The 71,794-nt window shown below is 41.8% G+C and overlaps 4 protein-coding genes and 2 long non-coding RNA genes across 7 annotated transcripts; 2 read left to right on the top strand and 4 right to left on the bottom strand.

The window, feature by feature from the left end:
• Positions 1–21,485: 21,485 nt before the first annotated feature.
• On the bottom strand, positions 21,486–38,857 carry LOC115020346 (uncharacterized). 2 transcript variants are annotated; one of them, XR_003833559.1, is made up of 4 exons: positions 38,765–38,855; positions 36,392–36,520; positions 22,746–22,968; positions 21,486–22,603 (listed from the first exon to the last, which is right to left on the bottom strand). It is a non-coding gene; the product is annotated as an uncharacterized LOC115020346 (long non-coding RNA). The 2 variants fall into 2 exon arrangements; XR_003833560.1 differs by lacking the exon at positions 36,392–36,520 and having other exon boundaries at positions 38,765–38,857.
• A 16,597-nt stretch (positions 38,858–55,454) lies between these two features.
• On the bottom strand, positions 55,455–57,697 carry c1d (C1D nuclear receptor corepressor). Its single transcript, XM_029450015.1, has 5 exons — positions 57,564–57,697; positions 57,195–57,336; positions 56,557–56,623; positions 56,311–56,366; positions 55,455–56,221 (listed from the first exon to the last, which is right to left on the bottom strand). The coding sequence occupies exons 2-5, from the start codon at positions 57,330–57,332 to the stop codon at positions 56,015–56,017; spliced, it is 468 nt and encodes a 155-aa protein (XP_029305875.1). The 5' UTR covers positions 57,333–57,336; positions 57,564–57,697; the 3' UTR covers positions 55,455–56,014.
• A 742-nt stretch (positions 57,698–58,439) lies between these two features.
• Positions 58,440–64,422, top strand: LOC115019708 (uncharacterized). The gene is made up of 9 exons (XM_029449233.1): positions 58,440–58,529; positions 58,683–58,814; positions 59,113–59,272; positions 60,059–60,144; positions 62,165–62,386; positions 62,641–62,791; positions 62,997–63,119; positions 63,627–63,720; positions 64,150–64,422. Exons 3-8 carry the CDS (start codon positions 59,143–59,145, stop codon positions 63,698–63,700), a joined length of 786 nt encoding a protein of 261 aa, XP_029305093.1. The 5' UTR covers positions 58,440–58,529; positions 58,683–58,814; positions 59,113–59,142; the 3' UTR covers positions 63,701–63,720; positions 64,150–64,422.
• LOC115019712 (uncharacterized) lies at positions 61,318–63,079 on the bottom strand. Its single transcript, XR_003833497.1, has 3 exons — positions 62,515–63,079; positions 62,127–62,419; positions 61,318–61,982 (listed from the first exon to the last, which is right to left on the bottom strand). It is a non-coding gene; the product is annotated as an uncharacterized LOC115019712 (long non-coding RNA).
• Positions 63,740–66,866, top strand: LOC115019710 (uncharacterized). The gene is made up of 6 exons (XM_029449236.1): positions 63,740–63,930; positions 64,511–64,690; positions 65,046–65,175; positions 65,322–65,470; positions 65,815–65,977; positions 66,172–66,866. The coding sequence occupies exons 1-5, from the start codon at positions 63,826–63,828 to the stop codon at positions 65,911–65,913; spliced, it is 663 nt and encodes a 220-aa protein (XP_029305096.1). The 5' UTR covers positions 63,740–63,825; the 3' UTR covers positions 65,914–65,977; positions 66,172–66,866.
• Positions 66,514–71,678, bottom strand: dnaaf10 (dynein axonemal assembly factor 10). Its single transcript, XM_029449232.1, is given in 9 exon segments — positions 66,514–67,181; positions 67,183–67,270; positions 67,356–67,453; positions 68,376–68,510; positions 69,091–69,206; positions 69,369–69,470; positions 69,926–70,056; positions 70,225–70,325; positions 71,374–71,678. Coding segments are annotated over 9 exon segments (1,077 nt in total). The 5' UTR covers positions 71,560–71,678; the 3' UTR covers positions 66,514–67,061.
• Between the last annotated feature and the right edge of the window lie 116 nt (positions 71,679–71,794).

Raw genomic sequence — 71,794 nt, 5'->3', positions numbered from 1 at the left:
GCAGTGTTGATAATAGAGGAAGTGAAACTGATTTTCCTTTAAGATTTAAGCTTATTTTTCACATGTTAAGGAGCCAAAATGTAAATATGTCATAGAAAATCTTGCTATCATATCGCACCACTTGTCAACACACATGTAGAGTAGAAAGACGGTCGAGGAAGAAGTTCACATGACAGCATTTTATTTAATGTAATCAAATCTTGAAATAAAGGGTGAATTCATGAATCCAACTACATTTACACGCCAAGTGCCCTGTCGACCGTGCATTTTGTGTATTTTGTGTATTAGTGTGCACGCTGCAAGTGTCAGTGAGAATTCCTGCACATTTATTATACTTGGCAATTAAAGCAACTTTGATTGTATCAAGGAAAGGGAGGAAGCCTGGAGAGGACACTGAAGGTTTTAGGTTAGAGGGGAGCTGTAGCCTCAATCCACAGCATCACCCCATGAAACATGCATGCAATCAACAAGGTCATAGCTCTACCGACAGTTTCCAGCCAAACTCATCCATCACGGGGAAACTGGATCCGCGGGGGGGCTCCATTCTGGCTCTGCACTGACCAACCCACCCGCACAGAGCGCTCCATCAGCAGCACGCTAACACTAACAGGACTACAGAGCAGGAATACGATACATGATAAGCTCTCTCCTAACAGCTCTTGGACTGGTTCCAACACTTTTTCATTGTTTTCCTTCTTTTTCTTCAACTCCCGGTTCCAAAACTAAAAGGCATTACCTCAGCGCCGATGAGGTGATGACTGAAATGTCAGACGCTGTAACATTAACGTGACATGGCGTAAAGAATTCTAAATGAAAACCAAAGAATGGCGCTCCGCGGGCTGTGATGTTGTAACATGAAACCCGGCTCCCATTAATATGGTCTGTGTTTTGAAACGAAGAGAGCGGCTCATTTGGTGTCCAGCTTGCTCGCTCGTTCACTTTAAATTGGTTGGAAATCAATTTCAAGCGGTGACGTAGACAACTTGGTGAGGCCTTTGGATGTGTTCGAGAGCGTCGTTTCCCTCCATGTCTATTTGGTTGAAGTCAGAGCAAATAGTGTGGTCGCTGTTGATAGATTTAAAAAAATCCATCCATCTATCCATCCATCTATCTATCCATCCATCCATCTATCCATCCATCCATCTATCTATCTATCTATCTATCTATCTATCTATCTATCTATCCATCTATCCATCCATCTATCTATCTATCTATCTATCTATCTATCCATCTATCCATCCATCTATCTATCTATCTATCTATCTATCTATCTATCTATCTATCTATCCATCTATCCATCATCCATCTATCCATCCATCTATCTATCTATCCATCTATCCATCATCCATCTATCCATCCATCTAGCTATCTATCTATCTATCCATCCATCCATCCATCCATCCATCCATCTATCTATCTATCTATCTATATGTCCGTCCATTCATCCATCCATCCAGCCATCTATCCATCTATCCATCTATCCGTCCATCTATCCATATATCCGTCTGTCCGTCCATCCATCCATCCATCCATCCATCCATCTATCTATCCATCTCAGAACCAAAATCCTACAGTCTTCCACTTTAATTACATTCTCTTCTCTGATGCAGTGTGCATATCAATCTCCTCTTTCCCCCTCTGTCACTCTCCATTCGACAGCTTTATTCGCCTTGTCGACGACCACACATAATAAATTTGTGCCATCTACGCTTAATGTTTATTCTTTGTAAGAGAGCTCCCTGTGACGAACCAATAAAAAAATAGATTTACTGCTCTCTGAAAGCAGAGGGTTATCACAAAATTCCAGCACCGCTTCCTTTTACTTTCGCTTGCCTATCCAAATGCAATGGAAGCACACGTTGATGGTGCATGCGCTCGCTCGGCTAAGGTAATACATTTCAATGCGCCAGTTAATCCTCTTTTCCCCGGCATGGGAAATGGCCAACCCCTTAAATCAGCCACAACACCGGACTCAGTGCGGCAGGAAGAAGAGCTGCTGTATCCAATGCCCCTGGCTGACCCTCTTTAAATAGGATGTCTGGATGTGTTATGGGGGCTATTGTTTCCTATAAACATCTAGCACCGGGGCAATAACAATCGCATCAGGCCAAATGAAGTTATCTGAGAATGGAATTAAACTCGGTGTGACCCTGCTGTCTGCTCGGCTCACAGGCCCTCCATTAATAATGCCTAATCTAATCAAGGAGCTAAGATGGATGGATGGGAGGCCTGTGTGTGTGTGTGTGTGTGTGTGTGTGTGTGTGTGTGTGTGTGTGTGTGTGTGTGTGTGTGTGTGTGTAGGGGGTTTGATGTCTGCAAATGCGTGAGTCTGTACTTACGGGCATGTTTGTGTTTCTGAGCGTTTGTGTTTCTTCCACATGTACGTGCATGTCTTGTGCATATGTGTGCATCCCTAAATTTATCTGTGTGTGTGTGTGTGTGTGTGCATATGTGTGCATCCCTAAATGTATCTGTGTGTATGTGTGTGTGTTTGAGGATCAGGGCCAATGCCAGGCTCTATGCCAGACCAGTGTTCTTCTATTCAGGCCCCAAACCAGACCCACGCCTGCTGCATCGGGCTAATGAACACAAACAGAAGACAGAGGAAAGAAAGAGGGGAGAATATGAACGTGTGTGTGTGTGTGTGTGTGTGTGTGTATGCCCTTGCAAAAAGGGAGAAAGAGGGGGAAAATGAAGACAGAGGAAATGGGGGAAGATAAGGAGGAATGACGGAGAGAGAACGGACAAAGGAGAGTGGACGACAGACAGAGAGAGTACGAGTGAAAGAGGACCACCACATGGTTTCATCCTCTGTTATCTCACTCTTGGCAGAGACATGCCCTTGTAACTGATAGACAAATAACCCTACTGTGACTGATAAAGCCTGGTTACAGATGGAGAGAGGGAGGGAGGGTAAAGAAAGGGAGAGAAGGGAGGAAATGAGGAAGGGAGGGAGGGTAAAGAAAGGGTGCAAAGGGACAGACAGGGAAAGAAAAAATAAAGGGTGAATAAGAGATGAAGGGAGGAGACGAGGAGGGACGCAGGCTAGATCGTGGGAGTGTAGAAGACAGGAAGGAACAGGGGACGATGGAGGAAGAAGGAGATATAGAGAAGGAAGGAGGGAGAGAGAGATGGAAGGGGAAGGGATGACAGAACACACCGACAAAACTATAAACACACACATTACTCATTCAGTGTAAGGATTACTGGAAGTACCTCCTCTGACTGCTAATAATTGTTTTTGTCTATGAATCCAAGAGTTGCAAATGCTCAGTAAACGCAACATGCAAAGCACACGCAGTCTCTATCTATATGGCCGAAAGTATGTGGACACCCTGCTGACATCAAATGGGGTCTGAGGCTGTTGGTGAAGGCCTCTGACTGTGTACATAAAGAAATAGTTTCACTGGTCTCTCGCTCTGAGAGCCAGGCCTCATCTCCCAGCGTCAGTGGACGACCTCACTAATGCAATTGTGGCTGAATGGGATCAAATCCAAAAATCATGGAAAGTTTTTCCAGAAGCGTCCGGGCTGTTACAGCAGCTCATTCATACCAATGTTTCTTGGAATGCAACGCTCAACAATCAGTAATGTTTTTAGTGTCCACATAGTTTCCACGCATAACTTTTGCATTACCAAATATTATGTAATTGTATAGTCCAAATAAATGAACAAATATTAATACATGTGGTGGTAGAATGTACTGTGAATTGAAAAATACAGAATATTCTGTTCAACCTGAAGTTTTTGGTTAAAAAAAAGCACAAACTGTGCAGCGATGCAATGTTTATGTAAAGACGTCCAGACGCTCAAGCCAATACTCCACTCCACAAAGTTGGCACTATAGTTACAATAAATATAATATCCCTGAGAGAGAAAAGGAGAACAATGGCTGACCAGCTTGTTTTTGACTGTTTGGCATCATATTTTCATATGTGGCCATCAAAGATGAAGAAATGATGATGTCAATGTAAAAAGAAAAAAATGGGGAAAAGAGAGTTTTAAAGGAAAAGTGAAGAACGTATAAACAGGAAGTCTGGGGAAGGACAGAGAAAGTGCAGTAGTGTAAAGACAGCGAGACAGAGAGAGAAGAGAAAGGAGGGAAGCAGAGACGGGTTCAAAAGCTCTTGGAAAATTGTTGCTATAATAATAATCTGCTTCCTGCTCGATTGATGGAGAGAAATATGACGTTTTCCAACATCTGAGAGATCCAGACACGGGAATTTTGTAAATGAGAGCCAGACCTGGTTCAAATAGTATTCGCAAACACTATTGATGGTTTGTTTTAACTCACTGCGAGTGCCAGATGGTGAGTTTTACCACATAAGACAATGAAAAAGGGGTCAGAATGTTTGGACCTAAAAAAAAACATATTTGATGCTTCACATAAAGCAGTGTCTGGTAGACAGAGCAAGATGAGACATACATTCATTTCAGAAGGCAGCGTCTGTGATTTACAGGACCAGGGTCGTATCATAATGTTGCTCCGCAGCGCCACTAGTGGTGAAAAAGAACTCCACAGGGTACCTTTAAAGTTAAATGTTTTAATGTTTCATGTAAGGATTTGCTTTACATTTTAAATAGATTATATGTGAGGCTAAAATCTGGATTAACAACAGGTTTAGTTCTCCGTCTATCATTTGTCCAGCAGTTGTTACAATAGGAGACGTACTCTGGACACGCTGTCCTGAGAAATGTGTTTTCTTGTTAGAATATAACGTAATCGCAGTAATGAACAGATGTGCAATGGTCCTATCTCTGAAGCTTTGTCCAAATGAAAACACGTTTCATGTGTGTACGTGACTCGTGCATCCTGATTACGTGATCACGCTGCATGTAGGTTGAATATTGTTTGAGGAAATGATGGCATAACAACAGTGTTTGTGTTTTGGTGAGGGAAACACAAAGCATGTGTCAGTGTGTGTATGTTAAAATGCCAGGTGTAAATATAACCCACGTCCAGGACATCAGATCCAGACACAGTCTGATTTAAGGCATCAGTCTGTCCGTGTGTGTGTCCGTCCGCACACCTCACTGACTCTCCCTCCGCCCTGTTTCTCTCTTTATCAGCCCCCTGGCACGTTTATATTCATGAGGCCTTATCTTTATATCACCGCTCTTCTTTTTTATTACATGTTGTTTCAACTGTGAACTGTGTTGTTGGGAGTCCTGGACGCTGGACGTTTCTCTTCTTCATGGGAAAATCGACTGTCTGAAAATCACACGCTGTAGGTGGACACTGTGTGTGTGTGTGTGTGTGTGTGTGTGTGTGTGTGTGTGTGTGTGTGTGCGCGTGTGTGTCAGTAATTCTCATCAGTCTGCAGGTTTAGCAGTTCTTCACTTGTATGTAGAATTTATGGTTTAATATGCAAATTATTAGGAGAAGTATAATTTAATAATATACACTTGCAAATGCAAATATTGTGAAATATAAACATCTAAAAAAGCTTAAAGTTTATTAAAACTTGTGGATTTAAATCTCAGCAATTACTTTGGTGAGTACAACGTTTATTTGAAACTAATTTTAAATATTGAATGTTTTGCTAGGGTACATATAATATTAAGAATACTCATGTACTGTATGCTGACATATATGACACCTTATAAATAACACTTATATTGAACTGATATGATGCAGCGCTGTGTGTATTGTAACACAGGCAGGATCCCACGCCTACACATAAGATACAACAAGTTAGTATTTTAAACTTGTACTTAAACTTTTGTGCTTCATTGCCAATTTCAGAAACCCTTTTCTTTTCCCTCCACTGAAGGAGTTTGTCATTTTCCTCCACGTTTGTTTATTTGTTCTGCTTGTTCATTCCTGATTTTATTATGGCTTCGAAGGTTTGCTCTGACTGATGGTTAAATGAAATGGAGCGGGATAAGAAAGTGCATGCTGCACTACTTATAATATAAAAGATGGTCTGTGTGCATTCCAGCGAGCCTAACTACTGGGGGCATGGATTGGTCATGACATAAAGAATCAGATAAGCTCTGCAACTAGCTTACCTTGCTCTTCCTTGTTCGGCACTCAGCCTCTTCCTCCCCTCTCCTCCTTCCTCTCTGACATAAACAACTCTCTAATTTACGACCAATAATATCCTGATTCAATCACCTGATTGATTTTGGACTTGTGTCCCACTAATAAATCTCAGCTCTTCTTCTCTTATTGAGTCCGCCATCAGATCTCCACACTCCCCCACCCAAACACACACACACACACACACACACACACACACACACACACACACACACACACACACACACACACACACACACACACACACACACACACACACATAGTCTAATGGTATTAGAAAATCAAAGTCTCTCATTTTATCTCAGTATATCTGCAGGGCCTGGTAATAGATCTGGATGTACTTATATCCGGAGGAGGAGGAGGAGGAGGAGGAGGAGGAGGAAGAGGAGGATGATGATGAGGAGGAGGAGGAGGAGGAGGAGGAGGAGGAGGAGGAGGAAGAGGAGGATGATAAGGACTACAAGCAGGGGAAGACGTGGAATTAAGCAGAAGAAGACGAAGAGGATATAAAAAGAGAGTACAATGGAGAACATAAGAGCAGCAGATATAGAAAGTTAATCAGGATGTGTGTGTTCAGTGTGTGTGTGGACGTCTTTATCTGGTCGGCAGCGGAGCGACAGGAATAGTGAACCACAGCAGGCGGTGCTCAGAAGATGTTCTGCTCTTCGGTAGGCTTTAATCTGCTGTGACTCTGTTTGAAAGTGTGTGATTGTGCCGTGTGTGGCCTTGTTAAATTGGAATAAAGTAATGTAGGGATTTCAATCTACATTTCTAAATGTAGCAATGACCCACAAGAGGCTCTGTGATGATTGTAAAACAGCACTGAGGCCCAACATGGATGCTGTTTTACAATATGTGGGATTTGTGTTGCTTATGATTTTAACCAAAACTGAACATTTTATGTAACACAGTCAAAACAAACTGGCTACAAAACAAATTTAAGAGACATGAGATCCAAACACAAACAGTACATCATGAAGGAGCAACATTAAAACAAGCAGCACTTACTTTTACATTTGTATTTTTAACCATTGATACACGATAGAGGAAAGTGAAGCAGATTTATACAGCTGTATTTACAAACAGCAGTATAATAAAAGTCTTACTCAACGTTACTTATAAGCTGACTGACATGTACTGCAACATTAGTCTAAAGCGTGTGTGTGTGTGTGTGTGTGTGTGTGTGTGTGTGTGTGTGTGTGTGTGTGTGTGTGTGTGTGTGTGTGTGTGTGTGTGTGTGTGTGTGTGTGTGCATTAATACATATCACATATGTGGCCACACACGTGCACACGCCGTGTAATCACATCCGAGTTAACGTCCGTGCACACGTTTGCCAATCCTCTTGCTGTGCACCTTGTGGCCTACCCCCATTAATATAATTAAATTCTACTACAAACTTTCCCTTTGAAACTAATTAATTAAGATGCTATTATTTAGCCATTGAGAGGTTAATGACCACCATTAGCAACAAAGGCTACATCCACCATCATCAGCCAAACTTGGTTATTTGGTCCATTTTGGTTATTTACTGAGCCTGAGATTGATGGCTCCTGATACTGCTAGTGACGCTAATGAGCTTTTAAAACATAACACACTCCATCACTGCTCAGGAGCCCAACAGCAACCAGAGAACAATCCCATCATCCTTTGCTTCTGTCTCAACATAAAGGACAGCGAAGCAAATGGGATTTAGAAAGCACAGAGTGTGCTATATGTTGTATGCATATATATTCTAAATATTATGCTATACTATACGATTATTATCGAGTGCCCATTAAATATATTTATTGTTTTATGTTTTTAGCTATATAGCTGTCTGTTCTTTATATTGCAATGTTGGGTTTTATCTAACACTGTTGCCAATGTGTTGCCATCAAACATTCTGTCATAGTTTATTTTTTCAATCATGGAAAGGGGTATGACAATAAAGATAAAAGCTACTATCATTATTAGCAGTTCGTATATCCAGGTTAAAGTGAAGGCTATGTTTGTGCGTCGTAAAAATACATACGATTTGATTTTAAAGAAGAAAAACTGTGTGATTATTCATGCCAGTTTTCAAAATAAAAAGACAGGCACTACTTCTCACAGCACGTTCCCCCCCCCTTGATGTGAAGACTCCTGCATCACGCCAACAACTAATCTACAGCGGTGACAACAATCATCCCAGTTCTGCAAACACACAAACAATCCCACCCATAACTCTGACATATTTAAGACACGATAACATTTTCCTTCCCCTTCGTTTCACACTTCACAGAGTTGAATTAATGGCCCGCCGTTATGATGTCATCCAGACGACAGCCGGGGTCCGGTGGACGTTACGCCCGGCCCCAACGGGCCACCTGATTGGAGGACCTTGGAGCCACGGCCAATGGGAGCACTGGTTGAAATCACAGAGGGTACCAGATGAGTTATAGCCTCACTAGTAAAGGGCACTCAAATGACATTGTGGGGATAACAGAACTTATTGTCAAGCGTTTACACTGCGGGCGATTTACGGCCGCTCCATAAATGTTTATTAGCTTTTCCTCTATTTATAACTTCTGAAAATCATGATGGGCCTGAGTATGCCCTTGTGTCTCTGCACTTTTATGATCTGGGTGAACATACCCTGACGAGCAGCACTGAGGATCTTTGTGTGCGAGTCTTTATTTCTGTATACAATTTATGGCACCTACAGTATATTTGTGTGCATGTATGTATTTTCACAGGACTCGTATGTACATGCTTTTACATCTGAAACACACACCCGTAGCCCCTCTCGCTCTCGCTCTCCCACTATCACACACATGCAGCTGTTCTGCATGTGATTTAAGATGGATGGCTACGACAGGCTTTTATCTGCGAGTGTGTAAATCAGCACAACTTTACATCAGGAGACGTGGACACTCTAAAACAACCTGAAAATCACTGCGCCAACGGGGTCTAAAAAGGCGGAAGAAGGGGGAACGCTCACGCACACGTTTATGAGAACGCTTGAAGATTGTTAATGTTTCCATTAAATTATCCAGTATCACTGATATATGATTTTTAAACAGAATTTCTAACATCGCCGTGTAATAAACTACATTTTTATTCTATTTCAAAAGGGATTTTACAATATATTGAAGTATTACTGTAGTTTAAAGCAACATACAACTTCTAGCATGAAACTACAGCAGTGATGATTATCGTGTGTTCCCCGCACCACGGCGCCGTGCTGCTGAATATTTAATCAGAAGAATCTGAAAAGTATTTTATAACAGCACATCCATTACAGCAGCGAGACAACATAAAAACGATGCCTTCCCGTATGGTTGACTTCAGCACGTGTTACGTACCATCGCTTATGCTGCCATTGAAACATGAGTGTTGTAGCCTTTAGCGCAACATGTCAGAAAGCTTCGACACTCCTCGCACGGAAACTAAACGGTGTGTTGGCAGAATATACACAAAGAAACTGAATGTTCTGCTCAAAACACGAGGAACTTTTACCAAACCCTCACCAGCAAAAAATACAAAAGCCCCACTTTATGTTTGTTTGCTTAGGGAGGACAACAGCCTACACTGGAAATGTAGGAGACACTGCAAACACTGTGATAAGCAATGTTTGAATCACTATTGTGTTACATGAACAGTAAGAAATAATAATAATAATAATAATAATAATAATAATAATAATAATAATAAGCTTTATTTGTATTGCACCTTTCATACAAGAATTGCATAACAATAACATAACATAACAATTAGTACAAGATTAGACAGAATAAGAGCATTTACAGTACAATAATCAGTGTTGATGTAAATTAGTCTGAAGTACCATTATAACAATAGTATAAAATAACAGAATTAAAATAGTATAAAATAACAGAATTAAAATAGTATAAAATATCAGAATTAAAATAGCAGAATTAAAATAGCAGAATTAAAATAGAATAAAATAGCAGAATTAAAATATAAAAATAGCAGAATTAAAATAGTATAAAATAGCAGAATTAAAATAGCAGAATTAAAATAGAATAAAATAGCAGAATTAAAATATAAAAATAGCAGAATTAAAATAGTATAAAATAGCAGAATTAAAATAATATAAAATAGCAGAATTAAAATAGGATAAAATAGCAGAATTAAAATAATATAAAAATAGCAGAATTAAAATAGAATAAAATAGCAGAATTAAAATAATATAAAAATAGCAGAATTAAAATAATATAAAATAGCAGAATTAAAATAGTATATAATAGCAGAATTAAAATAATATAAAATATCAGAATTAAAATAGTATAAAATATCAGAATTAATCTGTTCAATATGTTGAGAGGCCGTTAAATTAAATTAAAATAATAATAATAATAATAATAATAATAATAATAATAATAATAATAATAATAATAATAATAATAATAAAGAAATTAATCAAATGCTTGAAACTTGTAAAAAATATTCTCCTTAAAGGAAAAGCTTTTCCTGACAGTAATTAATTGATTGCCATCGGTAGAGGAGGGAAAGATGTTCCTGCATCTGATGCCCTGAGCCCCCCCCTCGTCCTCCCCCTCGTCTACTTGTCATGCAAAAGGTACTTCTACAAATTGAGGTAGTCGTGCAGTCCTCCCCGGCCGCCTGCCTTCAAACGTTAATCATTGGTTCAGTCTTTCAAGTGTGGGCCAACTGTGGTCATCTGTGACAGCAGAGGTGTAACTTTATAAAATAATTACTTCACAGGCCTTCGGAGTATGTTGAGGGCTGAAAATAAACAGCACTAGGGGAGAGGTGGGGGAGGAAGGGCAGACTCTCTCTCTCTCCCTCTGTGACAGAGATTTATGGGAGATGTACATGATATGGCAGCAGCTCAGAAGAAACCCCTCTCTCTTTCCTCTTCTCTCATCTATCTCTCTTTATCTCTCTCCCCCTTCCTTGATCCCAGCGCAGCTGTTCCAGCCCCGGCCCACTTGCTGCACCTGCCCAAAAAGGCCCTCGATCAAGGCTAGCACAAACAAATCTAACAACCCTTAAAGGGACACTGCTACTCTTTAACGTTTTAATGTAGAATTCAGGGTCAGAAGTTGAGTTTTCCTTTCTTTTGAGCACTAAACTACTTTAAAACTGAGCGGCCTGAGCATGTGTTCACCTCTCGATGATTAAAACTGTCTAGTCCGTCTTCCTCTCGGTCTACTCCCTTCTGACTTTCACCAGCCAAGCAGGAGAGATTCACCACATTTACAGCGTCATCCTTTGACCATAAGTCCCATGATTTTTCTGTAAACCACTCCTGGCGCTGTCCGGACAGAAGCTGTCTCGTGCTAGTCCCAGTGTCTGGGCTTGCTGGTTGATTTATATGACTGAGAGGCCAGTGGAAATCATCACTGACTCCTTGTCCCAGACAGGAAATCAAAGAGAGGGAGACAGCATAATCAGAGGAGCAGCCTGACCTGGATTCACTGCACTCACAACCGTCATGGCCGACAGCTGCTATCAGCACAGGCCTGGCTGCAGTTTGAGATCAAAATGTACAGATGCGAAACACAAGAACGTGTTTGTGAAATGATTTCAAACGGCTATATAGTCTGAGTTTTACTGTAGCACATTTATTTTAGAAATCATGTATGCTTTCCATCACAGGGAAACATTCTGCAGACCCTGCTGTTGGATGCATGCTCCCTGTAGTTTAGTTGCAGATTGCTTTTGAAAGGCTACACTACATAACCACAAATCAATAATGTATATCTGACTAAACAAATAAGTATGATTTGATGTCAACGCTGATGGATCACATAACTCAAGCAAGTTTCAAGAGTCTTATAATTGATTTTTAAGCCAAGCAGAAATGATCGGAAACGAACGGCCGCCTGAAATCTTAAAATCTTAAAAAAACTAAAAGTATGAATCGTACTTTAGTGATTAAAACTTGCAGAACAAATGTATATAATTATTTTCTATAGCTCCAGCGTCCTATTCACATGGACAGATGCTCTTTTGTGCATCTGGTGCACATAAATGTTTTTATTAAGCATTCAGGAAATGACTCTCCGGCGTAAAGGATACTCAGTAACTCATCAAAAGTATTAATGCAAAGGAAGAAGCTAATAATTATGAATATGAGGGCGTTTTGCTGGAGGATGAAGGTAATGGTGAGCGCGTGGCCCTTCTCCATCACGGGTGCATTCGATAAGAGTTATTACCGTATGTCAATGTTTATGTATATGTTTGTATGTCTGTGAGTGCACACACGCGTGAAACGTGTCAATATGTGTGTTTGTGCATGCAAACGTGCTCGTGCATCTTAGTGAGGAATGTGCCTCTAATTCTCGTTAGAGCCCTTAATGCAGCCACGAGTTGAAAGACTGCCTCAGCCGACCGCCATGTGCATTAAAGTGACTGAGGGAAGATAAACGCACAGTGCCCAGATTAAAGTGACAAATAGACTCTGTATGCAAAGTGGCGAAGGTAAATTGTGTTGCTAAATGCGAGTGGAGACAGTTTCTGTGACTGCAGAGCCCACACTTTCCCTGATAAACGAGGGATAAGTGCTAAAGCACCCAAGTCGAAGCAACTCAATTTCACATTGCACTCTGACCACTTATTTCCCTTCAAAACATCGCAGGCAAAGCGAAGCATTGGTTGTAAATCAAGTAAATGCACTGATATGCAAAAAGATGTCCCGTTTTAAAAGAAACTTTTGTTTTTGTGCGTCTGAGCCGAGTAGGAACACATCTGTTGCGTGGACTATGTTCGGGTGCGCACTGAAATGTGAAGGGAGATGTAGTGATTCAGCAGGACGGACAGTTTGCTTCAAGTCTCCTGACAAATTAAACATTACACCTTATGGCTTAAAGGAGAGACTCTACAGGTGTAGAAAGTAATAACTAAATCACCATGAAATTCCCTCAACAAAAGGATTTACTGAGGGAATGTTTGATCTCTCTGTCAACAGACATTTAAAAAAACATTTTCGCCATGTTTAGAAAGATTAAATGTTATATCAGGTTATTAATTATATATCAACAAACCCAAAAAAAAGGAAAGTTTGATGGAAGTTCCACAAAAGTGGAGATTTCTGGCTCAGAGTAAGTAACTTTAAAAATATATGTGAATAAAAAGGGTAATAAATGTCACTAATGACACAGTGAAACTTCCTTATTTAATTACTTACACATGCTTTTTCTTTTGGCATTGTAAAATGTTACATTTAGGATTAAATCTAGAAAAATAAAAGTGCATTTCGGAGGTTTTTCCATCACTAATCTGAAAGAAAACATGTTATGGAAGCAAAGCAGCCCAAACTTTCAAAATTGACCGGTGCACAAATGTTTCGCTTGTTACAAATATCGACATCATACAACATTAATAACCTAAATGTGGTGTCCTGTTCTATTATCTTGTGTCCTCTGACTGTATTAGATGACTTGAATTTGCTGTATCACTGTCACATATGCCACACAGTAAAATATACTGAAGGCCATACATGTTTCCCCAACAGTTGTCCTCATGTCCACACATTAGTGTGTGACAGGTATGTCGTAGCCGACATGATACATGTTCCAGTAGCTCAGTGCAGACCATGAACCCAAATCGTGTGTGCATGTTTTACGACTCACATGAAGTTAAGGAACAAACGACCACAGACGCCACGTTTGACACTCAAGCTGTAGCAGCAGCAGCAATAATGGTAAGTTTACTAAACCTCAGCAGTTATAACAGTGAAAGTAGTAGTCGACCATACACCACAGGTTAGCAGACAGTTCTTTTACTGTAACACAATTCATTGTGGTGAATTGCGACGCCACACGATTATATTTTTTCCTCAGTTTAGTGGACAAAACATTATTATACATGTAAAGATTGTAATGCTAGTAGAGTTTACCTACAATACAACACAATAGAAGCAAGAATAATGTTTAAAATCAAACAGTAGAGTGTAAAATATCTTGACTTGTAGTCCTTTGCATGGGTCAACTCCAAAAATGCTGGATACTACACTTCCCATGATGCAACACGATGTCTTTCTTGTACATTCCATACCCTCAATTTGTATGAAATGGGACACAAAGCTAATGTTGCAGGTGAATGCAATTAAAAAGCTGTACACCCTGATTTTTCACAGCGCTATATAAAAGTCACACTGCTGCATCGGCACTGGATGATAAAACTTAATGTAAATCACTAATGAGCATAAGATGCATATTAATCTGATTCATATGAGACTGGATCGTCTTGGTAGGAACAGCTATTGTAACAGTAGCAGAAGTGACAGGAGGATTCACCACACGTGTCGACATCGCTTGTATGACTGGTGCAAAGGTGTGTGTGAGCTTGTGTTTGTCAGCGAGACAGACAGACAGACAGGTGGCTGATCACAGATAAGGGCGCCGCAGGAAATGTTGATGTATTGCTTCATTTGCATCTTTGACAAAGTGTGTTGAAACGCAGCTCCATTACGCTGCCTGTGGGTTACGACACCACACCGTACTCTTCAAACTGCACCTGTGCCTGAGTAATTCACACTCACTCGCTCACACACACATGCCCAAACACTGTTTTTGGCAAGAAAGATGTATAAAAAGTTGTACAATGACTACAGGAGGTAAAAAGAGCTGTGTTGGTTTCCAGGCAGGAGCTGGAGGAGTTATTAATGATGAATTGTCTGGCAGTTGGGTTTAAGCAACGGTTTCCAAAGTAAATAAAAGAATTGGATCTGCAAAATGATCAGATACAGGAGATTAACGTGAGGAATTTATACTGAAGGTTTAACCAAGTGTCAAGTTGGAGACGCTTGAGCCGTAGAAATGAACACTAAAATGTCAAAGTAAAAATGAATATGAGAGCGTTGCTGCTAAATGCTGAATATTAAACGTTAAAACTGTTGTTTATCTAATATATAAAAAGAAAAGCGGCATTTTAAAGGCTTCTTTTAAGGCTTTTTGCTTTTGATACACTATGTTGGAGTTGAATGAATGGAGAAAAAGCAACACAATGCTTTGTTATTTATTATTTTCTTTGTTTTATTCTTTTAATCTCAATGTGTAGGGATGAAGCAACATGCTGCAACATTTAGGTTGATTAGACTTCGCGCCGAAAACAGTCAAACGGAAAAATAACTACATTTATATTAATGCACATTTTTATGTCGTTGCACGCAGTCAGAAGAGACGATCACGAGCTGCATTCCCAATGTGCAGGAAGAGCAAATAAAGACACACACACCCTCTGGTGCATGAAGCCATCAGAACAGTTGTTTGCACAAATTCAGAAAGGTGATTTGCACTGACAGACCCGTAAACACTCATTTACGTATTACTTAGCCTTCCCAAAGGAGAGACGGACTCTGGTGACATGACCAGCACCTCCTTGCTTTCCTCGTGGTCAGTGTGTGTCCATTTAGGTCAACGTGTGTGCGTGTGTGTGTGTGTTTGAAGATGTTGTGTGTCGGCATGCGACTGTTTATATGTTTCGACACAGACCTGCCACTTTGGCCTTCGGGGCTGAAACATGAACCAAGAGAGTTTACATCAGTACACAGCAATCACAGGAGCCAGCTTGGCCTCTGAGCACATCAGTGTGGCCTTCCAAACGTAAACACAGTTGATTTAAGAACCGATATAGACATATTAAAAAAGAAATACATTTGGCCTTTATACATGTCGCTGGCAATCTTATGCAGAGTGACGTTTGTTTTGAGTTTCTCTTCGTGTTTTTAAAGAAAAAGCTAAAACTGTTGTTTGTTTAAAGCAATTTAATACTTTTTAATTCTGCCATGCAGCGAACTAGGTCACACTTAGATCTAAATTTAGTTTTTCGTGTCTTGTGGGGATTTATTCTCCTTTCTGTGAACAGGTTTGATTTTGATTCATCAGTTCGCTTTGACTCTTTCACCCGCAATATTCTTTGTGCAAACAGGAGAAAGTGTCACGTTATCTGCTGCAACCTCTCGGTGATTTAGTGTATTTACAGGAAAATGCAGATTCTTTTAGCTGAAACTTATATCACTCTCAAGTGTGTGTATTGTAGCTTGTTTTTCAAAGTGGAATCCAGAGCTGCAGACTTTGGGCTGCTACATTGAAAGAGCAAAAAGCGACCAAAACAACTATCCCTGGAGCCGCTGCCGATCTAATCTGTTGTTGGGAGATTTACAGCACAAACTAATGGAAGTTTTGAAGCAGGGAGGGAAAATGTCCCTCCATCAGAAAAGGGGAGGGTATTTAATCTGTTGTATTTCTTTTAGTGAAACTATGTAATTTTCCTCTACTTCTAGTTCAGGCAAAGAGGAGGATGATATAAATCAAATGAAGGGCCTCCGTCCTCGGGGCCCGGAGAGCTGAAACCTAAACCAAGCTGAGGTTAATGGAAGTTCAAGCAAAGATTTATTTTAATTGTTCCATTGTAATGTTTTTAACTCAAACAAAATGTCTCCTTTTGTTGAAGTCACTCACTAAATTATAGCACCTCTGAAGTGGAAAATGTAAAAGTGTCAAAAAACTTTTTTTCTTCCATCCACTCTGGGTTAAATCAATAGAGCGACTATAAGCCAGTGATTAAAAGCAGAGAGGGAATACTTGAATCGTCAAAAGGAAATGAGAAAATGTGACGACAGAGGGAAACTACAGACGTGTCTTCTGCTTGTATCTTGAATTAAATCAGGCTGCAAATTTAGGCAACATATTTTCTTAATAATAATGAAACCATAATAAAAAAAAAGCAACAGTCTGCTGATAGTTTGCAGCTAAAAGCAGTTATATGTCTAAAACACAGGTGAGTAGCATATAGTGAAACTACAGTGTGCACTGCCTCCCGGTGGAACGCGTGTACAAGTTCCAGTCTTTCATTTGACGACAAGCAAATTAATTACTCAACAAGAGTTACCCTGGAATTTGAGTAACTTATAACAATAGCACATGCAGATCAAAGGGCTAGTCTGTACATAACCATTAGACAGGTGCAACATTGTCAAGCAGCACAATGAAGGCCAACGTCTGCCCTTGATCAGTGAGCCAACGTCTGTCCTTGATCGCTGCCAGGGAACTTAAAGCACGGTTCTGCATGAATCAGTGCAGGAAGACACCACGTGAAGCATGACAACCGCACAGGCCGGCTTCGGTGTGAGCGTTTGCAAAAAAGAAACTAGCTGGTGATCTGCTTCTGCCTCCATTCCTGCAGCCCCCAGCTGTACAGGGGACTATTTTAGACATCCAAACTGCATGCTGGGATACACCGACACCCTGTGAGCAGCGATCAGCATGTGTTGTCATGACAGAAGTGTGCGTGTGTGTGCGTGCTGATGATATTATTACTAATTATTGAAATAACTTCCTGCCACCTGTCTTGCCGCCGCCTCGTGCCAAAGCACAACACGTGGTGATGAAACTGTCGGAGCTTCTTGAACACTTGCTAAAAGCTTTAAAGCTCATTTTAATTTTAATGATTTGAAACATTTTTATATAAAGTAAATACTCCTAATCTCAATCTGCGTATATATCTAGGTTGGGAGAGGTTTTCTATTTGCTGTACCTGGTGAGTCTTAAAGAAAGAGGAAAGCCCAGAGCTGTAGGATGAAGATGAAGTTGGTACTTTGAGTTTTAAGAGTAGCACAGAACCATCCGACCACTCTACTGTCGCCGTACTTACTTATCACAAGTCATCTAAAGACATACGCCTAACTAACTAACTAACTTATTTAAACTATGATGTAACTGTAGCGTTTAGAAACCTGTGAACAAATTGGAACTCATTCCTAAAAAAAAAAAGAAGAAGAAGGTAAGTGTTGCTCCTGAACCAACGCCCCCGGAGGATGTGCATAAACTATTTTCTGTGTCGCAAATCCACCTTGAGTCATCACCCTTGCACTGGATCACTCTGCTCCTACTTACATCCAAATCCTCAGCCACACTAAGTACCAGAGCTCATGTAACTCACACCAACGCAGATCTGCCTTGGCTCTTTAACACCTCTTCTGACCAGTTAAAGTGCTGAGTCAGCAGGGCCGCGCTGAAATGAAACCGCCTTTTAATGTTTCTGAGTTTTAATCTGCCAAATTGTGTTGATGAATCACGACACTGTGGGCTTTCGTTAAATATAATATATGGGCATCCTCCCTCACCACAGCTACTTCTCGACGCACACATTACTGACACGCTTCTCCTCATTTAACAATGTAATGCATGAAGGTTATTCCCCCACCTCTGTAAATAGATACTAGATGTGTAAGACATGTTTGAGCTTCAGAGGAAGATTTAGTTTCTCAATGACAAACAAAGAAATGGTCAAATTTGAAGATATTGCAGCAACTGTGTTTGGATTGTAATCCGTGTGTTATGTTGATGTCCGTGCATAGAGCCAAACACCTGAGCTATAAAACGATAAAACTTCCTCTCGTGCTCTTAAACTTGTATATTTTCTGACCCGAAAAGTTGTTTTGAGCTCATGCTTGTGTTGTGTGGTCTGTCAGCATAAGTCATGACCTCGCTTCAGATCATCTAAAGAGCGGCGGCCAGTCTCATCTGGTCTGGGCCGGTGCGGACGTCTGCACCGGCACCAGGCCGGGTTAATCGTGGATTTGTGACACAGATGCTTCCTTTACATGTTTACTATTGTGGTTGTTTTCCTTTCCTGTTTTAGATCTGTGCTCTGTGAGGCTTTATTTATATTAATATTAATACTCCATGACTCATCACATCCTTTTTACAGCTACAGCCCTAAACCTGTGTGACGCCTGGCGCCGTGTCGCCTCTACAGCTCCATCAGCTGGAAAACAAACGGGTATAAGTATAACTGCTACACTCTCTGGTATGATGGGACGCAGTGCCAGGCATACCCGTCCGGAACCACAGCTCCTCCGCCTCCCACTAAAGTACAAGATGGAGGTGTTTAAACCCGCCGCTATCTGCGATGCTGATATTTCACACCGTCTAGATTTTCTCATACGATGCCGGGCTGGCCGCCATGTTGGAGCTGTAACTGCAGAGGGAGATAAGTGTCATGACTCCGAGGTTTCATTACCTCCTGCACGGTTTAGCACTGGATAGCATTAGCTGTTAATGGCCCTTCTAACTAAAAGGGGTGATTCAGACAGACAGCATTCAGCCCATAAAGCCACCACGGAAAGCATCTCGCTAAATAAGGACACACTCTTAAAACACAAGGTGTTGTGTTCGGTGCTCCCTGTGTCCGCTTTCAGACGGCATGTGTTTGTGTCACTTTCCAAGAGTATTATGTGTTTAATGACACACACTGATACAGGTTATTAATGTGTGGCGGAAAAGTGACACACAATTAAAGTCGAAGATGGATGTAAGAATATCCAGAGCTCAAAACTAAACTAAGGGATTTGTAAATCATTTGTCTTGAAGAATAAATCAGCATTTAAGGCAGAGGGGGGGGGGGGGGGGGGACCTTTTTCATATCAAGGGCCATTTTTTTCTTTTACAACATCCTTCGAGGGCCGTACGAATTATTGAACTCATAACCTCTGCAAATAAGAATTAAGACACAGCCCATTCATTTCACCATAAGCAGAAGAACATGTGAAGTAAAAAGTACACAATAATTAAAAAGAATAAAACATAATATAAGTACCAAGTGGTTGATATAAATAAAGTGATAAGTGCACAGCAGTGGTGGAACAGTCTGTTCTTGGTGTGGGGGTCTACCTCTCTATCTCTCCATGTTTGTATGTTCCGCTCTGCAGAGAGCTGCTTGTTGGGCCGAACTCCACCGAAGAGCGTTAACTTTATCCAAACACTCGTCCTCTCAGCTCGTGCAGTTTGACATGTCTCGTGCAGTAATGACGCTCGAGATTATTTTTCATCACCGTAAGTACGTCCGCACAAACTAGACACACTGGCCTTTAACTTCCACAGAGAAACAATCGTTCGTCCATTTCTCCTGGAAAGTGCGACATTCCACATCTACCTTTCTCTTGTTTACACTCGCCATGCTGCGTTCACTGACGTCAATGACTCGTTTAAAATTGAAGTTATTTGACATGACGTGACCACGTGATGACACGTTCCGCTCGTGTTGTGTTCAAGGACCCTGACCTGCAGGAAAAACAAGCAGTCGCCCGTTTAAAATATAGATTTTTTTTTTGCGTGCGTTTGGTCAAATGGTCGGAGGTTCCCCACCCCTGATTTAAGGTGTTAAATAACGATTTTAAGCCAAACTAACTAACAGCTTGATTTGTAGTCCTATAGCCAAAAGGAAGCCATCAACACAACTAAACTAATATTAGATTTAAGAGTCGCCTCGATGGTCATAAGATGAAAGCTGTACCTCGGCTCATCTACAAGTACATAACAAGGTTAGCCAGATTTGATTTCAAGGAATCTAAATTTAGCTGGGAAACAAATCAAATAGAAAAAACATGCACAATCAGAGTTTGAGGCTGCTAAGATCTATTATTTAATAAGAGAGTCCCGACGTAATCTAAAGTGTATCTCAGAAATGTGCTGCTGTGCGCTGATGTTCGTGAAATTAGATCTGTCTTATTTGCTTTTTATTCATATGCCTAACGTGCATGTGTGAATAAATATATGACATAATTTCATTGCTCTGCTTGACTCTGCTCAATTTGTGGCAGTAAAATGAAATGAAGATTGCGCGTGTGTTTGACTGTGTGTCACTGTAATAGATTCTCAGCATGGGAAAATGTCCAATTCCACAGCGCTAATGCAACTCTTTCCATTTAGTTTTAACCAGGAACAGTAGGTCAGTGTGTAAATATGTGGCTGTCCTAATATCTCACACTGTTCGGGCTGCGTTGGAAGCATATACAGTACATTCGTGTACTCTTAAACAAATGAAAATGTTGTTGTTTTCATGATTTTTAGGCAGTGCATGCAGTTGCATCAAACATATTTTTACTCTGGTTCTGTTAAAAGCCCTAAATCTCAAATTGAGATGTTTAACAGCTCCCCAGATTGGCTTTTGACAGATAATACATTTATTATATGCTAAGTTATGAGACACTGTATACTGCCTGTGTGTCTAGGTTTCCCATGCTGTAAACTCGGATATAAAAGGTCAAGGGCCGTTTGGGCATGTCGAGTGGATTTGGCAGAACACAACAGGCATCTTGTCTCTCTGATAGGTAATAAAAGCTAACAAATTAAAAGCTGTGTGCAGCTCCCAAGACTGGTGACATTTACACACTGATCACCCTGTTTATGGCAACAGCGTTTGCCAAACTCCGACCGTTGTCTCGACATGTGGCGCAGACATATTTTCCTCCCAAATATAGTCAGTTATGTTGCGAGATGGTGCAACAGTGGCAGCGTTTACATCAGGAAAGGTCAGATGTATACTTGAAATATGGATGTGCACTGTACTGAAGAGGGCAGGGGGGGGGGGGGGGGCTGTGCTGTTTAATTGCTCACATCCAATATCGGTTTATGGCACTCTGTGTGCGACTTTACATTTGCAAATGTCACTTTACGGACTATGAAAAGCAAATTAAACAGATGTTACATATGTTTCAAATATGATTTATTTTAAAAACTCTAAACAATAGCCGTCCAGTGGCTTCCAACAAGCATATGTTCATGTGCCATTAGCTTCATGTGGCCCCTTAACTGACCGTGTGTTGATTCACCCAATGCCTCTTTGATATAGTGATATATGGCACAGCGTAGGAACATAATGTTAAAACATAGCATGTTGTCGGCAGGGGATAGAGACTCAAAGAGTGTTTGCACGGGTTCACAATGTTCGGAGGCCTTATCATTCCGAGACTAATCCTGCTTGTTCGTCCCTGGACTCACAAACAGCAGAGTCGGGTTTCCAGCCCTCCTCAGTCTACTCTGGGACTGTGATGACAGCGGACAATCCTGTAATAGAGTTCAGCTCCTGTTATCAACATGCTGTAAAACTGTGTGAAGGTGATTTTCATGGACTAACATGGAATGTGGGCCTATTTATCACATGTGATCTATGGATTGATCTGACACATGCTGTATAAACTGCTGTTGTAATATATGCTCTGCTGACAGTAAAAGTTGTAAATCAAAAAACTGAAGTGAACTATTAGTCGTCAATTATAAGTGATTTCAATTCATAACAAGCATCGAGCGTCATTCACAATCATTTGACCTTTTTTGGGGTCGATCGTTTGTTTTTGTCTCAGGCAATATTCACACGGCTCAGCTGTGATTAGGCTTCTCTTCTGTCACATGCATTTAATTAATGTCTATTTATTTATCAATAATTTCTCACAAGTACTTCAGCAAACATCAATCCACTCCTGGAATATGATTGGCCCCTGCAGATCTTCAAGCAGGTGCGAGTATTTGTCCCTCACGTTGTTCTTAATACTTTCTATGGATCTATCAAAGATCATAGACCCCCCCCCCCCATTTAAGAAGTCTTAGAGGTGCTACTCATCCTACATGGTCTCATGCTGCCCTCTAGAGTACTGGTACACCTCGCTCTTACACGCACTATGCACACACACACGCACACACACACACACACACACACACACAGTCACAGAGGGGTTCCTGAGCCATGACTTGGTGCAGCACTTTCCACAGATGGTGATGATTCACTTGGACCACAAACTGAAGTTTTGAGTCTACAGATGTTCTCATTCTGAAACAAAATACACATTAATACCACTTTAAACTGGCTATTGTGAAAGGGATTCATTTTATGATGTGTGTATAAGGTGCAGGTGTGGTACAGGAGGACTGCACCACAGCGGTAGCACCAGAGCTGCTGAGAGCGTACTCACCAGAGTCCGAGAAGAGTTAAATGCGAGTGTCTCTTCAGTTCACTGTTGTAATAGTTAAAACAGCTCTTTAAAACATGACGGTGCCTGCGGTGAGGTTTCATCTCTCCCTTTGCATAGCTATGTGGTGATGTCTTCATCAGCGAGGCGTGTAGCGAGCTGCTTCCGTGATCCGTTTAGTGTCGGCAGAAGTCCTGCACGTCCCCTCAGGTAAGCCTCTGTCAGACTGCAGACAGATAAAGCAAGATGAAGAATAACAAAGCAGACAACGTATCCCAGAGTACCTCCTCGAGGCAGTCGGGCAGTTTGTTTTTGCCCAAGATCTGTCAAATTCTGAAGAAAGGCTTAAAGAGGGAATAACCCCACGAGGTGAGCGAATGGTGCAAGACAAAAAACAGACGTTCAGCCTTATAACTTTTCAGTGGAAATATGCACAATATGATCTTCTACCCCAAAGACCTGACAAGTTGTAATGATATCAGCTTGATCTGTTTATAGCAGTGGAACTGAAATGTTAAAAATGTCTTTCCGTCTTTCCACTGATGTGGCTAACCACTTTTTATTTATCAGATGGGAACTTTTGCAATGATAATGACCTTGTGTCAAATGGTATAGTGAGACAGGGACACTGTGGACTGGCTCGTTTTTCTTTTTTTGACTGGCTGCTGAGTGGCCATCGCGGGCAGGCAAGGTGTCAGACGGCCTCTTGGGTACTCAGGCCATCTGTTTGGGGTCCTACTTTAGCAGGGGAGATGTGTGGCCGTTTTCTGCTTAATTAGGTCCAGTAAACAGGCACTCATCAAAAAGCAGCTGCTAACGTCCCCATTAAGACAGACACACACACACACACACACACACACACACACACACACACACACACACTCACAGACACACCAGGACACAGAAACAGCCGTGCCGTAGAGATAAAATCAAACAAACACATCAGTAATGTTTGTGCTGATGATTAAGGTCAGATCGGCGGGTGAACTCGCTCACCTTGACCTCTTGACCCACACAGACACCTGAGAGCCTCCCGATGCACTCATGTCACGTTACAAAGCCGAGAAATAAGAGATGTTTGCAATCCTGTGTGTTGTTTACCATTTAGTGTGTGTGTGTGTGCTGCACACGTGTGTGTAAGGACGGAATAGTTGGCACATTATCATGCCAGAAAAATAGCAGGGACCATAAAAGTGCTAACAATCAAAGGCCTAATAGCACGATGATTATGGAGCTGCGTGGGTCGCCTCCTCAGTGAAAACAAAACAAGCCAACAGAAGAAGCAGGAGCCGCATTTCCACATCTCACACCCAGCCTCCTTGTTTGTGATTTCGCACAACAAAGTTGTAAACTGGGGGGAAATATACTTAACCACACTGGACGGTTGCCAAATTTCCATAGGGCATTAGCAACCAACTGGTGCAGGCTCATTAAAGAGCAGAGAAACCTATAACCATTAAAAGGCCATTAGGCAGCATGTAATTTTGTGGAACTAAATGGCGGAGAGTAATCAAAAGCACATGAAGCCCAGCTGGGCGACTGGGCAAACTGTTTCGATTAGGGAGGAATCCATCATCGACAATGGCAGCTTTTTGGGGGGTCAATTTTCCTGTGCACTCGATCACTTTCACTCGTTCTCTCTTTGACGTTTCTGTGCTCTTTGTTAGGATCACTGTGACGGTGACAGTTAAGGCTGCACTAGACATCGTTTCTATGTAAAATCACACCAGAATAAATCACTAAATGAGGATATGAGGCCCCACATATAGAGGTAATACAGAACATTAACCAAGTAAGACGCAAAGTACAATATAAAATACAAAATGCAACACACAAATACAACATAGGTTGGCAAACTTGTGTTAAATGTAGTCGCATCATCGTGTATGTTCTGTGCAGCAACATTTCCCTCCTGCAGCTTTACTTCTTTCAGTGTTTTTAAACTTGTTTCATTCTAAATAATACAACAATAAACTCTGCACACATTATCAGATACGAAGCTTAACATGAACAATGCAATGACCAGCATCCAGTAAAGTATCAATATTCTTTTCATTCATCAGAAACGATCCATCGGCTGCACACGCTGCTTTCACAACTCGAAGCGAAAAGGTTTAATCGCCAACTTCACCACAATTTTCACAGCAGTCAAAAACAGTTTAGAGAAAGGCGACTACCCAGGGTCTTGTAAAAGTCGTGTCAAATTCTCAGACCGGCTCCCTGTAGTGGTAAATGGTGTCCAAGAGTAAGTTTATTACGTGTAAGATGTCATTAGGCCAGTCGAGGCTCATATTTTTCAGGCTGTTCTGGCTTCGGAGGCCATTGTGACAGGCCAGACTCTTATTAGTCAAATTAGGGGAGAATTTGAACTGACACGCCTTTCAGGGGGTTAAAGCAAGTGCATGCCACCTTGTTTCAATCAAACAGCATTCACACTCACGCCATTGCATTGGGAACATTCATCCGAGGCTCGAAGGTCTTGAAGTGTTTTAGGCAAATCTGAAAGTATTCAACAGAGAATTAAAATAGCCTCAAACGTTTTAGTGGAGCAGACCTTCCATATTAGGAATAAAGAGCGCTGCCAGGTCACTGTTCACATCTACATGTTTTATGTTGCATCTATTTTAAGACTTCTCCAAGGGAAGAATGGTAAGGAGGGTCAATCACCAGGTCGAAACAGTCAACATGTGGATACTTGTGGATGAAGAAGGAGTTAAATCCAGTGTTGTTTATTCATTTTATAATAAAGCAGAACGTATACATCCACTGATAGGATCATTAATCCCTTAATTATAATGCTTTATTGCATTTGTGTGATAATACATCACAAACCTTTTTAGGTGAACTACGTGACTTTATCCCACAATTGCCTTCATGTGTAGAGACAATAAGAACAAAAGCAGAAAAGTTATTAAAGATCGAGCACCAAAGTGCAAGACGTGGAGGAGGATAGCAAAGGAGGACATGAAGGGTTTCTTCTTTCATCGCCTGTTTCATCTGTCTGTTTAACCAGTCGTGGCACATCGGGAACATCAGGGCTTCACACACGGCCCCATTCTGCACAATGAAACGGTATGAAGGCCGTGGTGGTCGGAGGGGAATACCAAACATAACTTAACTCATAACTAACTTTAAATATAGTTGTTTTCTGTATTGCGTTAGTGTAAAACTAGAAATGCAGTTCTGCTCTCGCTGTCGGTCAATCTCAACAAGAGCATCCGCTGCTTCAAATGTAAATGCATCTGGTTCCTTTATTTGCAATATAGACACTTTTAATCTGAAAGAGTGCACAGAACAATTTGTAGAGATGCAAATTCACTCCAACAGAGTTTTTATTTGTGCATTTTGTTGCAAATTCAACTCAATTTAGCTGATTTCATTTCTTTTACAGAGTCGTTGTCATCAAGCCAAGCCTTGAAACAAGCAGTTAATCTGGGAGTGTTTGCCTCGTAAAAGTGCTGCATGCCTTTGCAAAAGAAAGTTGGAAAACACAATTCATTAGCGTCCACTTTACAGCTTTGCATGGTTACTGAAGAAGCTTTTGGTTTTAGTCTGATGAACTCTTAAAGATTGTTTTTATGTAAGAGGGGCTCCGCTTATTTCTATCCTTCGTTTCCTGCTTTACAGCATGAAAATAATTAAATATCTAAATAGTTGTTAATAGTTATACATAGAATGGTTATGCTAGCTTAAAGAATATCCATATAAAAGGTGGCTTTATCAAACTAAAGTCACTAACCTTGTAGAAGATTTTGCACGTACTGTAAACCAGACAACACCAAATGCATTTTTTGTAATTATTTAAAAAATCAAAAACAAATTTGCAAACTGCCCCCCCTGTGTTGTGTAATGAAAGCTACTATTCATAGAGTACAGTATGTCCTTTACCAAACGATCACCTTAAAAGAGGGGTGGAGGTTTGCTCTGACTGCGGGGCACAATCAGGTGATGCAACCTCTCGTCCCGCTCTGATGAAAAGAGCGAGAAAGTCGGCTAATTATTTCACATGTTCCACAGGTGATACTTAGTGGGGAGTCAGGTGAACTCTGAGCTCATTAAGGACTCGGTGTTACGGGGATTTTGGCACTTCAGACGGTTTTCTGTCCATTTGAAGTTGGGAGAGGACGTGGTGAGCTTCATTAATTCCATGCAGCAGAACAGACAACCTTTACAGGAGGTGGATGAGTCTGAAGCAAAACGATGTGGAATCAAGCATGACTCCTCGCACAGGTGGCCAATTAAAACGGAGCATGTTAGCTGCAGGACGGCTTTTAGTGCACGAGTTGTAAGTCATGGTGTTAGTATGTCTGCTGCTGGAATAACAAGGACATGAGTTGGGTTACAAAATACTTAATAGTGTCAAAGTTATTTAGCATTTTCTTTTTAATGGAGGCTCTACAGAATTACACCCAAAATAACATCAAGTTGTATGAAAATCATTGATGGATCTCTATTTTATTTATTCATTATTTGGATGCATCACACACTAGTGTGTCCTCTCATCGTCTGAAGAGAAAATCATTTAGAAACATTATGCATATGAAAAGCGTTGAACGTTATAACTCTCAAGCTTAAGATAGCTGATGTGTGTCACTTTGACCCAGTACAGCGTCTGCAGCACATTAACAATGATATTAAAGTCATTATTTTGGCTTTCTTTTACCTTTGGAATATATAGTAAGCTGGCAGAAAGAAACTCCTCTGCTGTTTATGAATGTGAGCTGCAGACCTGCCAACAGGTCCATGCTTCAAAGCTCCTTTCAGCAGTTAACACTGTGTTAGGGAGTGGGGAGATGTCTGGCTGAAGAAAACTAAAGAGACGTCATGTTGCACTTTACCCCAGCGCAGGCCCACCTCCTCGTCCTGACTGGTATGTCCCTCGGCTGTGTCACACACTTAAGCCTCTGACTTGTCTGATTTACAGGGATGAAAAAGGGGAGTTTGGATGTTAGTCAATGAACCACCGCTCTGCGAGCTTTCAGCGCTGTCCGTAATAGTATTTTACCCAACAAATTTACTGCTGCATCCAGCTTTGGGCATTTGAATGATTCTCAGCCAAAGACGGAACAAAGCCAACAAAGTCCCAGACAACCAAAGACAGCCGCTGCAGACACAACTAACAGCACACAGACACAACTAATGATGAGCATCTGACATGACAAAGAGCTCTGATGTTGATTATATTGCCCTCATACTACATCATCAGAATTAGGGTTAGGGTTGTGGATGCTGTTACAACATTCACAGTTATCCTGGTTGTTAATCATGTGTTAGGTTTGTGATGCTATTATTAGTTACATTTTCAGTCAAATAGATCAATCCCACAATAGATAATGATGCCTTAGTAAAGAGATTATTGTTTAGGTTATGTATCACATTCAAGATGTTTGGTATCAGTACTAGTATCTCCTTCGTGAGTCCTTCAGCATCACCCTCACGCCTCAGATTCATCCAACATTTCCACATCACTCTCACGCCGCAATGGACGTGTAGGACACTGAAAGCCGCGCCATGTGCCCGTACTCACACTCACTACATCATATCTGGAGCTAAGAACACAGTAACCCAATATCTGGAGTTTCCCTTCAGTTTGCTGGAGTTCCCACCCACCCCTGAGGTCCACCCTTGGCTTCGGCCCCATGATTCACAGAGGACAGGAAAGGCTGAGTGGAGACATGTAATCCATTACTAGAGGAGACCGAGGAGGGCGATGCGGAGGAAAGAGGAGGGAAAAGAAGATGTGGGGGTGGAAGAGGAGTGCACACGAGGAATGGAGATGGCGCGAGATATGTGGGATGGAGGACTGGAGGACTGGAGGAAGGGTTCTAGTCTCCTAACAGTTCATAACAGGACTCCCACAGGCAAAGCGGAGATGCAGGGGTGGGGTAGGGTTGAGCAGTTTAAAATATGACTTCATGTCTACGAAGAATCATTTCTCAGTGCAAAGAGAAGTGCATGAGTCAAAGCTGATCATTGAAATCAGCGGTCTCAGTTTTAATCATTCAAAAGAGCACAAGGAGAGTTCTTACATGTTCTCTTACAGCCACATCTGGCACCATCATGGAGGCGCACAGAATAAATGTGCTAATAATGGCTTAACAGGCCTTTGAAAGAATTGACAGATGCCAAAAGACACCAGAAGTTCAATACTGTTAAAGGATAAGAATAGCTAAAGAAAAAGATGATGAGGTATTTGATTTAAACGCAGTTATTGTGTCACACTTCCTGTCTTTGTTATACTCCACAACGCACTTTCTCTGTGTGTCTCTCACACACTAAATACAAGCATTTGATTGTTATGCAAAATATTTCAGCAGGTTCCTCACCTGCTCACTGTCTGCCTGCACAGCTTCCTCTGTAGATCAGCTGACACAGTCACCAAGCAGCAATCAGTCCTTGTATTTAATTAACGATGGCAGATAAATCTGTTTGAATGACCTGTTGCAAGCGTTCTTCTGGTAAAACACATGTGATTTATTTAAATTTCATTTAGCTTCCTGTATATCTTCTACAAACAGTTACAGAGTATGTGCTCTTTAGAGAAAAAACAATAATGTTGTTAATTAATTAATCAATTAATTATTAATGAATGAAGTACTGAGAGACGGATAGATACTGAAAACCTTCTGCTAAAAGTCCATGTTGCTTTCCTTTCCCCAATCTGTACCTAGTGTTTTAGTTATACCCTAATAGACCATAAGTATATTATATATATACCTATATATTACTTATAGGTATAAGTATACGTGTTTAGATCAGCATAAATGTGAAATATTTGACTGTTTAATCTTGTAATTTATCAAAAAGTCTCAAAGAATGTCCACTAATATGAAAGTAACAGATACTTTAGAGGAATGTTCACAATGTGATCTCCAAAATTACAAACAAATCTAACTAATCTAAAAATAGATTAAAAAGTCTCATCAGTGACTCAATCAAGTGTCCTCAGATAACCACAGAGAATCTCAGCGTGAGCCGCGGGGGACCCATGCCGCTTGCTTTGTGGTGAGTTGTCTGTTTTTATTTTTATCGACAGAAAGCTGAGATGACGAGGAAGAAGGACACCACCCACCCAACACATACTGTACTAGGATACGGCACTCCAGAGATGTACTGCACCTGCTGTAGCCCCTGACACGCAGGGCTCATCTCCACAAACACCTCATATATTATAGACACACACACACACATGCACACACACGCCCACTTCATTTGCTATCTTCATCTTGCCTGTGAGCTCTGTCCACGTTGTTCTTATCCTTTTGAAAGAACAAATAATACGACTGTTTTATAGTCTTATTGAAGTAACAGGAAGTAGCATCTTCAGTCGGAGAAGAATAGGCCCCACAAATGCGGTCGTCAGTGAAACAATGGCGGTGATCGTTTTGACATTATCATCAGGTATCACTTCCTTGTTTTCTAACAGCATGAGCACTTCAATCCGCCTGTGCATCACACAAAGTGACAACACTAGAAGGTACGCCAGAGACTCTGATTGTAATCGCCGCTGTAATGCTGACAGCGTAATCTAAAATCTCTGATTCAAACGATGCCACATCCTATTTCAGATCCACTCCCCTCATTAAATAAGTCCACTGCTGCCCACATTACAAATAAAAACCAAATGGACTCAGATAAAAATCTATGTCCACATGCTGGATTTGGTTACACGGGTAAAAGTGAGATTTGCTAACGTCACATATTTCCTTTTCTTTCTTGGTTTGTGGTCATTTAGACATTTGTGGTACGTTCTAAAAAAAATGGCTGTTAAGGCAAGAGGTAATTACCTGACTGGAAGGCCCCAGTCCTGCGCAGGGTTGGGCCAATTCAGGGGGGAATGTTTATTTGTCAAAGGTGGTTATTACCTCTGTCAGGCCCCCTTTTGAGTCACTGATGCTGATGTAAAAGCCCAAATGTTTCCCCAGTCGATTTAAGCCTCAGAAAACTCAAACAATAAACAGGCTGCTCTGAAAGCTAATATTTTCTGAATCAGATATTTATTTAAAAGGCAACGCTGGACGAGCTGCAGATTATTTGTGTGATCAAAAAGCACTTTTCGCTGTTCAGTCCGCAAAGCTTTCAAGTCGGGCCACGTTCAAATAAATATGGAAAACGGCCTGAAGTCTAAAATCACACACAGATGATGAGGGCTGATGTGTGTAGTCACACGCCGTGGGAGCCCATGTGCTCACTGCAGGAATATAAATGGAGTTTTTAATTGTTTCTGACTCAGGTCTGTGGGCTGGGTCTGAGTAAAGCCAATTAGGAGACTCGAGGAAACAGTGAAGGATTGTCCGCGGAAAAAACGCTCTGACTTTGTACGGTGTATGTGGTTGTGCGTTATTGTGCGTCTGTCTGTGTGCACTTCATGTGAGACTACTGGAGAGAGAGAGAGAGAGAGAGAGAGAGAGAGAGAGAGAGAGAGAGAGAGAGAGAGAGAGAGAGAGAGAGAGAGAGAGAAAGCACTTTAAGTTTGGGGGAAGGAAATGTCATGTGGCGTATCTGATTACGTGTTGTAATGTTTTTTTGTGTATTATTTAGCTTTTCTTTTCCTGAAACTGAAAGCCCCGGACACTGCAATAGTATCTGGAGATTGGAATCAGACCCAGAACTCTGGTCAGACTTGGAACTGAAACAGAGAGAAAAGCGAAACCAGCTCTTTGGTTTTATGTGACTTATATGGTGCTTGGATTTCACCCATTGTTTTGCATAGTCAAAACAGTGTTTCAGGATGAAGAGGAACGCGGTCAGTGAAGTTTATGGTGCAGTTCACCAACGTGAAACTGTATACAGTATGTGAGCTTGTACCATGTGTGTGTCTGTGCAACTATGTCAGGTTCCTGTATTTTTATTGTATTTGGCGTTTCAAGTCATTCTGAATCTGAAGTACGCCATTCAAGAGGCAGAGAAGAGGAGGAGTGCCTTCGTGGTCATGGAGCTCATGTTGTGAATTATATGTTCCCACTCTATAGCCTGTGATGTCGTCCTATAGCGTGGCTGAAAGTGGATCTCACCTTTTGATTTAAAGGATTAAACCCGACATTAACTAGCTTCATTTATGTTTTGCCCATTATCCACAAGAAGAACGTGCACCACAAACAAACAGAACTGCACAAATGCTTCATCTTAAACTCTTATATAAATGATAGCACATCTTGTGTTAGAGGATTTGAAGTCACTCTTGATAACGGTGTTAAACTTAAAATGATTATAAAATGACTGCATTTCCAGTACCAGGGTGGAGAAACTAATAGAAGAACTAAGTCCCTACAACAAGCACATTATCCTGATGTGAGTGTGTGGGGGTGTGTGTGTGTGTGTGTGTGTGTGTGTGTCTCTGCACAGGAGTAGTGAAGTATGTGGGTGTAGACATGTGGTGCTGGTAATGTACACTGTGTGTGTGTGTGTGTGTGTGTGCGTGTGCGTGCGTGTGCGTGCGCGTGTTTGTGTGTGTGTGTCTCTGCACAGGTGTAGTGAAGTATGTGGGTGTAGACATGTGGTGCTGGTAATGTACACTGTGTGTGTGTGTGTGTGCGTATGTGTGTGTGTGTGTGTGTGTGTGTGTGTGTGTGTGTGTGTGTGTGTGTGTGTGTGTGTGTGTGTGTGTGTGTGTGTGTGATAGGCAGATGACAAGAAGGTGGCAGGGGGGCCAGCTGGTGAGAGCTAGTGTTTCCTCTGGCAAGAAAACTCTCTGCTTGGATCATCTCCGTAACCAGGGAGGGTGTGTGTGTGTGTGTGTGTGTGTGTGTGTGTGTGTGTGTGTGTGTGTGCACTACAGGGTTCATGGGGTCATTTTGTGTTCTGGATCTTATTTGTTTTTGACCAGCCGTGACAGTGACACTGGTATTGTTTTTAACTCCTGGAGACACTTACTGTAGTGGGAACTACTAGAGAGGCCATTTTGAGTACTTTGTCAGGCGTTTATATGTCTGTGAACAGATTTTGTGGCCACGAGCATGAATAGGAATTCCCCCCCTGCACTTCACGCCACTGGCCCGATATGGCTTCACAAAACTGTACAGGTGAGTAGCTGCATGTGATGTTAAGTAGCTCTTCTTCTGCGAGTTCCCTTTAGGTTTACTCTCTTTCTCCTGCTCTGATACATCTCTCATAAAAATGTGAGCTTTCTTTTTTGATCTTACCAGTAAAGTGTTTTTAGTTTGCCAGTAAGTCGAGGGTCTGGTGCAAAGTTTGTTCCTCGCACATAAACCTAATGCACACTCAAGACCACAGGTACACAGACACTCTGCTGCTTTTTCTCAGATTAGCTCTCCCTGTCACAACTCACATTTCCAGGCCGAGGATGACTCCCCGCGGGCTCGCTCCGGTCTGACTCGAGGCAAGGCAGGTCTGCCCCCGGGCCCTTTGGAGAGGAAGCTTCTCCTCACCTGCTGCTGAGCAGGGAGGATGAGACAGACGGAGAGCCAAGCAGACAGGACTCTACTCGCTCACAGATCTAACTTTACATTGTAGTTCATAGTTAGTTTTGATCCATCAGTATAATTCATGTAAAGGAAAAAGAGTAATGCAAACAGATGACCATGCACAGGTCACAGCTTTCCTTTTGGAATCTTTGAAACTTCACAGCACAAAGGAATAAAATATCTGCGTCTTTGGCTGCAACCGCTTTAACACTGTTCACGTTTAGTGTGAGTAGCTAAGACTCAGCCAAACAATGTATGCCTACTAAACCAAACAGGGATCCTAAGAGAGAGATCATTTTTTATGTTCTACCCAGTGATTCCAGAGTTGCATGACATCGCTGCATTTGTTTCTGTGTCCTGCAGTTCGGGAGTACAAGAAGGTCAAAAGAACAGCACAGGAATAATAGGGAAGTGGAAGAGAAGGCAGGAAGCAAATGAAATAATGAGCAGAGCATAAAGAGCAAGTGTGTGGAGTGGATTGGGTGTGAAAGACTAAGAAAGAAAATGCCATAACATAATAAAATAGATGAACTGCACGAATTCACCCCATGACTACTGCGCTGTCGACTTTTACGACAAAATGGAAAACTCCACTTTTGCTCTGATTTATTGGCTGAACTGCAACAATTTCCTCCTGCTCTCTCTTCTGCTCACTTTCCTAGTTTAATCTAATTTGTAGTGGTCAAGTTGCTGCCCATAAACAAAGTACGTGCCAAAGATTAACGATGCAAAGACACGAAGCCTCGATGCGTATTGTGAAGCCATGAATTGCCAGTGAGTTACAAGGACAATACAGCTGGTGTGGGATATCTTCCCCAAGCATGGGAAGGTAGTTTTGTACTTTCTTCATGGAGTTGGAACTGATGAAAATACCTTTGGGAGGGTGTTTGATGATGTAAATGCATTCAGAGGACACGAAAACACACACACACACACTCTCACACACTAACCCCAGTGCACTTTTCTAAAGAATTGCATAAAGCAAACCGGCAGACCTTTGAATCCAAACATAGCAAAAGTATACAAACACAATATACAACATATGAGTATGTTTGCAAAAAACCTCTCGTAAACATAGGAAATTCACAAACAAATGCAACCATACGTGTATAGATATACATGTAAATAAGGATGTCTATGTGTGCCAATAGATAACGTACTTGTGCAACTATCGGGCAAATAAAAAAGCTGAGAAATCTAGAAGCTGTTCTGGAGCTTCTGCTCTCATCACATGATCTTTATGAGCAAACGGAGTTGTTATGGAACACCCATCCACCAGCAAGACCTCCGCAAGTACACCGCCATGCTGCATATACGACAAACTGCGTCCTGCATTGTCAGTGAACACTGGCGTTGGATGTAAATCTGAAGACACAGCTGTCTTGTTTCTAGACATTAACTGTCTTAATGTGAGAAATCTATCACAAAAGAGGTAAAGAGACCAGAATGCATTGCAGCCACAACACATTTTGTAATAGCAGTGTGATCTCCTTTCTACTAACTGAAGTACAAAGAAACAATGCAGATTTAAATCTGCTTTTTAAAAATGGCATGTTTGTGCAGGATGTCCCGTTTCACGCTAGAGACGATTCTCTCTGACCAATCAGTGGTCTGCATTGTTTTAACTCCACCCACTAGTATTGGCTCAGCTCGCCTCGACTGAGGTGTACCAAGTACCAGGCACTGTCCACAACTTTTGCGAAATGAAATCTAAAAAAAGAGCCATGGGTAGAGCCATGCCGTGCCATGCAGTGGAATATTATAGCGTTGTCTATGAAGCACTACTAACGTCATATTGTTGTATTGTTGGTTATGTTTGAACACGCAGCACAACATGTGACCATGATGATAACCTTGTGATTATCTGAATGATATCCAATTATTTAGTGTCCAACTGTTATCATGCTAACACAAATGTATCACCTGACCTTTCAAATCTCCTGCAGCTGCATTCTAACACACACACACACACACACACACACACACACACGCGCGCAGAGCGAGAGAATGCAGTCGCTAGGGATGGATTCTCAGGTTCTCCAGGGGGCAGTTTAGATGGTCACGCCTTTCCCTCTGTGCCACTGAGGCATTGCCACTGTCTGTTTCACATTTACCATGGCACCCCCACCTTCCCTTTCTCTCTCACACACACACACACACACACACACACACACACACACACACACACACACACACACACACACACACACACACACACACACACACATCAAGAGACACACATGCACACATGTAAATGCTTTCTCTGACCCAGCCTGTTTCACATTACAAACACACACATGTGCATGCATACAACACACACATTCATCTGAAACTAACTGACAAGCATGCAGAAAGACACACACACACACACACACACACACACACACACACACACACACACACACACACACACACACACACACACACACACACACACACACACGATGCCTCTGTCCCAGCCTGTTTGACATTAAAGCCGAGTCCCTCTGCACCAGAAGGCAGTTGTTTATGTAGATATAAACTATTGCTCTAATTACCCCATATGTAGTCCTCCAAAAACAATGACGCTCTCTGATGAATATTTAACGACTGAACTCATACATATGCATAATAAAGATATGTATGCACACCATCAAACACTGCCTGATTAGAATTTATCACAGACAAACTGTGTGAAAATGGCTCATCTTCTTCTCCTCCACCAACAAAGGCTATTTCAAAACATCCCTTTTCTCGAACTCCCAAGCCAGATACGCACCACGTTCACCCTTGTTTAGCAGAAAAATTGTGACATGTCAGGATTCTGTATTTGTCACATTTCTCGGCCCATATCGAGCACCATAGGGAATAAATCAGTCCTACTAGATAGTTCCTGCCCATAGGTGTAAAAGCTCCTTGAGAGAGCTGCAGACATGTCTGAGGAAATGATGTACTGCGAGCAGGTGGCTAGGACAAGCATGCATAATACAGAATGGGTACTTTCTACAACATTATTTATATCTGATGTAACAACTATAAATATTGTAACTCCAATATCAGGAATATTCAATCATTTTCCTGCCTCGAAACTTTGAAAAACTAAAAAGGTGGCTGAACAGCACCGTGGCTGTCAGTTCTACTAGACTTATTTATAATCTTGTTTATCTGTTTATGGTATAACCAACATACATATGACGATCTAAACGATACATGAGAAGTGGCAGGCAGCGTGTTGTGTGTGCTTACTCAGCAGAAACGAGTGCGACGCGGTGAACGAGGAGACCTTACAGGGGTGAAACCCAAGGCATGGGGGCTCTTATTTGGGAGGGTTACGGTCCGTAATAAGTTAGCATCAAAGAAGCAGATGACAGCTTCCTGTGAAGAGGCGGGAGAGAGGAGAAGATAGATTTCAGTCAGACGTGGTAAGTATGGGAAAACACTTCCAAGATTTATTCCTGTGCATGCAAACACACTCACACACACACACACACTCACACACACACACACGCACACACAAGCAGGCGTGCGTAAATAAGCAAGACTGTTATTGATAGGATTGAAATTTCTCTTTGGAACTCTCCTCGATTACGACCAACGTGTTTAATACTATTTTTAATGCTATTTCACATTTACATCAACATTGTGATTATTGTACTGTAAATGTATAATTTTGTACTATTTTTTATGTCTGCACTTTGGGCTGCAACTCTTGTATGAAAGGTGCTATACAAATAAAGCTTATTATTATTATTATTATTATTATTATTTCTAGGTCACTATTATCCAAAAGTACAGTAAATATACCAAGATGTCGCAAATTGATGATGTTCAAACATGCAAAAACAATACTTAATCCTAATTTTAAAAACATAAAATTCAAGGCACATTTAACTTTATGTTGTAACTGATGGTGGATAATACTGCACAGGCACAGGCACGGAAAAAAAAGATTCAGAAACCTAAAGGCAAAAGCAAGTCAAAACAGTGAAAACTAATTGTGAAATGTAAAACATATTGTACATGAGCTTTGATGGGGAAAATCTGGAAGTTCTACAAAGTTGTAGCACTAACAATGTGCCAACCCATAAACCCATGTACTCTGCACACACAAACATGTATCGAGGATTCTGGCACTCATATTTCAAGGCATACCTACAAAACCCATATTCATAAACACGGCGTTGGTCAACCATGATTTTATGTTAGGAACATGCATTGACCATCGGGACACATGATCCGCCAGTGTTTGCTGGAATCAGCTAGAGGTCAAAGAGGCCGTAATATTACACTCCTCAACGCAGCCACAATCTGTCTCCACTGCGGATAAATGAGCACTAATCGGAGCCCAGCGAAAAGAAAATAAACTCCCTTTCCATGTATGATGAATGAAAGAGAAGGGTCAAGATAAGCTATGCTTTAAACTTTGTAATTGTATTGAGATTAATCACGTTTAGTATGTGGGAAAATACACAAGTATGAATGCTCATAGCTCATACACATATACATACATAAACAGCTTCAATCACATACACACAAGTACATATTCTAACACACACACACACACACACACAACGCGCCACAACTGCAGAAAACAAACATATCCGCGCACAACCATGATGTTATTGTTCACTGAGTTTACTGAACACTTAACATGCAAATGGAATTAAAGTTGTTTTCTACTCATTCTGCTATGCACGTATACATGTGTACAAAGGTTACTTTGCTTTAGCTTTTACTTAGTTTGGGTTTTGAACAACATTCAAACAAAAAAAACAGCCACGAAGAAAGGCAGGAGGAGAGAAGTGAAAGCGAGACACAGACGGAGGGGAAATACGTGAGTCATGGAATCACGTCTGAATGAGTTCATCTGAGCCCCCCAGGTAGCAGTCGGTCTTTTGTGGTTATGATATCGCTTCTGGATGAAATTCAATAAGAGGAAGGCCTCTGAATTGATGGAACTGAACCAGTCATGCACTAAAACAATACAGGTTAAGAGTCTGAGAGAAGTAAGCTCAAGGTACTAAGGACTTCAATTCAAAACGCTTTTTATCGGCGTCTTTCCACTAAGTTGGACATTATTCTTCGTTTAGATGATTGGTCTCCTGCCGTGGTGTCAGTGGAGCGCTCGTGCTCATGCAGTGATACTTCAGTCAGCTCTCAGAGAACAGGGGTTACCCTAGTAACCAAAAGTAGCTGATGTTTAAAAGCAGCTAATGCTAACGTTAGCATTTAGCTTATGTTACGCTAACATTTATTAGCATTGTTAGGAAACTACTTTGTGTTAAGCGATTTTAACCTAACACTAACTCAGCTAACATTTGACAAGTGTCTCTGATTATGTTATAAAGAGGCTACCTATGTTGGTTTCTATAAACGGTTTTAAAAGCTAAAGCAAGCTAATGTTTTTAAGCTAATCTCTACCCTCAAAATATGAATGAACCATTCAGTTTATTATACTAAAATGTACATTTACACTGACACCTTATTTAATTTTAAATGGACTGTACAAAACATTAGCTACTGAGGCCTACTAGTTATGTGCAATGCAGAAAAGTAGTGTTGTTGTCCTGTGTAACGTGACTTTAATAGTAACATTAGCTACGATTATGATAGGCTTACAGCTTTCAGGCAAAACCAGCAAGTCCAAACAAAAGTCCACAGGTTACCAGGTTCGTGTGGAAGCAGCTGGACCACTAAAACAATAAGCCACATTGACAATGTAGCCAGGAGCGGGTGATGGGCTGGTATAAATACTGTGGGGGATAATTGGTGAACGAGGAACAGGTGAGCAGATGGCGTCAGGTCTGGAGGGAAGTCTGAGGGCATCTTGTGGACGAACGGAGAATGACCGAGGGTCACTAGGAAATGCATCGGCCGGCTGGGGGAGTGAGAAGTCGCTGGAGACAGGGACAGAGGTGCAGAGTGAGCTAAATACACAACTGAGGCAGTCAGACTCTACCAGAATTCAGATTGTCATCATGACTGTATACAGTTGTACAGATACTTGTGGGTGTAGATGTACTGTAGAAACATGACGTTTGTGGCATGTTTTCATGTATTTTATTTTATTTATTGTTTATTTAGCAGGGACAAAGCACAATAAATATATTGTACCAATTAGATATAGTTAAAGCTCATTTCTATCTGTAGTCCCTGGGTGGAGGCCACTAGTCATGCCCAGGTTACAGGTTTTAAGGTAAGGTAATAAGACCAGCTTCCACCTTGCTTGTAATTTCTTGGTAATGTGGAACAAAGGAAAGGAGCATTCAGAATTTAACAAACCTATGAATTAGTAAGCTGAGAGAACTAATTTCACGATTAAAAAAGGAAGAAAGCAAGAGAGAAAGGGTCATGGGGAACTACTGGCGTTCAGATTTTCCAGCAGGTGCAGTGGTAAAGGATATTTAAAGTAGCACAAAGGTCCCCATCCCTGCCAATAAAGAACAATCAGACAGCAGTCACTGATATCGTAAAGCGATAGCGACACAGTGAAACCCACACAGAGAGAAGGAGTGGTGAGCTCAAAAGCCAAACAAACCCTACAGTGCACAAACCTATTGCTCTGATCCGTCACCTTGAAACCCAGTTCCAACAACACTACAGAGCGCTGACACGTTTCCCCTGGTGTGCCACCTCAGGCGTAGAGGCGCTACGGTCTTGGTGGATTTGTAAAAGAGCAGTAGACATGCTGTATAGAGTGAAGTCTGGCCCAGAGGGAACAACAAGCCTGCCCTTCCCTGCACCTCCACCTCCCCAGTGACCTTTCACAGAATACAGCAGCGGCATATATTACAGCTCCTATCCAACCGGGCTCTTAAAGGATCAAAGGAGCCCTAGACCTGGAACACACAGACACACAAGTGCTTGTACAGATACACACACGTACAGTAACCGCCGTGCATGTGCACATACACATGGAGCTTATAGGGATATTTATATAGTGTAATGTGTACAAACAAGCAAAAAAAGGAAGACATGCTTAATTATACCTCATTACGCACAAGAAATCTGAGGTGAACATAATTGCACACAGACATAGTCAAACTCATGCGCAGGAAAGTAAAAGTGCCACGCTCACACACACACACACACACACACACACACCACACACAGGCAACATGTGCTCCCTCACCTGCACCGACACAAAATCACTCCAATTACATGCAGCTTTTTTTTTTCTCTCCCTCAATGCAGTCCTGAGGGACAGAAGATGGGAGCGATATAGAAGAAGAGGATAAGAGGATGAGAAGGGTGCCTGGAGCCAAAACGAGTTGGTTTTCAAGAAAAGAGTCATCTAAGCTCCCAGTCCCTGTCTTTTCTTTTGGAAAAGTTAATCCCTGTCCCTCTCCCAGCAGATATGATCCCTCGTCTACAGGAACCTACCGGCATGAATAGAAGCAGGTGAACTGTCTGGGGATTCTATCACAGGACGAGCGATTGGATTCCACAATACAGAGATGAGCCTTTTTTTTCACGGGCCGGCAGAGTTATCTTTTCCAAAGCGGGTTCAGTGATCAGAAAGGTAGCTCTGGTTGTACCTCTGTAATGTGAAATGTGAGCAGAAGCACATCTGTGTGTATCCTTCCTTGTTATAGGCTTACAGATTACAAGCCTATTCAAGCACACTTTTTGGAGTTTGTGGTAAGTATGCTGTAGGAGTGAGCCCGGTGCTACTTTTACAAGTATTCATAATGGATAACATGTTTTCTTTTAAAGCACAAGTAGCCCGGCCTGTGCGCCACAACTAACAAAGTGTTTGAGCTGAAACGCTTTGATAATACCGACTCAGTAGGCTTGAGCTGGGTATTAAATGCCAAGCTCAGGGCCACGCAAGATAAAGTCTTTATTATCGTTATAATGAAGATTTCTTTGTTACAAAGCGGCCAAAATACTATTCTGTTATGCCTTTGAATTTCCTGCATTATGTTACCTGCTTGCTAGCTTACTTAGTTGTTAGCCTTGGTGGCATTCATGTTGCCGTTGCCTGGCAGCAGTGTTCTCATTAGTGTACTCGACAATGTCGTCCCATTTGAACACTTTTTAGTGAAACTGTAAAAACAAGTTGTCATATAATCTGCTCACTTGACATTTGTTCTCTTACTCTTCTACTGCGCTCGTCTGTCGCTAAGCGCAGGTGCATATTTGTTTGTGTGTGTGTGTATGTTTAAAGATATGCACTTGTATCTATACAGGTGTGTGTGCATGTAGGTGTGTTCTCTCATGCGATCATTGTAAGCAGCTGTGATGAGGCCCCAGACTTTGGGCGGTCTCACACCCTCACCCATAAATTATTACCCCACTCTTCTGCTGCTGGGCTTGGAGTGTCCTGGAGTTAGGTTAACACACTTTGATAGAGCGTCCACCTCCTGTAAGCAGCGTCTCGTTCCAGACTACCATGAGCATAAAAATATGGACCATCTGGTAGACTTGGATACGGTTTAGATTTCCTTTAGATTACATTTCTGAATATCTGTGTAAAGAAAACAAAACTAAATATGCTCAAAACTAAATTTTTCTTCATTTTGAGCAGATTTAAGCTGCTTTAACAATCATTGTTCACACATGAGAGGCTGTTTCGTGATCGTGTATTTGGTTAAATAACTATATTCTCCATACAGCTGTAAGTGCCGTATGTCTAATAGATGTGTCTGTCATTGTGATGCTGTACTAATTCCTTCATTTCTTTCTTTTTTGCAGGTGTGGCAAGTTTTATTGGTTGATAAAAGAGTTTATAGTGTGTGTGTGTGTGTGTGTGTGTGTGTGTGTGTGTGTGTGTGTGTGTGTGTGTGTGTGAGTGTGTGCGTGTGTGTGTGTGTGTTTTACATTTAAAGATAAAGATTATCTTTAATTAAGCAGTACTTTGGTTTACTTTATCTAGCTCTGTGTGAATTGCATTTTATTGCAAATCTGTTTGCTTGTTAGATGAAAACTTCTTAAATAAATGTGGAACTAAATCAACTTGAACAACGTTATAAGATTGCGCTATAAAGTTTTATGTAGCGCAGATCATCAAAGTGTTCTGCATTGAATTTGTGTGGCATTAGGATTTCCACATAATTAGCAAAAGTTTATCCAAATCTACTTTTATCTGTCCATAAAGCTTAGAGTAACTGGCAGACTTTGTGTCTTTTGACTGACACTTCAGACGATAAAGAAAACACATGTTTAAATAAAGCAGACAAACAAACCGCCACATGCTACTTAAAGTATAATTCACTGCATATTTTGCGAGCGTTTAATCATTCCCGTAAGTATAAAAATTGCTGTTATTATCTTTGGCTATTATATCTAATTGTTGCCATAGCTCATATAATCAGTTATACAGGGTCAGAATGTGTGCATAAATGTGTGTGTGTGTATGGTTATCTAAATCTGTGTGTGTGTGTTGGTGTGTGTGTGTGTGTGTGTGTGTGTGTGTGTGTGTGTGTGTCTGCACGTACGCGTGACTTAAACAAACAGAGCATGTTTGGGAAGAATGTGGTGTGTCTGGAGATTGCAGGTCTCTAACAACACTGCGCACTTAACATAGTTGTTCATCAGCAGCAGCGTGATAGGCAGCTCACTTTCCAACACGCACAGGTGTACAACACACACACACACACAACACACACACAAACACACACACACACACACATACGCAAACAACGTCTGGCGTACAGTTTCCATTAGGACACACAGTGATGAGTTAACTGCTGTGTGAAGAGAGAGGGAGACAGTCACACTAAGACAATTGTCATTTGAAACCTCCCGCCGGCCGCCGACCGATGACCCCTCAATACAGTATTAAACCCTCCTGTCATCATCAATCACTGTCAAGTCAAAATTCCTTTTAGCAAAGTGTGGCCAACCTTTGCTAAAAGCCACAAAGTGCTTGGCGGAGAAAGACACAATGACAGATGAAAACAAGAAATGTACAGTAAAAACAAGAAAGACGAGACACTTCACAAACTCCAGCGAAGATAATTTCTCCGTCCCCAGCTCACTGCATGCTAATTTAAATAAGCCCGGTCGCATAATCAAAACAATGACCCTTTGAGCCGCCGCGGTATTTCTCATGAGCTGACATCAATTGTTTTGACTCCGTCAGAAATCAAATGGAACCATGCTTTTGGCGTCTTGTGGAGGTTAATGCTGCAGACTCAAAACATGGCTCTCCACCAAGGCATCCCCTGCGCTGCTGAGCATTATCAAATTCCCAGCGACACTTCCCTCTCTGCTTAAAATGCAGAGTGAGATTGGGAAGTACTATGCTCAGCTGTGTAGGACAGAGATCATTTTGATACTGTGAAAAGATTGGAAAAGCACAGGGGACGCTCAGAAAAAGCCTCTTAGATTGTATAACTTAATCATGCACGGAAGAAGGCGAGCGATACAGAAACATTCAGGGCCTGTTGAAAAACACTGAGGGTTTTTTCACCCCCTGCTAACCCTGTCCAAGTTCTGAGCCTCATTGGGAGTGATAGCATTATTATGAAGCCAAGCTTTTACGAGCTTTGGCCCTTCATGTTGATGATGGGATCCCTTTATAGCAGAACGACTGTTCTTTGCTAATGACCTCTACTTCGGCGTTAGCGTGCTCACGTAACAAAGGAAAAAGGAGAACCCACAAAATACTTGGACTTCTTCTTTGTTGTTTCCAAGTGACTGAATAAAAAAGATTAAATAACTATGGTCTTCCGTCAGACACCATTGAATCGCAGTAATAAAAAAGTAATGGAAGAAAAAGGAGAGAATCATTCCCTGTGCTTGTTTTCAAACTCCATCCCAGGGAACAGATGTTGTTCATTCTGCTTGGCTGTGCTGAGGAAGAGCACCAAATCGTGCTGTTTTCGGCCCAAATAGCTCACGCACAATTACTCTGCCGGGGATCTGTGTGCGTTGGCACGTCGCTGCGGTTCCCCCTTTGTTTTCTTAATAATTAGCTTGTGTTTTCACAGGGGGTTTATATGTGTGTTGGGAGACCAGCCTTTTCAAAGCTACTTAATCTACTCCCTAGTCTGTCTCCCTCCCTCTTTCCGTCTCTCACCCTTCCTTAATCTCCTCCATAGCCTCTCTCTCCCACACTACCTTGTTGTCTGCATCTCTCTCCCAATGCCCGGGGCCTGCGTGATGAATAAATGAGAGTTCAGGTGTTTTTTGCTGCAGCTCATATTTGATCTGAGGAGCAAAGTAAAATGATGAAAAATGGCACAATCTTTTGCGTCATTGGCTTTTTCTTTCCCGGACGGTTTGTGAGTTCTAGAGGATCATATTTGATAAAAAAAAAAAAAAAAAGGAAAAGGTATACAGGTGTTCGGTCCTAACAGGGTACCACTTCTCTGTCTCTATCTGTACCTGATGTGTGTTCAGCACATGAACTCCACTGTTAAACACACTTCCGCTGTAAACATGTCAATCAATAGCGGCTGTGTTTGACCAGTGGTCGATATGCTCTGTGTGAGCCAATCTCATCGATTTTCCACCTGCTCAGTCGCCTCGATCACCTTGACCCCGATGGGATCCGTTCACATGGCCTCTGTTAATTAAACTGAACCGAGGACATGCACAGATAAAGTCACTTACACACACACACATGCACATTCGCACAAACACATTTTAGAAGTTACAGAAGAAGCACTGTGACTGGAGGGTCATCGGTTCAATCCGTGAACCATCTGGGAAAATACAAGTAGGGAAGGTGAATGAGTAACACTGCCATTAACAGCTGCTGCAGAAGGGGCCCTTAAGAAAATAATGTCCATTGGCAAGTTGATAGGTTGAAAATAAAAAGTTGCAAAGATAAATGGACTGCATTTATAAAACACCTTTCTACCTTACCAGACAAAGCGTTTTACAATTTGCCTCACACACACATTCACACACACATTCACACACTATGGTGGCAGAGCCTCGCAATTTGGGGTTCAGTGTCTAACTCAAGGACACTTCAACATACGGAGCCGCGGATCGAACTGCCACCTTGTTATTAAAGGACGACTGACAACCCGCACAATGTCGATATGCACTGGTGATATTTATCCAATAAAACAACGTTTGTGAAAGCCAGGTGGCTCAAGACCAACTGCTCCTGTAGAGCTGCTTTGTGCCTGACCCGGACAGTACAAGACTGTGCAGAGCTGGTCCCAGGTGTGGATGTTTATAGAATACACCAAGCATGCTTAGTTGACTTTAATAAATTGTTAAACTCTCTCTCTCTCTCTCTCTCTCGCTGTCTCTCTCTCTCTCTCTCTCTCTCTCTCTCTCTCTCTCGTCTCTCTCTCTCTCTGCTCTCTCTCTCTCTCTCTCTCTCTCTCTCTCTCTCTCTCGCCTGTATCTCTCTTCTCTCTCTATCTCTCTACTCTCTCTGTTCTCTCTCTCCTCTATCGAGCTCTCTCTCTCTTCTCTCTCCTCTCTCTCTCTCTCTCTCTCTCTCTCTCTCTCTCTTCTCTCTCTCTCTCTCTCTCTCTCTTCTCTCTCTCTCTCTCGCTGTCTCTCTCTCTTCTCTCTCACTCTCTCTCTCTCTCTCTCTCTCTCTCTCTCTCTCTCTCTCTCTCTCTCTGTTACACTCTCACTGAAACACGCCAGATTAAAAACAACTCTACCTGGATGTCTCCAAAGTCAGCCTTCTCAGCTGCTAATCACCAGACACCCCAAAGCCGGAGATATAGTTGCTTTTAGCTACGTGTTGCTGCTTCACGTGTCCTGTGTCCATTTGGAGCGTCGGTTGCCAGATGCATGAACGGTAGGGGGAATATAGATAGGGGCAGTTTGGTGATGTCACAGCGTCGGGGGTCAGTAAGGCACATCAGCAGCAACAAAATGGCAGAAAGCTAACAGCTAACAAGCTAACAGACCAAGTCCGCAATTACCCGCATCTTTACGACGTGTCATTGCCACTGCACAGTGACAGACATGCTCAGTAAGTAAGTATCATCAATCATTGTTGTCAAGCAACTCTGAACCCTTCTGAGAAAGGTAGCAAAAGTGTTCAGTGAGACAGATGTAACAAGTGGTCACTTTGTTCAACAGGACACTTACATGTGGTCTCTACATTGTTGTTGCTTACACTGCCAGGGGGATAGTTCCTGTTTTTACTTGAGCCATCCAAACTAAGAATGCACCCACGGCCCTGTGGGACACTGAAGTGAAATGTCAACCAAAAGGCGAAAGCACAGACATATCGGTGGAAACTGAGCTCACTGGCAAAGAATCTCTCTCAACTTGGCACAGATATCTGCCAAACCCTTAATGCAAACCGACGTCAAACGTCATTGACATTTAATAGTTGTTGAGCATCCAAAACCCGCATTAATATTATATGGTCAACAATAAAATTCAGATGCCATCTGTAGTTCTACTCATTTAGAAAGCTAAATGTCTCTATCATATGTTTAAAGGTTAGAGCTGAGTGTCCTAAACTCTTTTAGCAAATTCTCACTTTTAAAACACACACAAAGCACGGTGCAGAAAAGAGTTCCAATAAAAGTCAATCAAAATGAAACACATCACACAAATCTTCTCGTGCTTTCTTCCCCAAAAGGTTTGAATCTATCTTGCTTTCATTGGCGTTGATGAAGGCAAGAAGACAAACTAATATTAAGTAATAAAGCTGCTTTGGGTTGATGTTGAGGAATGTATTCACACAGTGAAACTGTATGTGCACAGTGAAATATAATTCAAATGTGTCCAACTCATGCAAAGACGTTTTCAACAACTAGCAATTAGTTATAATTCTCTTTGGAAATGAATGTCCTGTGTCCTGACTCTAATCAAAGCTGCTTTGATTGCCTAAAACCACCTGAATTCCAGAGTTCATGTTTATTTTGCAAAAGTTTTTTGAGAGTATTGTTGCTGTTATAGGTGCACTGGTTTTGAATGGTGTGCATATGAACACACAATGCACGCATAGGCATACTTTCCCCCTGGCCCGGGCTGTCGATGAGGCTGTGGGAATGGGGTCACACCTGCAGAGGCTGGCAGGGGTGATAAACGATGTTGCTTTAAACTTTGCAGACCGTCATTTTTGGGAGCCGCTGTTTACCCATCATTGAAGTATAATGGGGGCCTTTGAAGGAAAGAGCTCCAGGGACAGAGGCTGCCCTCTGTCTGCTGTTTTGAAAGGAGGAGAGACTAGCCCTCGATTAGCTAATGACACATTCTGCTTCGATTTGCCATAATAGGACAGAGCAGCCCTCTGACATTAGGACTGGCATTTCCTACTCTGGCTGCCTTGGAAAGTTTCTCACAGCTTTCAGCGGTCGAATCAAATAAATCAGTTCATCGCAGTTTTTGCAGATTCTTTATTGCGCTTGACAACAGGGTCAGATTTTATGATGCAAGACATAGAAATACAGAGGTTCAGAATATGTCGAAATCAATATGTAAAAACCCCTCTAAACTTTCTTGCTACAATACTAACATATACATTTACGCATGTTACTCATACACTAGGAGCCTGGCAGCTCATGCTCTTCAGTCATCGCCTGCACGAGAAACCCTTTTACAATGCTTGCTGTATCACACACCAGAGCTGTCTTGTCATGCTAGTTTGAAGAAGTCATCAGTATATCCTCTTCCCACCTCTCTTATCAGATGAGGCCGCATATCTAGGTGCTCCTCCTTATTTGTCTTTTAGACCCGAAGCGATAAAGTGACGCGAGAATGACAGTCTAGACTGCAGCTGTCTCGGTATGAAGCATTCCAAACCTTCACTGAAGAGCACTGTAATCTCTAGCTCACACACACACACACACACACACACACACACACACACACACACACAGACACACAGACACTAACAACAACACAGCTACATGAGCAAAAGTACTCGCACAAACACGCTTTCAAACACACCTGTGCAGATGCACACACTCACACAATTATATGGGTATGCACACAGCCACATGCACAAAAAAAACAGCCAATTGATGTTAATCCAAGCATGCAGTGCCTGTGTATTAGATCATGATTAGCCCGTACCGCCTGCAGCAAGCGGAACCTAGAAAATCCAGATTTTTTTTCCAGACGTTTTGTTAGGGGATTTATGCGGTTAATAATACCAGCAACATTCATCGAAGGTCTTATAGCAACTGTCATTCAAGTTTTATATTTCTGCTCAATACATTCTGATTGTACTTTTCATGCAGATTTACAGTTTTGAATAGACAATTTAAGGGAAGAGTTTAGTCACTGGATACAGAAGCCAAAATGCTAGTTAAAAACTTTCATTTAAATATGTGCACATAAAGTATTTAGACGGAAAATAGAACACATGCTGTCTACTTCCCCACACATCCAGAGTTTCACTTTAATTGTTGTTTCGTCAACAATGAAAACTTTATTTTTTCATTCAGAAGAAATACTTTTCTTCCTCTTTGAAATGTAGTCACTCCCCTCAGCTAAAAAAAAAAAAAACCCAGAGGAAAGTTGCAAGCATAACAAATGGGTTTAAATAACAAGCATGCAGCAAATCTCCTCACGGCGCGGTGCATTGTGGTTGTCATTCATCATGCCACCGCAGCATAACGTGGGACTTCCACAACAATTACTTCTATCATTAAACTCCCAGTATTGTTGTCGTTTTCTCGTGTGATAAGGGTGATTACTGGCCAAGCGAGGGCTAATCTTCTCCAATCTGCTCTGCGGTAGGAGGAAAAGCAAACCACAGTTTAGCACTGAGGCCTGACCAGACAACAGGCCTGTACTGTGGGGGTGGACTGCCCCCCTGTGGCCGCTGGGAGGAACTGATCATATGTTGAACCTCCACAACTGAGGCCGAATAAAAAGCCCTGTCTGGGACTTTCAAGAGGTTTGAAGTATTGCAGAAAATTAAATTGGCTGTAAACACAATAATACTTTGAATAAAAGACACTTTCTTTGTGAAGTGGGCTTAATATATTCAGTGAAAGCTACTTTCCTTTAGTGAATCTTTGCTAATCACCAGGTTAAAAAGTCTACATAAGCAATGGAATTAAATAGAGATTAAACATTCATCTTTATTTTAGACCAACAATGTGTTAGTGTGTCAGACTTCCTCACTCCGTCTGTGGCTCTCAGCCTATTAGCTGCGAAATGAACACTATATATTTAAAGATACAGCGAGATCTTACATTGCGCTTATTTTCGCAGCTTTGTCCTCATCAGTTAGTTAGTTTAGTGAGTGATTGCTCTTGCTTACTGATAGATGAAGCTATAAAGTCAGTATAGCTCGATGGTTTGATTACCTCTCAGTCTGATGGATGTGGGATGGGGTTGATGTTTTTCAACACAAGTTAAATTAACACTGATGTTTGGCTACATTCCTTATTATTGGCTCCTTCTAATGTTGCTAATCCCAAATGATGTCATTGCTACTGTACATCATTTGGGATTATAGCATCTGCAAAAAGTCTTAATGGGGATGTAAATATTTTGTAGCAGAGCATATAATCTATCCAGTTCCGCTGCAGTCCAGTCATGTACAGTATATGGACACACTGCTTCTCTCACAAGCTCTTTTACTCTCTCAGGCTACATCATTCACATCATCGTAAAAGCGGAGGCCCTTCATCACTTTACAGTACCCAGCGCTACCGTTAGCCCCAGGCTCTCACATCAAGGCCTACAGCCTTCCGCCCCATGCTGGCTGTAAACCTCGGCTCTGAATGTAAGAGGGAAGAGGGATGAGAGGGGTTATTGATGTGCTATAAACCCCGTTATTTTATCGCGGGAGAGAGGAAACTAGGCGTGAAGCGGGGAGAGGGGGCACTCTAGCTGTCCATTTCCAGCAGGTGTGTCTCATGTGAGGAAAAGTGAGAGGAAACAAGAGATGTTTTCCGTGAGTTTGTTTTGTTTGTTTGCTCAGGAGCCCCGTAAACTGCAACAAGCCCAGAATTCAATTTGCAATTTGGACAAGCATGTGAATATTTCCCCAATGATTGAAAATGCTATTTCATTCAAATCAACCACTCACCCTCTGTTCATGAGGATATGAGTATCCATGAACGGGTGTTTCATCCGGAGTAAAACACTCATAACATAAGATTTCATTTTATACATTTAAACTGTAAACACATGGTCATTAAACCACATTAATATCAGAGCTGTTGCAAACATCCATGTAGCCGTGCAATAACTGCAATATGAAGATCCAGGGGCCGGCTGCATGTAGCCTAATGTATCCAAAATATTCCTATAAACCTGCACACTTGTATGATAACATGACTCCAGCATTAGCTACTGTACAGAGAGAAAAGTCAGATTCAGACTTCTTTTATGAGACCTGGCCAGCTGCCCTCATCTCCTTCCCCAGCTGTTGAGTCTTCCTGATCCAACAGAGGAGACCCACTCATGTCTGCACGCCATTTCTTCCTTCTCCTTCAACCTGGAGCACACATACACACAGATCTTCCTGCTGAGGCATGCACACACGCAGACTTACATATACTCGTGCAAGAGAAAGAGCATAGAAACATGCCTTCTGTGACCTTGTACAAGTCTGCATTAGAAACCCCTTTTCAGACACATACACTCACAAACACACATGATAGCACACATAGCGGTCCTTAGGGCGATCATTTGTCATCTGGAGAGGAATTTTCAGTCATGCTCTTTATGCTAAGGGCTCGGATTTAAGGCATTCCTCTGGAAATTTATGTCCAAACAGCTGTGGTCTCATCCGCCTCTGTGCAGACCTCGAAGACAACGCTGTCCGAGGAATTATGAGGGGGATCCAATCCATTACACACCTCCAGTCAGCTCTCGAGTGTGCGTAGATGCACGTTTAAGCCATTTTCTCTGTGTGTCTTTGTACGTCCCTCAGCATGTGTAGCGGTGAGTGTTTTCCTGCTCGCACAGCGTGCTTGCAGCTGCTTACTCCCTCTGTGTGTGTGTGTGTGTGTGTGTGTGTGTAATTGTGTGCATGTGCACGTGTGTGGAGATGGTTTTGCGTTCGGCTCTTTGATGGCTGAGCAGTTATCCTGCGGCTTTATGCATCGGAAGCCCACGGTTTAAAGGGGGAAAGCCCTGATTTCACATTGCAGCCATATGGACTGCTTAAAGTGAGGTCCACAGCAGAGGTAAACACCGGGCCACAGTAATAGATGAGGTCTTCAAATGACCACAGAGTCGGAGTGACATCACCGTGAAGCTGGTCTGCACATGGGAGAAAGAAGATGAATAATCCCTGTTTAATAAGGATGTTTCATTTTCTAAACGTTGTGTATACAGGATTCACTCACATAGATTCTCTCTGCTTCTCCCTACACGTGAACCTATAACCCTCCACGCCCAAGCTTGGATCTCTAAAATGATTTTGTGTTTTCATTCCTAATAGTTCATTTAAGCCTGACAGATGGCAGGCCAACCCTAAATCACTCAGTGAGGAGTATTTCTGTTCTCTGTAGATTAAACACACTGGCAGGAGTACGGTAATGTAGAGGATGGAAACTCAATAAAGTGTGATGATGATGTGATGTGTTTAGCAAGGAGGGTTCAAGGCCTCGCTCTGTGCATGTTTTCAGCATACCGTCATTTTCTTATACCGCCAAACCCCACTGGGATGTACAGTAGTGGGGGAGAGAGAAGGAGGGAGTAAGAGGGGGGGGGGGGGGGGGGGGAGCAATGAAGAAGTTACGAAAGGTGCATTAGAGCTTGGTGTTCTTCCTGATGAAGTTGTCCAGGTACTGCTGCTCCTGTTTCTTTGACTAATTGTTGAGGATTTTTGAAAAACCCCAGAGAAGTGAACGGGAGTAACACACCGCAGAAACTCAACATAGATGGATTAGAGGAGGAGAGAAGGGGCAACACAATCCCGCTGAAGTGACAGATTAAATGTTAACAATCTGCATTAAGATTCTGCACAATATCACCAAGACAAATTACAACTACTGAGCCTGACATAGAAGTGCTGACTGTGAGAGAAAAAAGGGAATAAAGACAGCTGCACAAGTGTAAAGGTGACATACAAGGGGGGGTTATAGTGGATAACACTGATAAATTAAGTAAAACAAATGGCAAATCCTAATCTGAAGAATGTGATTCTAAAAAAGTGGAAAGGTGTGATTGATTGTTGGCTGTTTGTTTTGAAAGTGAGCCATTAAAACTAGCACAGTTAGCTACTTCTTCAAGAGGAAATTCATAGTTTTAGCTGAGTTTATTTAGGAAAATAGTAACAGTCATCTCATCTGAAAACAACAAATACAACCGCAATAACAGAAGAAGAGGAAAGAAGAATATAAAATCCAACACCCACACCCTGGTGGTCCGAGCTTCAGCCTCACCTGCCCACTCCAACAGAGAGTCATTTGTCCCGGCGCTTGGAGGTGAGGGCTAAATAAAAGGAAAACATCGTTATCATGATTAATCAGCGGCTCTGTCAGCGCGGCCAAGGTGAATAGAAAGTGGCACAAAATGACTGCTTGGAATTCCTGATGTGCCAGATAGAATAAAGCTGCAATGTTCGTCACTCACTCTCAAGTTCACCCACTTACTCAAAGCAGAGCTTGTTCCAGTGGGCTTCATAACACGTCGTCTTTCTCTGCAGTGTAGGCAAGAAAATGTGTTTTAGTCTGTCGTGGGGGGAATACTTCAGGAGTGTAAATCATTTAACGTCACCCAGACACAGGATTACCTGCTATAAATAATACGTTGTGTTTTGAATGTGATGAATGGAGTGAGTGAAAAATGAAAGCAGCTCAAAGACACAAAGTATGTTTCATTATTGTCCAGCATCAATCTCAATTTTTTGCGAAAGAAATGTTTATAAAAACTCTATTAAATTATCTTTTATTCAGAGCCCATGCATCAGTCACCAGGTGTTACGCACAAAGGAAGCTGTCCTCAAAGCTCCCAACTTTTTTATTATTAATGCAACGTTTCAACCTGTAAGGTCTTCATCAAGCCAAAACTTCACTTTTGAAACCCTGCCATAATTGATGTGTTTTGTTCTGCAGCTGCGTAAAGTCATAACTTAACCTTGATCTCAACATTTAAGCCAACGTGGACGAGGAGTCCTTAAAGTGCTCTAGAAAAAGAAATGGTAAATTTGAACATCTACAGATCCTGGCAACCTCCATCTGCTGATAAAGACCATGTGACGTGATCGAAAGCATCTGCTCAACGGACCTCTTGGTGGGATTCCAACGTCAAGAATAAACTTTGAATCTCCAAAAGGTCGATGTCTTTTCTTTGTTTAACTACAGGCTTGTGTTGCTGTTACATTTCTAAACTGGAACATTAGCGTGACCTAAAGACATTGGCTGCTTCCTGATTTGTTTAAAAGAACATCAGCACTTTGGTTTCCACAACACCAAAATGCCAGAAGAGAGAGATTGCAGATTGAGACAATCATTTTTTTGGTATATTCCTGTGACCCATTAAAACTTGTTGATACACACTGGCCTCTCTAAAGACTCATCAGACGTCCTGACTGCGTCTGATGTGGGAGATCACGTGTTCAAACTACAGGGAATTCCAGAAATGACATCACAGGTGAAGATTTTGTGATTAAATGGAGGTTTTTGCAGGTTGTTTTTTAGGCTGCACAAAAAGGCAACAAGTACTTGAAGGCCACGTCTGTTTACAGCATCTACTTACTGGCAACTCAATTGATGTGATTTGCCCCGATGACCTCATTTAATACTCCAGGCGGTTAAATGCAGTTTGTTGGCAGCACGCTTCATCCTTCAAGGAGATAGAGAAGTCTGGAAGGAAGGCTGCTTCTCCCTTCATCTTGCCTGAGGAGGTCATTTGGTCTGATGCCTTTCGCTCCACATAATATAAACTTCCTCACCACAAGCTGCTCAAAAACAGCATAAATAAACATCCGCAGGACAAACCAGAGTTTGGAGCTTGTTAGGGCGCACGATTTCAACATGAGTTTGTTTGTTCAAATTTGCTCGCACAGTGACCTAACTCCTTCATACTGAGCACATGTGGGGAAGAGGGCATAGGAAGGCGAGCGTTACAGAGAGGCAGGGGGGGGGGGGGGAAGTAGAAAAATCCATATTTTTCCAATATGCAGACGGAGCTGTTCAACAGGCAGAGTTTGACACATGTCTTTGAACAGTTAGAAACAACATTTGTGGGGAAAGAAAGTAAAAGGTGGGAGTAGGGTGGTTTGGCTAAACAAATGTCATTTTTGGACGCTGCTGCAGGGAGGATGAGAAAACGAAAGATGATGAAAAGAATAAAAAAAGATACATTCCTGAGAATCTAACTCGCTGGCGCACTGTTTCCTGGCCTTGATTAGAGGGATGCAGTGACTTGCGGCTAAATTGCGATTAAGATCTTGGTTGTCTAGAGGGAATTACAAAAAGGAGGCAATATGGGTGTCTTTATCAAATGTGACGTTGGTTTTTATAAAAGGAAGTCTCATTACGGCCTACGCTTATACTGTGCAGCCATGCAGCTACAGCAACGTTTGTGATGGTTACAGAGGCCATTTTGTAATCATGAGGTCACAGGTTTGACCCTCACAGGGGCCGGTCCAAATTGCTACCATGAATTAAGTAATGCTCCACTTTGTGTTTAGTAGGATACACAACTTTAACTCGTTGATAAAGGAAACTTCTCTCCCGTACAAAGTACAGAAGCAGCTTCGTCTCTATAGTTCTCTGCATGTTGTGGTTATTTAAGAAAAAGTTCAAATACAAATCTTTTTCACTGAAGACCGTCAAAGAACACAGACCGCAGTGAACAAGCAATAACATGCAGAGACACTGACCACTGGTGACACTTTAGACTCTATAGGGAAGTTAAAAACAGTACAAGAATAGTGTGAAGCTGATATATTGGTGGCATCAGTACAACCGTACCAGCCAGGGTGCAACCAAGGCTTTCTACTGACACGAGTTACAACACTGGAGCTCAGGGGAAGTTCTGCAGGTACTAAAGTCACATCCAACAAGACGTCTTGTGAATTGTTTGTAAATGTAATGAAGTTCAAACTGAACATTTGCTGTTAACTGCAACAAATTATATTTACATTTATTTTTAATTCGATTAGCAGATGCCTCTGGGATGGGATGTAGGGGGCTAACGACGGCTCCAGTGGATTCAAATGTCCCATTACAGATCATAAGAGCGACTTACAGTTAACCAACTACAGGGAGTCTCCCTGGAGCAACTCAGGGTTAAGTGCCTTGCTCAGGGGCACAATGGTGACACCCTGACCTTCTGGTGTTTGGAAGGCGTGCCACGAGGCCATCACCAGTAAGATATGACAGTGTGACAGCAGACATAACACCAGGAACCTGAATCATTCATAGTATCACACCTTCCCTGCTGTGACGTGTGCCAATGTGAAAACAAGCTTGTATAACAGGAGAACAAGAACAAATCAAACATTAGGTTTGGTGAGTAATATCTTTTTATGCACAAGTCAATCATAAAAGCAACACATCACCAAAAACACTTTACATGTTTGACACATTGCACGTGTGTAAAAACATTTTTAAAAAACAACTTGTGATTCATGGAGTCACATTTAAAAAAACAAGAGAAATATTGATTTCTCTAAAAGGAACCAAACTATCAGAAACGACATTTCAAAACCTCAATGGATCCAATTGACTTTCTAAATTAAAAATGTTTTCATGGTTTTGGAATTCTGAATAAATGAAGTAACATTGCAGCCTTGAATCTAATCGACGTTCAGCAGAACCTGAGACGGTGCATCGTAGACGGCAGTAATCTTGTGTTTTGGGTGCATCCAGCAACATTTACTGACCGGCTCTTATAACCTGAAACACCAACGTGTGTTTCGCTGCATGCGTCTCGTGTTGTCTTGTATGATGCCCCGTAACACAACTTTAGAAGTCGCTTTGTTTCCTTGTGAGCAAGAAATGTTTGTTGTCCCCAAAAGGTGGTGCAAATTGCAGCGGGACCGCACGGTGCAGCTCCTCCCCGACTTCAGCTCTGCTTCGGACGCTTTGACTGGGGGGTGGCAGGTTTTGTGTCTGCCGCTTTTTTGGCTGCTGCTTTTTTTCTATAATCTTTTTCGTCTGGCTCATAGAGAGCACTCCTGAGGAAGCGTGCAGCAGCCCCCTTATCCAGACGGGCAGCTTTCTTCCGGTCTGTAATCTCTTTCACTTTGTTCATGTATGTCCTTATTCGCTCCTGAAGAACAGGGAGAGGTTACGGAGGAATTAGACAACGCAAAGAGAGAAAGTGTGAAAAAGTGTCAAAGACAGAGTAAACATACGTACCAATTCCTGTTTGATTGCATGTTCTCTGGGATTTATTCCTTGTGTAACCAAGTACACTGTAAACAAGAACCATAGTAAGATTATAACTCACAATTATAAGCTAAATAAATTCAAAAATATTAAATAATAAATATTATAAAATTAAAACTGCTGGTATGTTTGCATCTGAAAATATCTAATTATTCACAGAATATACTTAAATATTATACGTGCAGTTATTGAAACCCAAATCCACAAAAGACTTACTCCAGAATAATGAATTAAGGGTGTAGACAGACATCAGATCCAGCTTGGCTTGATCCAAAGGGTCCAGCTGTCAATAAACCAGATTTAGTTTCATTAGTATCAAAGTCCTTTAGCTGCAAAAATGTCATTACCACAGTAAATAATAAGCAAAACAGAAGAAAATAATGAATGTGCACTAGGTTGATCTACATCACAGACTGCTTGGTACACTGGCGCATCATATTTAATGAGCTCACTGCATGTTTAGCATGTAAAACCAGAATACGGTTAATTGCCAAGTAGGTCAGATTTTGTATTGGCCTTGTGACATACTGGTGACTGGTTCAATCTCCTGCAAGCCTTGACAGGATCAGTGTGTGTGAGTTGTGGATGGACCACAACATTTCCCTTTGATGTGGTGGGGTGGGTCGTACAGATCAAAACAACCAAATATGTGTGTATGTCATGTTCCTAATCTGATAATCCATCTCTGATGTAGGCTTTTCTCTCAAGTGACATTTTAACTTGTCATAGAAGGAAAAGTATGTGTAGCTCATAACATGAATGAGTTTTTTGTGTTACCACTAACCCATATCAGCATCCTGCTTGTTTTCTTTCTTGAATCTTAACAAGTGTTGTGAAGAAGGTCTCCAGCCTACCTTTTGCAGCAGGTCGTTCCTTGGCATCGCCATCAACTTTCCCAACATGGTTTTGACAGAAGAAACTGAGGCGTCAAAGCCTGTGAGCTGTTCGTCTATCTCGTCAGGATAGTCCTCTGTTCTGCTCTCTGCTGCCATTTTCCTGTAAAATAATTTAAGTCATGCAATGTTATGTATGCGATGTTAGCCATGTAGCTAGTAGCGTGCACATGATGCTAACAGGATAACAGGCGGACGTTTATACGAGTACAGATGCAGTGGTCATTATAAATTATTTGTTTAAATAAAACACACTTATAACTGATTTAACAGGAGTACAAGTCCACTGGGAACGGAATCTGACGATATTTTAAGCTATTTCTGTTTTACCTTTTTGTAAGCACGCAACACGCTGTAGCTGACAGGAAGTGACGTCAGAAAAACAACACAGCTTGTCTTCTTCTTCTGTTTCTTCTTCTGTTTCTTCTTCCGCTCTCTACTGCCGTCTGCCGGTTGGAAGAGCAAATCATCTACTTATAACATTTTTACTTAAAACTGTGTATGTATCTTGTTTTTATTACTCGATAACAGCTGTTTCTGCGAAAACATATATTGATAATCGACCACAGCTGCTTACAGATGTTTTCCTTCTAAGTTAGAGGTTAACTAACGCTACTTTCTGACAGATATCTGTGCTTGAAACATACTTTTAACACTAGTGTTAAAACTATAAACTAACAACATGTTGATTTTGGTGCGAGTTGTCTATTCAAGCTGCACGCTGGTGCCTTTTCCTCAGATTTAATTTGTTTAAAACATTTAGCTACATTTCGGTGACGGTTCCAGCACCATTAAACTGGAGGTAGCTGAGGATGGCACCGTGAAGAAGTACTGTGTGGACATCACCAGGCTGTCTGCAAAGATAGCAGAACTCAGTAATCTGGCATTGGAAGGAAATATTCCACTTCATCCGTTTACTTGCAGACATAGAAATAATGAAATAGTGTTTATTGTAGGGGTGTATACAAGATGTTCTCTTTGTTATGCTCACTTTTAAACCCTTTTTCTGCAGGTATTGTTCCCTTTCATTGTAATGCCGTGACCCTGCTTCCCAAGGTGCCAGACAAAAAGCATAAAAGTTGCAGTGAATCAGGGAGACGGCTCCCAACCAGTCCCTCTCAATTTTGGAGACACATCAGCAGATGGCAGTAATGCACAGGCATGAGACATGAGCACGGCTATGTGTGTGTTTCTGCACACTGAAATGTTATATTCAAAATGTGTATACGTTCTTGCGTCGCTATCTTCATAGCTTTGCAGTTCATCACCTCATCCTTACCTACAGCAGCCTACCTGGTAACCTGTAGTAATCTTACATGTTGGAGCTTACTCCATGTTCCTCATTTATAGCATATCAATCAGTTTTTAAGAGTAGAGTTTACTTGGGTCATTGTAGGTTTCATAACGCTGTGCTGTTTCACTGTGTTACTGTCCCTCTGACTCTGTCAGGTGTACACAGCGCTGGTGACTGGAGAGCTAATTCCCCATGACTGTGACCTTCACTGATGGGAAGCAGCAGCTGGACTATGAGTGTCCAGTATCTCTGACTGCTTTTTATAGACCCATATCTATCAACCACAGGTAAGACTTGAATAGGATAACACGTAATGTTAGAAATATTAGCAGTTGCCTCCTTTAACATATTCATATACATTTTAACATATTTTTTTCTAAATGATAAATGGCTAAAAGAAATTATTTCGATTAAAATAATATTTTTTTACAATTAATTCAAGTAAAATACATTAAACCAGTTCTAAATGCTAATGCCTAAATTTAGGAATTGGCATTTTGTTCACTTTTAATCCTAACTCTTGATGTTTATCATTTTTTTATTATTTGAAATATGAGCAAAGTCTGTTCTCTTGTTGATTTGCAGTGACACATCTTCTCAAGGCCTTATATCGAGATGCTGGCACGAAGAAGAAAAGTCGACCCACTTAGTGATTGTCCTCTGGGAGACGGCTGGAAGGTTGTTGAACTGGACCTCGACAGGAAGATGTCGGCTGCTCTGGTCAAGTGTTTCTTTACTTACAGAGGTGAAGTTTGGAGTCTTAGCTCCTTAAAGAGATTTGTCTAAAGCGGCGCTCTTATTGGTCGAGTTAAAGGTCTTAGGGTAAACTAATAGAGCCCCTATTATTTCTACAAACATAAGTGGTATGGAGAGGAAGAAGGTTATAGCTTGCTAACCTTCCAAGAACACAAATGTATCATTGATTAAAGAATAAAAAAGAAGTTCCTCTCAGACCTCTATTATTATATTATGTCTGCGACTATAGCAGCTTCACCTCTAAGCTTATACAACTGCATTGTACATGTGCCAGGTACACTCTTTGCCTTACCGCTCAACGGTGCTGATTACACTCCCTGTACTATCATGTAACATGATGTTACTGTAGACAACTATTAAGTTACTGTAATGAGGGGGATATTATTACTTAACTAAGACCTTGTGTAGCTAGCTGTTGTTGTCTGAAGGCTGCATTATATCAGGACTCCTTTGAGATTTCCCCTGTAATATGAGTAATTGATTCTATGACCTCTTTCTAATTGATTTTGTTTAGGTTCTGGATAATTACACGGTGCAGAAGGTTCCACCAGAACAACATAATAACTCTTTAACAACAGTAGTTAAATACATTTGTTAAAACTTCTGCAGAGTTGTTAATTAAAGTGATAGCGCAACTTATTCTGTAAACAGGCCACAAAGGTGTCATTTAAGTGGTCTATCCTGTTACACTTTTCAGCGGTGGAGGACAACACTACTATCCACTTCTAGTCTGTGATATATTGTGTCTTTGATGTGTTTTGTTTTTTTAACAAAGGATGTGACAGTGTGATGAAACTGTGTGAGCTGGGGTCACACTCTCTGGACTGTCCACACAAGCCCCCTGGGGACCTGGATGCAAAGGTCAGAATGGAAGATTAAACAGCGCTCTGCATTGCCAGAATCACTGCTATCGACGTAGACTCTGCTCATCCTTTATTTACCAGTCAGCGTTCTCTTCACATTGACTAAGTGCTGGTTTACCTTCCACAGTAAAAGTGTCTCATCGTTGTGTGTGTGGTAGTAACACAGATAACACGTGAGGATGGGATGCAGAGGTGTTTGCATTTAATTAATTGATACTATATCTTGACTAGAGAATCCAGGCTCTTTATATTCAGTAGATTCACCAGGTCAATCCAGGGCTTACGCTGCCCCGGCAACAGCCTATGTTCCCTCTTTGATTGATCTGCTCCTCTAGACAAAACAATACTCCAGTAACCTTAACCCTAGTTAAATAACAGTTAGGTGAGTATTTAATAAACGCCATAAGAGTCCGTTTCCTTCCCCTGCCTTATCACAGCAGCTCAGTTTCAGCCGTTAATAATCACATGAACATAGGCTAGTTAGTGGTTCCTCCGTCACCTGACGTGCCACTCAGGTTACTGCTCATCCTTTCTCGGCTACTTGTACTGCTGCTAATTGTTTGATGACTCTGAGAAGTGACATTCAATACTGATCCCAGAGGACTGAATGAAAGTCATTGGAACCAAACAGAGAAGTGACACCGGCGGGAGAGTTGGCTTTATATAAGCAGCGATAGAAACAGGTACAAACAAGCGGCTGACCTCAAAAACACAAAGTCATGTTGTGTCACACGTGTAGATATTTATAGATGGATCATTTTTAATATGAAGAGATTATATATTGCATATAATATATTAACATTAGGTGCATGCTATGCTATACGTGCATGAGCCCAAATAACATTTTCATTAGATCATTTCATTTAATGTTAATATAAATAAATATCTGTGACATCAGTGCAGTGAGGCAGATAAAGGGCGCACATGCCAAGAGACACTCTCTGAATATTTCATGCAAAGGACGTATGCAGTCATTCGTAAGCGAAAGAGAGAAGGCGGCCTAATGGGAGATCCTTTTATTCCTGATTATGCAGCGTACCGTGAAGTGTTTGTGCTTGAATGAAACACAGACAGTTTCAAACAGTAGTGGAAGAGTTTAATTTCAGAGTAAGACTCAAACGTTTCTGTTCTGATCGTCACTACAGTCTGAAATTGAAGTAAAACCTTTTCATCCACAGCGTCTGTCATGTGGTGTCTGCGGCCTAATTCAGTTTGTCATCTTATTTTATTTATTTTACCAAATATCAAGTATCTTAAATGACTCTGGGCCTTTTGTGGCAGGCACATAGTTTGTTTTTCTTACATTTTCATACAGTTAAAAGTGCAGTAGTGAGATTTTAAAGGTTTGTTTAGTATTTATCAATACTAAACACTCAATAATTAATTTGTTGCCGGCTTTCCAGCCTTGAGTTTTTTGAGCAAAACCTCCCCACCAGGTTTGCATCGCTGCTGTTCATTGATTCACTAAATTAGAAAGTTATTTCCACTATTTAATAAGCCTCAATTTCAATGTCAGGGTTTCTTTTATGCATGACAGGCATGATACAGTATATGAAGGGTTTATAAAGTAAAGTAAATTCAAACCTGTAATACAAAGCAGGTAATACAGTCAGTGAAATGCTGTTTTCCAGGTCTATATTTATGCTAATCATCTCACAAATATATGCAAATACTCTCTGATCCTGTAGTCTGACGTGCGTATAGATCTTAGTGTTTGTTTCGCACATTTCCACAGGCGATGTGTTGCAGTGACAGGATCAGTCTCCTCTGCATGGCCTGCAGCAGGATGCTGTCCACTATGCATCAGCGATCAAGGGTGGCCTTAAAGGATCCGGACTGAAATGATAGTAATGCACCAAGTTGAAGGGTTTCCCCACCTACATTTGCCCAGCTACGGTTTACCTACAAAGCTTTAAGGAAACATTAGAAAACTTTAATTGTGAATGTTGATAATGAATTATTGGTGAACATGTTTCTTACGTTTGAGAACAGTGAATTGTGCAGCTGTTCATATCCAGGCTGACAGAGACGGAGATGAATCAAGCGATGCCAAATCAACGGCCCGTCAGGATGACATCCTGGCTGTGTGCAAGCTCCATGGTTTCCTCGGCACGCCCACGGTGGAGAAGCAGCTGCAGGCCTTGGATAAAGAGTATCAGCAGCTCAGAGAGCAGGGACAGTCCAGCAGAGCAGACTATGTTCAGACTCTCTACATCTGGCTCTCCAAGAAATCTGGCAAGGTAACCGTGCCATAAGTAGTGTAGTAGGAGCGCCTGTGAATGTCAAACAAAGACGTTGATAGATGAGCAGCGCTGTGATCTCTCTGCTCCGCCTCCATGTACGTCAGGAAACCTGCTGTATGACTTACAGTATGACTGACTTGATAGGAGGTACTGACATCCTTTTTGTAAATTGCTTGTATTGTTCTATGCTGTTGGGATAAAAGCACCAATTATTTGCAGATGAAGTGTTACTGCCTCGCCTCTTGTTGCAGGACAGCAGAGCAGCCGTGAGGGATGAAGAGAGCTGTGTCCACCGGGCCCTGATGAAGTACCTGGATGCCTGGTCTCTGAGTCCTGACAGCTGCGAGTACAGCCTCCGCTCCAGAGCACCCTGGCACTGCGCCCGCTGCATCCTGCCCTCAGGTCAGGACATGGAAGTGTTGTTTGTAGTAAAAGCAGACTTTCTAGTGCGTCTGTAGATTTAGTAATACCTGCTTTTAGGTTTTAGAAACCTAAAAGCAACCTTTTGTTCAAACTGGAGCTCAGGTATTGACTTGAAGAGGTGAAATCTTGCATTTCCTTTTCTGTGTCACTTACAAGAGCAGCTGTGTTGCCTTCATGTTCTCAGATTCTTCACAGGGCTGGCTCTGCTACAACAGGAGCAGAAAGCCTCTGAGGACACAGAGAAGGAGGCAGCTCTGTTCTTACATCAGGGACTGGAGCACTTTGTCACACAGCGCTGCAGCAAGAGGTTTGTAATTGTGTGTGCATGTGTGTGTGTGTGTGTGTGTATGTGTGTGTGTGTGTGTGTGTGTGCGTGTGTGCGTGTGTGCGTGTGTGTGTGTGTGTGTGTGTGTGTGTGGTGGAGGTGGCTGATAAGGGAGAGAGTGTGATGGCATGACAGTATCAGTAATGTACAAGGAAGGGACATTAGGATAGTGAAAAGGGCGTCTGCAGACATTAACATATTGTACCACCTGCGGCGACACAGATACAAAACAGAACACATTTTAAAGATGTTTTATGGTCACTACTATCGTTGTCAATTACGTCCACATTTGAGAAAAATTTCAAGTGGAGAAAGTTTGTGTGAAGATTTAGAGATCTGATTATTTTCTACTTTACAGGTTACATTTTAGGATTTATAATCAAGGAGCTTGTGCCGTTGCCTTGGTTTCGTATGTTGTGACTTCATCATGGCTCTTTTTTCTGTGCTGCCATTCTCTTACATGCAACATCCATTGGACCCTCTCTCCAGCCTCAGCTTCCTGCGAGGCCTTCTCACTCTGGGCCAGCTGCAGCAGAGAAACACACTGTCTGAGAAGGCCATGAGCGCGGAGACTTCCCAGACTGTGAGTCAATGGGGGGCGAGGGGGCAGCGGTGGGTGCTCCTGGATGCTCAGTTTGCCCTGCTGCAGAGGCTGATCCAGCAGGGTGAGCACCAGGCCAAGGCTGGCATGGAGACGCAGTCCCTGGTGGCAAAGAGATGCCAGGCTCTCACAGCTCTCATACGCCTCACCTCTATCGCCCCCTGTCAGGAGCTTCTGGACATGCAGGAGAGGGTACGTTGGCCAAGGAAACAAACAGAATGCTTAGTTTATTTGTCTGTTTTAGTTTGCTCTTTTGTAAAGTTGACAAAACCACAGAACTCTGCCGGTGTTTGAGTTGCTGTACATTGAAGAATATCTTGTCCATATATTGACTGCATGTGCAGTAGCGCCTGGTGTGACAGAGAAATCAGACTTGCACCTTCTGCCTACCTGCTCTGCTGCTGTGTACAGGCATGTCAGCTAGCTGTGGTGACCTCACCGCGGGACAGCCACGCCCTGTGTCTCTTGGGTCTGGCACAGCTGGATCAATATGACAACAGGTCAAAGGAAGCCATAACTAATGCCTGCCTCAGCTTCCAGGCCAGCATTGAGCTGGAACACAAGACACAGAGCGGAGAGCCACTCGAGCAGCTGAGCAGCGAGTCTGCGTCGTGCACTTACTGTCTGTGACTGGCTACTGTAGAACTATGTATATGATATGGTAACCTGAGCAATTCTTAATTGGTAAATGTGTACCTGCTCAAACATTATATTAAACAGTTATGATAACCTTTTGCAAATGACCAACATTAACCATCTCCTGTTTGCTCAGAACAAAAGTGGTGGCAGGGCCGGCAGGAGACACCAGTGTGGCCAAGAGAGGAGCGAAGCGGGGCAGGGGAGGGCCGGGTCAAGGGCGGGGGGCAGCAGCTGTAATCAAAGCTCCTTCCCCGCCGGTCCCCATCAGGGGAGGGAGAGCTGCCCAGCCTCCAGCCAAATCCCCTGCAGCCAGGTGAGTCACACTGGCAGCCGGAGTCAAGTTGGTCTGACCTGTTCTGTGTTTGTTCGCATTCATTTATTCGTGGAACATTTCCTGTGGATTCTTACATCCTGCTTCAGATCCATGTCAAGTATAATCTCTTACTGTTTGTCACCTTGGGTATCTTCACAGGAGAAAGATCAGTGTGTTTCCTTGTAGACGCTGTATTATCTGAACTAAGTATTTGAAGGTCAATAATATTTCCTGGCCACATGAGATTAACACAGACAGAAATGTGTGTATGCTGCACAAATAAGTCAAACTTAAAAGAACATAAACAGACTTGTGTCTCCATTTCAGAGTTGATGTATTATACGTTCTCTCCTAGAGGGGGAGAGCTGGAGCAGCAGCCAAGCCAGACAGATCAGCTAAACCTTTGAGCAACGTTACTAAACCTCAGCTCCCCGCCAGCAAGTCTAAACAAGACTGTTGCCCCGATACTGTTGAGACAGCGGAGGGTGAGGCATGACAGAAATATTGAGAGTGACATACACACACAGGTGAAAACCTTTCTTGCCTCATGAGGCATAACATAACATCCTTTCAAGTCTTTTTCCTCTTGGGTTTGACAAAGGAGTCAGTTATACTTTCTGTGTGTGTTCAGAGCCAACACACGGAGGCAGTGCGTCCAGTCCGGTGAACCGCAGCTCTCATGTCTCACGGCTGGGTCTGGCCCGCGCCCTCACCCGCTGTGCAGACACCCTGGACCGGGCAAAGCAGCTCTACCTAGAGGTCATCTCCATGGCACCAGGGGTCAGTTGTCATCTGCTACATTTAGTTTTCAGGCATTTCCTCAATGCTTTGAGAAGACAGCTTACAATTGTCAGGAAAATCAAAAAGCATCACCAGTTTCACACCCACCCACATGTGTTACTCCAGTGTTGGTGATGCAGTCCAGTGGAATGGTTGGTCTGTGATCGCCAAATGTATCTGAAAGAGTGCCGTTTGCAGTCATACATTTCTATGTGCATGTCTTCTTAATGTGTAAAGTAGGTATTTATTCAGATTCACAAGCAGCTGGCAGGTGTCTGGTGTTGATGTCCCTCAGTTGATGGAATCCAGATAAGATGTGGTTAATACATGTCCTGACTGTGTAGGTCCACGATGCGTACGCTGAGCTCGTGCAGCTGCTGGAGCCATCGGACCCTCAGGCTGCAGTGGAGGTGTACTGCAGGTTCCCTCTGAATGCATGCTGATGACCCTGGAGCAGTACGACCACCCGCAGCTGGGCCCCAGCATACGGCAAAGTCATGGGCAGAAGTGATTATTACTATTTAAATACTGTTGATATCGTAATATTAGTGCTGGAAGACACTCAGCAGCAGTAGAACTGTTATTGAACTTAAGTTAATAGCAGGAATGTTTTGTACATTTTAAGAAACACACATTTTGAAATTAAACTCTTCACGTTAAAGCATTTTAACACTGATGTCGTAATCTGTGGTTGTTTGTAGGTTGCATAGAGAAATACATCGACATCTTGGACGGGAAGTCCATGACCAAGCTGCTGATGAGTGTCTACTCGAGGATCAACGACAGACAGGACGATCAGGAGCTCCAGGACTTCTTCAAGATCAAATGCTGGATTTGATAATTCTTTTAACACTCGAATAAATACCTGGTTTATCTTTTGAGGGCTTAAGTGACTCAAGGTCTTCTTACTGTTTACCAAAGAAGCCTGATGTTGCTGATAAGACACTTTCTGTGTTTACAGATGTAGTAATCCTCCTGACTTTACTTACACGTGATGTTATAAATAAGCCATTCGTAATAAACCGAGGACACTGACAACATGCTCAGCGTTTTCTCCAAAGGCACATTTATTTTGGAAACTCAGTTCTCAATAAAAATGAAATATCAGTAAAAAGTGACAGCTTTAACACAAAACAGAAGTAGAACATTCACTAATAGTGCAACAACAGACGGGTGTTTCAGTGAGCATCCCAGTTCAAGAAATTAAAGCAAGTTTCCCAAAATGTTATTCTACATCAAACCTATGTGACTTATTTCTTGGCTTTTTTGATAATATGGGAAAGATATCATTGTATCTTTCTGCACTACAGGTTAACGTTGCCTGCAGGGTTAAGCCAAGCACTACACACGTTATTCTGGGAAAACAATAAACAGAGACAACACTGCATAACACCAACCAAGGGTCTCCAAGTTCATTTGAGTTCAATCGCTTTCTGGCAAGATGAGACTCAGCAGTACAAAATCTAGATGGACAGCAGCCGGGACCTCCAGTGGGGAATTGGTGTCTTCTAATAAAAGACAATTCCGCCTCATCTCATCTCTGCAGGTGTGTCTCTCAGATTTTGATGCTCAGTCTCTGTTGTGGTCTTTTTCACACCTGGCTGAGTTTGGTGACAATGAGCACACGGACACACTGGTCAAAGCTCGAACACACACACAGGCCCTGCTTGTCGGGGCTCCAGTCCAGGCTGGCGATTGGCTGAGTGGACAGCTGTGGCGTTCTGGAGGAGGGTGACGGAGCCAGCTACGCCCACTTCCATGTCATCCGAGTCTGTCTTGCTTCTATGGGCGGGATACTCACTGGAAGAAAACACATTATAGAAAAGCATAGAAACTTGATTCTTATAAATAACAACCATCATGATGAGTGCTCTGGTTTACTTACTATTTCCATAGATGCAAGTTTCCGGCTCCGCCTGCAGTCATGAAGATGTCTCTGTTTTGAGGCAAATGCTTCACCTGCCAGATAGTGGACTTATGAGCCTATAATAAAGAACAGGGATCATTTATCATCATAACAGACACTAAACAGTAAACCTGTGTAGAGAAGCTCTGAATCACTTACTCTGCTGGGGGTCATTTAAGGTGGTCTTAACAGTGTTGTCCCTTTTTTGACACCTTTCTATTTAAAGTTCTGTTATTGATGCAATAGTGTTTATCCTTCGTGTGATCTCTGCCCGCACCTTCCCCCTAAACTTGTGTCAACTACCCAAACAGCATTGTGGAATGCTGAAACTAATCCTTTACAAGTGCAGAACACCTTCAGAAGAATACTTGGACGAGTAATAATCAGTTCTTTGACACCAGAGTCTGGTTTCAAGAAACAATATGCAACACAACATGCTGACATGGAAACGACAATGAAAAACAAACTACATTCTACTTAAACTCTTACAAACTCAGAGCAAACGGTGCCTTAAGAATCCACTTTCATCTACAGTTTGGAGATGTTTAGCATAATAAAACACACTGATATCTATCTTTGGACTAAAATATCTGGTGGAACCTTATGATTCATAGTCGGAGACATTGATGTGCCAACTGTTGAGCACTGAGAAGAACTGGACAAATATTTAGAAAGCCGAGGCCTCTGATCTCTCAGACCTAGCAAACACTTGGGCTGTGAACTAATGCTGCTTTAAGTGTGTTTTTCTAGCTTTTTCCCACAGAAAGCCACACTTCTCTCTCCTCGCTGGCCCGCTGTCATTTTTGGCCAGTGTCAAAAAGCCACAGAGATTATTAGGCAAACACTTCCAGCTGTGAAAACGGTCAAAACGACGTGTGCCCCCATTTCCCTCTGTACCACACCAATGTAAAAACAATAATAATGATAATAACCTTTTGACATGTTTCCCATACATGAGAGCCAAACGTCCGTCTGGCTCTCTCCGCCCAGGTCAATTACCTTTTCTGAAACAGAGTCGAAGCCCTTGGTTGGGTGTTGGGTCCTCATGTCAAAGACGTGGAACTTTCCCTCCAGTGATGTGGCAACCAGCTTGTTCATGTTGATGTCTTTCCTGTCAAACTCCACACAGCAGACCTGCTCGTGGTGGAAGAAAGAATAACAGTCACTGCCTGGACATTTATCACATGGCATAGCTCCATACAATAGAAATGTGTTGAAATGGACGTATCGACCGCTGGCAGGTTCACCTACATTCAGGAGGTGATGAATAACGACTGTGTAATAAAATCAGAGCAGTGCTTTGTGTGTGACGTGTGAAGGGAACACGCATCCACCTCAGACTTCCCCTGTGGTTTTATGTAGTCTAACCGGGAAGTCCTTTTCAGCTATGTCTCCACATCTGTCCCCATGTGTGTCTACGTTATGATTCAAGTGCAAAGGAAATAATGTGGGTTTGGACAGTTTATCCTAATGAAAACATAAGTTCTAAATGTGAGGACAACTCTTTGTGTTTCAGCGCCGAGCTGACTGAATCACTTTGTACGATTGTTCCCATTTTCTTCAGAAGTGGATGTAATTTTCTAGCTGCGGAGCCACAAAGTCTGACTGAAGAAATCAAGAGGAAAATATTCCCCTGAAGTGTTAAACATCAACAACCATACACCACTTATTTATTACCAGAGGTTGTTTTTATGTTTGACCAAATTCACCTCACCCCATTTTTAATGTTGGTTTCCCAGCGTACAGACATATTCCGCAGGTCAAAGAGTTTGATGTCGCCGTTGTCGTAGCCAGCACACACACAGCGGTCCTGATCGTTGAAAGCATTACCTGTGATGACAGGGTCAAAGGAAACAGGGCTTTTATTCATGATGGTAAAGGAACACTTACCCATGTGTCTGAAACAGGACCGGCCACGTTTCTAAAACAGCCATGTTTATCTAACAGTTAAAGTAGGTGCTTTCAAAAGCTGTAAACTTGTATTTCACACACCAAATGCAACAGTCCAGCAGTCCCTCTTGGTTTCTCCTTCCACGGGCTCCATGTTGGCTACAGGTGAATCCTTCTGTCGGGGATCCCACACCTTTACTGTCCCTGTAACACCCAGGGGGATTCAACATTAATATAATAATAAGAATAATAAGAATAAGAATAAGAATAATAATAAGAAGCTTTATTTGTATAGCACCTTTCATAAACGAATTGCAGCCCAAAGTGCTTCACAAAATAGTATAAAATAGCAGATAAAATAGTATAAATAGCAGAATTAAAATAATATAAAATAGCAGAATTAAAATAGTATAAAAATAGCAGAATTAAAATAGTATATAATAGCAGAATTAAAATAGTATAAAATAGCAGAATTAAAATAATATAAAATAGCAGAATTAAAATAGTATAAAATAACTCATAACTCAAATCATGCCTAGTTTCCCTATCTGTGCCGTGCTTAACGACCCTACTGCCAGGTTGTAGCTTTCTGTTCTCTATGTCATTGCTTTGAAAAGGTTTTAATTATAAACTATATTAATCTTTCTCGTTGCTCTTACCGTCTCTGCTTCCAGTGACTATCTCTGGTGCGCCATCGCCAATCCCCAGGCCGCCAACACCATCAATACTATTCACTATCTCTTTGTGGGCCTTGACAGTGAACACCGGCGGCCCAGGCATCTCCAGATTCCTGTGGACAACAGAAGCATCTGCACTGAAGGAACCAGCAGACTCAAAAACAGGGTGATACATGTTAGCACATGGTGGCATTATTAAAAACTTTCTTTCACCATTTCTTTTAATTACTGGCAATGCACAGATGGTGTGACATAAGTGGATGCAGATCTGCATAAAATACCATATATTGAGATTTCCATCAAAATCCCCAGTTGCTATGTGTCTTTGTTGAAGAGAGGTGGCCCCAAATGTCCCACACTTTATGGGTTTAGGATACTCTACCTGCAATATATGAGAGGCAAGGTTTTGTTTAGCTCAAGAAATGGGACAATGTAACAAGCAGTGAAATAGCAGTAAGGAAAGAACAACATATACTTATATTTAGTTCAATCTTGAGTAAAGTACTAAAGGTAAACACCCTAAATAAACAACTTTAAGGTTAAAAAAACGAGATGTCAAGCCACATGCCCTTAAGAACATGTTGCTGTTATGATACAATGCTCAAAGGCACTTGACACTGTTCTCTATCAGAGTCGTGCTACATTCATTGCCTTTGTATCTGTTGTGAGGAACCATATGCCTCGAGTGGAGCCAGTTGAATTGATAGGCCTGATTCTAAATGTATTGAAGGACCTGCTCATGGTTAGCAACATCTTAGATCCATGTAGAGCTGTTAGTTAGTCACACTGTTTAACACATGCATGTTAAAATCATACTGAGCACATGGGACTACTGTGTTTTCTATATATATATTAATATACTCTTTTACATTTAGCAAAACATTGCACTTTTCACTTCACTACATTTATGTAAGACCTTTAGTGACTTTACAGATTTAGATTACTAATACAAGATATAATCAACGAATAAATGATGATGTATCATTATAGATTAAACTACCCCGCCGTATATAAAGTAATTAAAACTTTACCAGCTGCAACATTAAAGTGATGAACACATTTCACATCACAATTTATACTCCAGTAATATTTAAGAGCCATTCTGCATAGTGAGTACTTTTACTTTTGGTACTTTAAGTACGTTTTGATGCTAATACTTGTACTTTTACTTAAGAAAAAGTGTGACTTTTACTAGAAACAGAGTATTCCTACACACACACACACACACACACACACACACACACTTTAGGCGAGTAGAGGTCGTTGGCTGTCTTCATGTTGCTTGTTGCTATGGCGACAATAACCTAGCAAGACTTGTCTAGCCCTTAGGTAAGCTAGCTAACTCTAACATAAGCCGTTCGCATGATGTATTTCTTAGGAATAAAATATGACAAGAGCAAACAAGAGTAAAATGTTTAAGTGGTATCTACCTCCTTGATAAGCTGAGCCTCTCCGTGCTGCACTTCATATATTTGCATTACTCCAGTTCCTCTAGCAAAGTTCCCCAAACACACAAACTTCGCGCTGCAGGGAATCCATTTACTGTCAAACACCGTGTAGTTCAAACTCTTCTGAAAGTGCGCAATAATCTGAGGCTTTGCTAGTGGCGATGACATATTTGCTGTTTGGGATATACGATGTTAAACGGTAGAATTTCCTTGTAAAATTATTAACCCGTCGTCCAACGCAGCTCGCTGCCAAAACAACTGACGTCGGACCTACAGCTGAGCGTGCGGGTGCCCAAAGAGATGCCTGACTAAATGTATTTAATTCAAGTAAATATTTTCCGTATTAAAAATATAAAGACACTTTATCTAGATATTCTGTTCCTTCAAACTTAATTATAGTAGT

Source organism: Cottoperca gobio, chromosome 15 (genome assembly GCF_900634415.1).
Source record: "Cottoperca gobio chromosome 15, fCotGob3.1, whole genome shotgun sequence".
NCBI classification, from domain to species: Eukaryota; Metazoa; Chordata; class Actinopteri; order Perciformes; family Bovichtidae; genus Cottoperca; species Cottoperca gobio.
The sequence above is the reverse complement of the archived record's forward strand: the minus strand, read 5'-3'. Positions and strand labels throughout refer to the sequence as shown.

Coding starts and splice junctions, on each gene's coding strand:
- c1d (XM_029450015.1), bottom strand. CDS start 57,332: ATGGCAGCAGAGAGCAGAACAGAGGACTATCCTGACGAGATAGACGAA. Junction 56,367..56,556: donor CCTTAATTCATTATTCTGGA/GTAAGTCTTTTG, acceptor TCTTGTTTACAG/TGTACTTGGTTACACAAGGA. Junction 56,222..56,310: donor ATGCAATCAAACAGGAATTG/GTACGTATGTTT, acceptor CCTGTTCTTCAG/GAGCGAATAAGGACATACAT.
- LOC115019710 (XM_029449236.1), top strand. CDS start 63,826: ATGGAGACGCAGTCCCTGGTGGCAAAGAGATGCCAGGCTCTCACAGCT. Junction 63,931..64,510: donor TTCTGGACATGCAGGAGAGG/GTACGTTGGCCA, acceptor CTGTTTGCTCAG/AACAAAAGTGGTGGCAGGGC. Junction 64,691..65,045: donor GCCAAATCCCCTGCAGCCAG/GTGAGTCACACT, acceptor GTTCTCTCCTAG/AGGGGGAGAGCTGGAGCAGC.
- LOC115019708 (XM_029449233.1), top strand. CDS start 59,143: ATGCTGGCACGAAGAAGAAAAGTCGACCCACTTAGTGATTGTCCTCTG. Junction 60,145..62,164: donor CTGGGGACCTGGATGCAAAG/GTCAGAATGGAA, acceptor GTTCATATCCAG/GCTGACAGAGACGGAGATGA. Junction 62,387..62,640: donor TCTCCAAGAAATCTGGCAAG/GTAACCGTGCCA, acceptor CTCTTGTTGCAG/GACAGCAGAGCAGCCGTGAG.